General features: G+C 37.5%; 7 protein-coding genes across 7 annotated transcripts in view; 3 read left to right on the top strand and 4 right to left on the bottom strand.

Moving 5' to 3' along the window:
- Positions 1-6,415, top strand: part of rpp40 (ribonuclease P/MRP 40 subunit) — a 6,830-nt gene extending 415 nt beyond the window's left edge. The window contains exons 2-8 of the mRNA XM_060875987.1: positions 2,587-2,728; positions 2,813-2,878; positions 3,805-3,900; positions 4,012-4,137; positions 5,331-5,523; positions 5,601-5,735; positions 5,860-6,415. Coding sequence (XP_060731970.1) covers positions 2,587-2,728; positions 2,813-2,878; positions 3,805-3,900; positions 4,012-4,137; positions 5,331-5,523; positions 5,601-5,735; positions 5,860-6,058 — 957 coding nt within the window. The 3' untranslated portion in view covers positions 6,059-6,415. The remainder of the gene's footprint in view (positions 1-2,586; positions 2,729-2,812; positions 2,879-3,804; positions 3,901-4,011; positions 4,138-5,330; positions 5,524-5,600; positions 5,736-5,859) is intronic.
- Positions 6,416-12,539: 6,124 nt separating this feature from the next.
- cdyl (chromodomain protein, Y-like) lies at positions 12,540-23,479 on the top strand. Its single transcript, XM_060875964.1, has 7 exons — positions 12,540-12,843; positions 16,309-17,035; positions 18,067-18,341; positions 18,532-18,704; positions 20,853-21,063; positions 21,813-21,956; positions 22,324-23,479. The coding sequence occupies exons 1-7, from the start codon at positions 12,817-12,819 to the stop codon at positions 22,477-22,479; spliced, it is 1,713 nt and encodes a 570-aa protein (XP_060731947.1). The 5' UTR covers positions 12,540-12,816; the 3' UTR covers positions 22,480-23,479.
- Positions 23,480-24,239: 760 nt separating this feature from the next.
- Positions 24,240-30,192, bottom strand: trnau1apb (tRNA selenocysteine 1 associated protein 1b). Its single transcript, XM_060875976.1, has 9 exons — positions 30,026-30,192; positions 29,040-29,137; positions 28,844-28,943; positions 27,963-28,015; positions 27,676-27,807; positions 27,141-27,260; positions 25,851-26,088; positions 24,871-24,913; positions 24,240-24,541 (listed from the first exon to the last, which is right to left on the bottom strand). Exons 1-9 carry the CDS (start codon positions 30,059-30,061, stop codon positions 24,414-24,416), a joined length of 948 nt encoding a protein of 315 aa, XP_060731959.1. The 5' UTR covers positions 30,062-30,192; the 3' UTR covers positions 24,240-24,413.
- Positions 30,193-34,336: 4,144 nt separating this feature from the next.
- On the bottom strand, positions 34,337-45,577 carry crsp7 (cofactor required for Sp1 transcriptional activation, subunit 7). Its single transcript, XM_060875951.1, has 3 exons — positions 45,303-45,577; positions 38,405-38,479; positions 34,337-37,549 (listed from the first exon to the last, which is right to left on the bottom strand). The coding sequence occupies exons 1-3, from the start codon at positions 45,372-45,374 to the stop codon at positions 35,948-35,950; spliced, it is 1,749 nt and encodes a 582-aa protein (XP_060731934.1). The 5' UTR covers positions 45,375-45,577; the 3' UTR covers positions 34,337-35,947.
- Positions 45,578-50,305: 4,728 nt separating this feature from the next.
- LOC132849919 (bone morphogenetic protein 2) lies at positions 50,306-54,264 on the bottom strand. The gene is made up of 2 exons (XM_060875939.1): positions 53,949-54,264; positions 50,306-53,521 (listed from the first exon to the last, which is right to left on the bottom strand). The coding sequence occupies exons 1-2, from the start codon at positions 54,241-54,243 to the stop codon at positions 52,764-52,766; spliced, it is 1,053 nt and encodes a 350-aa protein (XP_060731922.1). The 5' UTR covers positions 54,244-54,264; the 3' UTR covers positions 50,306-52,763.
- An 8,739-nt stretch (positions 54,265-63,003) lies between these two features.
- Positions 63,004-64,296, top strand: rps28 (ribosomal protein S28). The gene is made up of 4 exons (XM_060863912.1): positions 63,004-63,108; positions 63,504-63,551; positions 63,781-63,919; positions 64,195-64,296. The coding sequence occupies exons 1-3, from the start codon at positions 63,010-63,012 to the stop codon at positions 63,901-63,903; spliced, it is 270 nt and encodes an 89-aa protein (XP_060719895.1). The 5' UTR covers positions 63,004-63,009; the 3' UTR covers positions 63,904-63,919; positions 64,195-64,296.
- Positions 64,297-67,317: 3,021 nt separating this feature from the next.
- Positions 67,318-69,209, bottom strand: foxl2a (forkhead box L2a). The gene is made up of 2 exons (XM_060875930.1): positions 68,019-69,209; positions 67,318-67,880 (listed from the first exon to the last, which is right to left on the bottom strand). Exon 1 carries the CDS (start codon positions 69,058-69,060, stop codon positions 68,161-68,163), a length of 900 nt encoding a protein of 299 aa, XP_060731913.1. The 5' UTR covers positions 69,061-69,209; the 3' UTR covers positions 67,318-67,880; positions 68,019-68,160.
- Between the last annotated feature and the right edge of the window lie 1,719 nt (positions 69,210-70,928).

The following is a 70,928-nucleotide window of genomic DNA, read 5'->3' as shown; positions in this document are numbered from 1 at the left end:
ACACCACACCCGTATTAATAAGGTGAGTTTAAACAACATACCCGTATTAATAAGGTGAGTTTAAACAACACACCCGTATTAATAAGGTGAGTTTAAACAACACACCCGTATTAATAAGGTGTCATAACGGGTTTTCTTCCACATATTTGCCTGACATTTAGCAGGATTGTTCCAAATTATGCACTTTGCAAGCAAAATTAATTTTTTCTATTTTCGTTGAACTATGTGTTCAGACTAGTATATACTGCCACATTTAGTGGGGCAATAGGTCACACTTTTGCCCTTTTCAGCGCAATGAACATTGAGACACAAAAATGCACACATAAAATGTCCACTAACACACGCACTCATAACACACACTCACACCCCCCACACACATGCACACACAAACACACACACAAATTGGGCATTGCATTTCATTAGGCCTCCAGAAAAGAAAAAAGCTACACATTTGTAAATATTTCTCACTTTTGATATGCCTTTGCCTAGCAGAGGGAAAAATATGATCTACCGAAATGATGCTACACACACACACACACACACACACAGTCAAACACTGTTCAAAGCATTGGGCATTGCAATTCAGTTGGCCTCCAGACAAAACAAAAGCTACACATTTGTAAACATTTCACACACACACACTCATACACACACATGCACACACACACAAACACACACATATTGGGCATTGCATTTCATTAGGCCTCCAGAAAAAAAAAAAAGCTACACATTTGTAAATATTTCTCACTTTTGATATTCCTTTGCCTAGCAGAGGACAAAATATGATCTACAGAAATGATGCTAGACACACACACACAAGCACTGGGCATAGCAATTCATTAGGCCTCCAGAAAAAACAAAAGCTACTCATTTGTAAATATTTCACACTTGTTAGATTTAGATGCATTTGTCCAGCTGGGGGCAAAATCTGATCTACCAACAAGCTTTACACACACACACACACAAAAGCATTGGGCATTGCAATTCATTGGGCCTCCAAAAAACAAAAACAATCATTTGTAAATATTTCACACTTGTTATATGCATTTGTCCAGCTGGGGACAATATCTTCTCTTCTTCTACCAACAGTCTTTACATACACACACACACACGTTGTGTTTTAATATTCAAATCATATTTGTTTCCTCTCTTATTTATGAATTTAGTTGCATCAGTCAGCTTTGGCCTGGAGATATGCTGAGTGATGTTTGACATTTATCAGTCAGTGGTTATCCAAAATAATATTTAATAATTTCTGCTTATTTTACTCAAAACATGGTAAAATTTCATAAGGTTTATCGTTCATAAATTAAGTATAATAAAAAAAACATAAGGAGGTAAACAAAGTTTTATTCACAATGAAATTATGGCATGTTTTTGAGTGTGTGTGTGGCCTGTTGTTGGTTGATCAGATGACATCAGGTGGGCAAAATACATATTACAAGTATAAAATAGATATTACACTCAGAATGGTGATAATTGTAGAATTTTTAACTTATAATCATTCAAGTCAATTTGGCCTGTAAAAAAAACAGGTTTTATTATTTGCTGACATTAAAAATGGTCAAAATGGTTTCAAAACAATCTCCTGCCCTTGAAATATACCAGCCTGTATTTGTGCCTCTATAGTGAAAATAATTCAGAATTTCTGTTTTTTTTTTACTAAAAAATGAGGCATTTTTGTATATAAATAAGGTTTATTATACCGAATATATATATATATATATATATATATATATATATATATATATATATATATATATATATATATATATATATATATATATATATATATATATATATTTGCAAAATATATGTTGGAGACAAGTTAGGTAAAAAGGTACCTAAAAAGGTAAAAAAAAAAAAAAAGGCTATCATATATACTTCATTTTTTATAAGCAGTCAAAACAGACAAGGTCAAGTTGACTCAGCACTCCTAATTTGTATAGGAGGACAATACAAGGGTTAAACACCACACCCATATTAATAAGGTGAGTTTAAACAAAAAAACTGAATTAATAAGGTGAGTTTAAACACCACACCCGTATTAATAAAGTGAGTTTAAACACCACACCTGTATTAATAAGGTGAGTTTAAACACCACACCTGTATTAATAAGGTGAGTTTAAACAACACACTCGTATTAATAAAGTGAGTTTAAACACCACACCTGTATTAATAAGGTGAGTTTAAACACCACACCTGTATTAATAAGGTGAGTTTAAACACCACACCTGTATTAATAAGGTGAGTTTAAACACCACAGCCATACACCTCTTGGACACAGACGTGTGAAAAGCTACAGTGATGTGAACCTGATCTAACGATTGGACTGTGGATTTTGTAACTGTGAAGTTTCAAAAATGTTCAAATTTAAACTTCTCTCTTTACTGGGGAATCGCTGCAGTTCTGATTCACTTCAACAGACTGACTGAACGTTTCTCCCAGGCAGCCAAACTTTTACCCCAGCTGTTTACTCGGTGTGACTCTTTATCTGTTTTGTATTTTTATGTATGAAAATAATGCTAGCTTTGTTCTTGTACTTTTCCTGTGGTATGTTTTGTACTTAAATAGTTTGTTTTGCAGGTTTCTTTACTGATACCTGAATGTGGAGTACTGCCTGCTGACATTGCAAAAGTCATCAGTAAATTCAGTTCATATTACCTTGTGCGGGATCTACCAGTGTATAGATTCCTGGAAGAGGACATGCTCAAAATAATTAAGAAAGGTAAAGACCAAGACTTTTACCACATTGTCAGTTATTTATTTTGTTCTGGATCTGTCCTGAATGTTTTTCCTTCTGTATTCACAGGCACCTTTTATTCGCTCTCCTACAAAACCCGTCTTGATGAAGACAATGTTATTGCTTTATTGAGCAGTAAGTATAAATAAAACATGACTAGTCATTGTCTAAACAATACTTTGAAAGAATCAGGATGGTATTTTACATGATTTACTTGAGTGAAACACACAAAGTATTGCTTCTTTATTTTAAAAAATGATTTAAAGGTAAATTGGGTATAAATATTAAGATTCAAAAGGTTTTAGCAAGATAATGGCTGATTGTTATTTAGGTGTTATTTAATCTAAATCTCTGATTACTATCTATATTTACAAGTCTCTAGGACCTATGGTGGCACACAAACTGTCTATAAAATGACATTAAATGACTCATCCAAACTCAAACAAGCAGTGGTTTTCTCAGTCATTTACATTTATGGCATTTGGTAGATGCCATATCCAAAACGATTTACATTTATCTCCTCTATACAGCTGTGCATTTGATGGTTAAGGGCCTTGCTCAATGGCCCAGGAGTGCCCTTCCAATCAGTAGTCCAACACCTTAACCACTGAGCTACCACTTCATTTAATACATTCCTGCTGAGGTTGTGGCTTTTACAACAATATGAAAGATAACCTGTTGAAGTATACAATAATCTAAAGAATTTTGTATTGCAGTTTTCTGCTGCTTATGCAAAAAGTGTTTTTATGGAATTATTTCATAAACAGCATTTTACATAAGTATAATATTTTCCATATTATCAACATATTACTGCCGGTTAATGTAGCTGGGAAGGAAGTATTAAAATGTAGTATTTAACAGTAATTAGTGTTTACATATTCATAAGTGTAAACGTAATAAATAAGTAATATTAAAAAAATCTTGACAATTAGAAACAAAAACAATGTTTTGCTCTTCATTCCTGGCCATAAATTATTATCTAATACACAAAAAGACCAGTCTTTTAGCTTTGGTGTTGGACATGTGCATTATGTAGTAATTCTTTTTTTTTTCCTCTTCAGAAAAGTTAATATTGTCTCTTGATAAGGACACGTATGAGCAGCTTGGCTTGGAGGGAAAACCATCTCTATACAATCACAGAAAGCCCATGAGATTTGGTGAAAAGTTTTATCAGCATCTAATTAAAATGGTCTAACATAAATCCAGACTATCTACACCTGATTGTTTAATGTACATTTTTGACTATTTTTATATTTCTACACTTGCAGTTGTAACTGTGGACCTCACTGATGTATCTTTGGTTCCTGGGACAAAGCGATACCAGCAAGTTCTGATGAGTCTGAAAGAACGAGTGCCGCTGAGAAGCGACTTTCTTTTAACGGATTGCCATTCAGGTTTGTATCCTAGATCTAATAATAAGTGACGTGACATACGGCTAAGTACGGTGACCCATACTCAGAATTCGTTCTCTGCATTTAACACATCCAAAGTGCACACACAGCAGTGAACACAAACACACCGTGAACACACAACCGGAGCAGCGGGCAGCCATTTATGCTGCGGTGCCCGGGGAGCAGTTGGGGGGGTTCAGTGCCTTGCTCAAGGGCACCTCAGTCGTGGTATTGCCGGCCCGAGACTCAAACCCACAACCTTAGGGTTAGGAGTCAAACTCTCTAACCATTAGGCTACAACTTCCTAACCTAGGCTGCAAAAGTGTTTCATTTAAGAGATTTCTTCTTGCTTGTAAAGAATATATATACATATTTATACCCTTTTAGTTGTATTGACAGTTTTGGTTCCCATTTTCATTTAAATGAAGACAGAAGCACACAGTTGCCAAAATAACAAGTGTTAAATTTTGTTACATTTTGGAAATTGTTGTCTCGCTCATGACAGCAAATATTTTTTTCTTTTTCTGACCGCAAGTTATGGAAGTTAAGACCCAGCAAAGGACACACTTTTCTATAGCATGCATTGAATTTTGTTTAAACTTTTAGTATTTAATTAAGTCGTTACTCTCTCACTAGCTAGTTCTCCCCGTTACACAACAGCTAGCAGGTGTTTCCTCTGACACACATGAAGCCATCCACTGCATCCTTTTACACCTGCTGCTCGTGCATTGTCATGAACAACCTTGGAGAAAACCGTGGCTCCATTTGCAGAAATTTATACAAAATCTATCAAAATCTGCAATATTTGGAGAAGCTTGCAATTTTTAAAAATCAGATTTAGGACAAGACACAGTGTCATCACAGAGTGTATTGAGCCAAAGCGTTCTTTAATTCATGTGCATCAAACATGAATACAGACACAATATAAATGTGTGTCTACACTGGTAGTGGTTTAAAAAATATTTTTTGCAGCCTCACCAATTAAAGTTGTAATAAAACTTAAAAAAAGTAATAAAATAAATAAAACTGTAACCCATTTTTTACTGTCATTATGCTCAGGGTATCATTAATTAGAGGTATGGTGCATCCAAAAAGTCATAATAATATCATTGATGCCCTGCTATTTTATTGCTTGTATGAAGCTTCTTGCCATTGCTTACTGGGTGTGTGCTAATCTTTGTCATTCTCATGCTCAGACCAAGATGGACATCTGAAGGCTCTCCTGTCTCAGTACACATACGAGAACTGTAGGCCTACTCTTAGGACCCACAGTCTGAGAGATGTGTTGTGCCCATCACTTCAATCCTCAGATCTTCAGGGAAAGAGTCTGTCATGTAGCCCAGAGCTGTTCCTAGAGTGGCTGGGGGCAGCCAACCTGAATATCAGTTGGTGAGTATTGTGTAGAATTATTTGTTGAATATGTCATCCCATCCTTTGGGCAGATGGTGTTATTGATGATGTTGCAGTGAAAACTCGGCTACAAGTTTCCTGTCCACTTATACGTGTCCGGAGCCACACAGTTCTGTGAGCCAGGCGCTGATTTGCACAGTAACAGGACTCATCCCTCCTGAAGACATCTCTGTGCTACTACAAGAACTAAGGTAAAATTTAATTGCTTTAGCAGTTCGTTTCTCTGTTGTGCCTTTTTATATTGAATTATGTAACAGAATGTCTATAATGAATGTAACCGTGACACAAACAATCCCAATCTCTCTGATCATCCAGAAGGTATTTTGATGCACCAAAGTTTACAGTTTGGGTCTCCCTCACTGTGCATGGCTTTGTGGATAGTCCTGTGTCCTGGGGAACAACAGAACATGGCTTCCTCAAGGGGGGAGATAACTTCTACAATTTTGTTTGCTTCAAGAACCAGGATTACTGGTTGCACATGGCTACTGGTGCACACGATGGCTGTCCCCCTTGAAGAACTATAACCTGGATTGGAGAAAGACATTATTTTTTCTATGCTACTTCATTTTTCTGTCATACGGAAATGATGTTCTGACCTTTTGATATCCATGTGAATTAGATTTATGTTAAATGTAAAGAGAAAATATTTTATTTTATTAGTATTTGAGCAATTATAAACAGCATAATAATAGTAAAAATCTTTCTATAAAGCAAACACATTATTGATAACATGTTAAGTTTGAAAAGAATTAAATTCAGGTCAGCATTGTAAGCAACAAGGTTTATTTGTCTCATGATTTTAAAAAATATTATATTTTGGAAATCAGTGTGGTTTTATGGAGCCTTCACATTGCCACTAATAAAGTATTTATCATTCTATTCCCATTGAGATGGTTGTAGTGTAAAGCAGGAGATGAGATTAATTTTATAACATTATACTGACAAGAAGCATATATTATTACCCAGTGGTGGGCATGTGAAGTTCTCTCTGTGTGTCATGCTCAGGGTCAAGCCACAAGAGGAACACAGATTTTTTTTTTTCATGTAAAAGATCACAACTCTATGCTCTGTGTAGCGGAAACATTTTTTTTTTTTCTCTTTTCCATTGTCTCGGTTCATTCTACAACAGCTGTGGTATAGTGCAATACCCTCCTGCCCAGTTAGTGGCACTATGCACCGATGTTATTCAACAGCATTTCACTAAACAACGCAATTTGTACTGTATTTTTCACCTAGTGCATTAAGAACCAGACCATTAGTACCATAAACTGATAGATCAAGCTTGTGCTGTATTAGTTTACAGCACATTAGGAAATATAATCCAAATGATATATTAATTAGAGGATAATACAAGTAGTGCAAACATAAAAGGTTTTTAATTAAGTATCAAGGAGTATAGATTAGAGAGATTAGAGCTAGTGTAAATGCAGTCTTTTTACTAAACTCTTCACGCTTTTTTACTAAACTCTATAAGCTACATCACGTTACTTTCAAAGCCATTCAAGTCTTTTCCTGCCTGCCTTTCTAAGCTGCTTTGTCTTCACTTTTTATCAAAAACTCTATACTATGCTGGCTGTTAATCGGGTTCTGTTGCTTCTGAACATTTCACTTTTCACAGTATTGAATACATAAATGCACAAACCAGTTTGCAGCTCATGGGGTTCACTGCTCATGACAATAAACATTTCCACAGTATTTGTCTCCTAGCTTGTCAACGAATCACACAAAGGTCATTTTGACAAGGTCAGTTATTTGATATTGGTCCATAGCATTTACAAAGTTTGTGTGCAGTGTAGAAAGTGTGGGCATGAAAAGGAAGCAGAACAGGAAAAATGGTACAGTAGGGTTAGGGTGCTAATAATTGCATTGCTGTCCATGGTGCTGTTCATGACTTGAATGAGGTGGTGCTTCTGTTTGAGGTACAGTCTTTACTATCAGTCTTTATTTTCTCATTCCATTTCATATACAATTATTTGTTTTTGTAATATAACAAAATAATTTCTATTCAGAAATGATTCTGTAGAGGATTAACATAAAAGTCTGGTTGATCAAATTTATTTCTGTTCCTGCAACAGTTGTTACAAAAATGTAAAGTACAAACTAATATTTTACATTTTAAATATAAGTAATTCTAAACAATAACACCTCATCACACCTAAAATAGTTCAGTTCTTTGCAGTTAGCTACCAGGTTGGCCATCTGATATTGTGGGATATTGGTGATCACTTGGCAAATGAGTTCCCACTTGCTCTTGTGCTTGAAATCTTCTCCTTCTTCTCTTATTCTATTTGACTTCTTTTGTACTTGTTATGCAAAACAGCAGAGTGATTACCAGGAAAGTTATCATATGAAACAAGAACTCAAATAATAATGAACAAATATTCATTCATTCGTTCATTCATTCATTCATCTTCTACTGCTTATCCGAACTACCTCGGGTCACAGGGAGCCTGTGCTTATCTCAGGCGTCATTGGGCATCAAAGCAGGATACACCCTGGATGGAGTGCCAACCCATCGCAGGGCACACACACACTCTCATGAACAAATATGAAAATGTTTAAATGAAAAATACACTTTATACAGCTTCCCATGTTACAAGAACATAAAACTTTGGTTTTCACTATCAAATTCTGGTCTTCCCCACACAGGCTTATTACTTTAAGTGTGCCATGCCTTGATCAAAGTAGATTTCTGGGGACCTCAGAAAAAGAGATTTCAATACTCACCACTCAGAGAGTTTACACAACCATTTCTAAAGTGTACAGGCTCAACCAGTCAACCTGGCAAATGGTAAATAAATGGAGGAAATACAGCACCGCTGTTACTCAAGGAGTGGTAGTCCAGTAAAACACATTCCAATGTAACCGTGTAATGGCAAATAATATAATGTGAATTACACAATAACATTCTGGCCACTCTGCCTTTTAGTAATATCAGTGTCCATGAGCCTACCATTAGGCAAAACAAGACTATTAGAATGAACAAGAACAGTATGTATGGCAGGATATCAAGGACTTGTCTGAAGTTTGCTCAAGACCATGTGGATAAGACAGAAGCCTACTGGAAGAATGTTCTGTTGGCAGATGAATCCAAAATAGAGCTTTTTGGTTTAAACTAATAATGTTATATTTGGTGAAAACCAAACACTGCATTCCAACATTAGAACCTCATATCAACTATGAAGCACAGGATGTAGCACTGTGGCAGTATCATGGTTTGGGACTGCTTTGCTGCCTTGGGTTTGGATTAATTCTGAGAGAATTTCGGGTATCTGTCCATGAAATGAAACTTAACCATAAGTGAAAAGTTACGTGACATACGGCTAAGTACGGTGACCCATACTCAGAATTTGTTCTCTGCATTTAACCCATCCAAAGTGCACACACACACTGTGAAAACACACCTGGAGCAGTGGGCAGCCATTTATGCTGCGGCACCCGGGGAGCAGTTGGGGGGTTCGGTGCCTTGCTCAAGGGCACCTCAGTCGTAGCCGGCCCGAGACTCGAACCCCCAACCTTAGGGTTAGGAGTCAAACTCTCTAACCATTAGGCCACGATCTGCCCCAAGCAGCAGGGTCATGCAGCAGGACAGCAACCATAAGCATGCAAGTAAGTCTACAAAGAGATTGTTAAAACTGAAGAAATGTTACATTTTGGAATGGCCAAGTCATACCATAGAAACGCTGTGAAGGACATGCAGTACATGCAAGGAAGTGAACTAATGTAGCTGACTTGAAGCAAAATTCCTTCAACCCATTATGCAGTGTTGGATCACTCCTTACCTGGAAAAGTTGTATTGAAGTCATTGCTGCTGATGAGGGTCACACCAGTTACTGAAAGAAAAGCCTCAACTACTTCATACACAGAAAGATATTTACTGTTGGATCATTCTGATCAAAATCTAATGGTTTTTTCTTTGCTATATTTGTTTCATTGTGTTACCTTCATCCAGTTTTATGACTAATTTCAAGGTTATACAGAAATACAGAAAATTGCAAAGACTTCACCAACTGTGTAATGGCACTACTGATCATGCTTGGTAAGTTTTGAACTCAGGAGCAAAATAGACATATGCATAATCAATCCAGCTTGTAATCTGATAGCATCATGAGACCAAAAAGAGTTTTTTCCTCATTTTCACTTTTGGGGTAACAAAACTTTAAAATGCGAAACATTAAAATTTAAAGTGAGGTTAAATTATTGAATCAAAAGGTGTGTGTTATTTTTGCTAGAGATATATAGTAACTCTGTATATAAGTACTGTTTTTATTCTGTTTCTATACTTATGTAAAGCTGCTATGAGACAATGTGAATTGTTAAAGTGCTATACAAATGAATTTGAAATTGAAATGGAATTGAATTGTATAACAGCATGGCCGAGACAGTAATTCTGGCTGGAATGATTTATATGAATAAGTTTGTTCTAATGCTATTCTTTCTGTAGTTACAGCTCATACACCAGGATTTCCATTATGAATATTCCACATAATCTAAACAAATAATAAACAGATTAAAGAAACTATTTGTTAAACAAGGAAAACATATTAGTTAATGTGATGTTGTTTTTGATGGGAGATATTTGTTAACATTTACAGAAGTGTGAGCTCTTTGTAAAAGTCACCATGTTTTGCAAGTTTCCCAGTAAGACTTACCAGTAAGTCTTCAGTGCAGAAGAATTTACATTTTCCATTATCTTGGCTACATTTGAGAGAGAAAATTAATTCACTGTGGATTCTCACAACCTCAGTGTGGATTATTTTTGCACAGTCTCTAACTTTAATCATGGTTGGGAAACAGAAAGATATTTCAGTTCAGGATCTCCTGTAGTTTTTAGAACATTACTGTATATACAAAAATTTTTACAGTAAAAATTCACTTTGTGATCTAAATAAAGTAAATCTATATGTACATTCTAAACCCACATAAAAGTAAATCATGGTCAAATAATCTGTTAATCAGTTGTTAAACTGATGTGACACCTTCACATATATTTTTAATAAAGCTGGATAAATACAGGGCCAGTAGATTCTTGTGTTGGTTCTCCCAGCTGGAATATCATCATGGACACAGAGAAGCATGGAGGAAGCTGTAAATTAAGCTGTTAGCACAGCATCATCTTGATGTTGATAAATGATTGATTCATTCTTGAGAAGGTATATTTCAGATATTTCACTACATGAATCTACTGGATGTGAGGAAAAGGAAGCAAGAAACTTGATGGACATTCAAAATTAGTAAATCTCGGTAAGAAGGTTTTTTTTAAAGATACTGTGTGTTGGATGGGATTGAGTTTTGACTTTGGCCATTAAAATATTGACTTGCTATACCATATGTAAGTTAGCCAGAAAAGGAAGCAGAGGACCTCTACACTGGTCTGAAAGCTGTCTTCCAATACTCAAAGTTTTTTGGGGGAACGACAGCATTCTGATTGTTCTGCAGATTTCTGCTCCTTTGAAAAACACACTAATGTATGAAGTCAATATCTGCACCCAAGAATGGTGCATTGGGATAAATGATGAAGACATGTTATGGTGTTAGAAAGAAGGCCTGGGATGGAGTGGATTCAGTATCTGCATTTTCCTTTCACTTACCCAGCTTCATATTTCATTACCAGCGGGTCAGTCTCCAGTGGATGCTATATCAACAAATAGTCCTTGTCCCAAACCTGAATGGTTTAATCATCAGTACTTCAAAGCTCTTTTGATAAACACACTGCTGTTAAAGATGTTTATATCGGTGCTACAAAATTATTTGTCCATTATATTCAGATATTTCATTACATTATATTCTTTACATGCCCCCCATTTTCCTTGGGACCACAAATTGGTATTCTAGCAAAAGTCTAGAATACAGCTTTCCTCTTTCATTTTCAAAAATACTAATAGAAACAGTAAGATTCTCAAAAGACACAGCAGTAATGACTGGAAATGTTGATAATTCTTACTGTAGGAGGTTCCTGTAGCATTGCACAAGACCAGGAATCGGGATAAAGTAATAGAAGTGAAGCAGTGTCAAAAAGCAGTTTTATGTTTATCCTTCTCTGCCACCACAACTTGGCTGTAACCTTGGCTGTAAATTAAAGATTCAAACCAATCTAATGGGTCTTCAGTTTTGTAAGAGGATGGATATTCTTTTAGAAGTTTCTAATCAACACACTTTCTTAAAGAACTGTCCATCTTCTTCATGATCACCAGGAGCAAAGAATAGGGACTGTTGCTCTGACTAATTAATTCCTGCTCTGTGTTTTATATGGGTTTAAAGTTTCTCATACTGATTTTGGGGGCCACTACAACTGTTTTAATGCCCCAAGTCATTTTACTAATGCCCAAATATATCTACAAAATATTAGTATCCTTGCAACTTGTATCAGATAAATGTATCATCAGATAAATGTGCGATTAAGTGTCTGTGGCTGTGAAATACTAGGTTCCTGATCATTAAGTGTGGCGTCGTGCAAACATATGTACAAATGTAGGCACCTTCAACTCTCCCACATCTACCTGCTGAAATGTTATTGCATTATTGTTATTGTCTCCTTTCAAATGACATCAGCTTGATCTAAAACTCCGATACCACACTGAGGAATTAGTTAATTATAGTGAATAAGGCTTTCAGAATTTCCTATAAGACCCAAATTAAAGTTAAAGTAGGAAGACAAATGCAGGAGGGTGAGAAAGTAAATAAGCACAAAACCAAAAAAAGAGTTGCTCATTATATAGGAGTTACATTTTAGAATGCAATATAACACTAATTTCTTGTCAGTATAATTATGTATATGCATTTTCTTAGTTTGTGACTAAACAAAATTGGATGAATGAAAAGCTTTAATTCTTCATTATTGAGTATCTGCTTGAGGACAGACGTTCACCAGGCTAATAGTCAGCTAACCTAACAAAGGCTTTCGTAGCCGAACGCGTTTATAATAAAGATCTGGCACAAATATTCATGACATTTATCTTTTAGATGACAAGAAATTGCTTATTAAGTAAGACTCTAGTTGACCAGCCGTAGGAACGTCATGACCACGTGACCTTTCCACTTTGACTTCGAAGCGTTGTTTCGTTACCGACGCTTCCGAAGTTTAGAAACACTAATTTAAGTTTGTCATCACGATCCTCAATCATAGCTTTCCGTATGGTATTTAGTGAGAAGACGTGTTGATGTGTATTAAATTAGTCCGGCGATAAAAGTTGAAGAACGAGGCCAGAAACCCAGCTGAACTGGAGAAAGGCTTCCAGGCGGATTACTGCAGCATCGAGTACTAACCAGGCCATGATGGCCACAGAGCAGCTGTATGAGGTTAGTCCTGGTTCTGTTACACACTGGACCGGTTTGTTCACTGATCTGTTCTGGGATCATTAATAACGCATCATTGTAGTGAACCGAGCAGCAGAACAGGCGATTTATCCTGCGGGTGCTTGCTAGCCGTGGCTAGTTGTTTTGTAGCTCCTACACGTTGCTTCCTGAGAACCTGTTTTATTTATTATTGTGATGGAGATTAATGTCATTATTGTGCGTCATTAAGTCAGGACTTCACTCTTAACTTCTGGGTTTACGTTATTCGCATGTAAAATTTGTACTTGTGACAAAATGTGTTTGAATAAGAAAGATAAAGCCAGTTAAAGGGGAAGGTTTCCCCGGTGACCGAAAATACTTCCCTCTTTGTTGTCTTTTTGTTCTAATGGTCATTTATATGTGTAGAAATATCCTAGCAAATTAGACCCTAAACGCCTTTTTAAGTCTATTGAAATGTATTTGAGATGGTATTTTAGGGCTGCGATTTTTCCCTTTTCAAACCTGTTCTTTATATAAATATAATATTTAGTCCTCATTGGTTGTGTTTAAAGTATAAAGGAAAGTAAACAAGTGTAAAAAAAAAAAAAAGCAATGATAAGATCCTATGTACTTTTGGTTATGTGACATTAACTGAATCTGAAATTTCCTTCAAACTTTGTGACACTTCTGCTGCTTGACATAAAGGAAAGGACTCGGAGTAAATCACATCTTATTAGGACACGTTTTAAATGATGGATGTAAAAATAAATATAATGTACTGAAAGTGGTTATTGCATGTTTTCTGAATCTCTGTGACATGCTGAACTACAGAGGAGCTAAAATGCCTTCAAAAAAGGGAAATCAATCATCCCACCAGCCAAAAGACCCCAAAAACAAAAGAGATTCTTGAAACTTTAGTCTTGTATCAGACTATTTCACTCCCTTTTTGTTCACTATAGCTGGCCTACACTAAGCACACAGACTATACATTATATTCTAATGTAGTGTATGAATTGTAGAAATTTAGTATTATCTCAAATAAAACACTAAAACTTTTCCTCAACCGTAAGCATAGTGAATGAGAACGAGAGAAGGGGAGAATAAGCTGTTTACGTCAATGACGAATGACGTCAAACACACAGTGAGATTCTGTTTTATCAGAATATGGTGAATTTTTCAAATGGAAAATATCACACAGCGTTGGACAAATAAAACATTTGTAAGATGTTTTGTCCATTGGAATGTCGTCAGCCATCTTGAACATTTTTTGTCACCCAGCATCAGCTTTTGTAGCCCCGCCCCTTCTGCTACATAAACAAAGTTGTGGATGTTGAGTGCTCAAATTGTCTGACTTTCTACACTTAATTATTTTTTGTTTCAATAAGTGCGTCATCCAGGTACATGAAGTGAACAACTTCTTGGAATTTTCAGTGTGAACCACGCTAATCTCAATATATACTACAAAATGGCATAGAGTGGTGCTGTGTGATTTGGGACGCACCTTACATTCTTGTGGTCTCTCTCCTTGTGTTGGCTTGAGCTGCATTCAACTCAGAAGTGGGAATCAGTTATCGTTTTCATCCTCTGTGCATTTGATCTAAAGTGTGTGAGGGATTTCATCTCACTTTAACACAGTTTAAAACACGTTTTAAAAAAAACAAACAAACCTGAAACGGGCTAAAGTGTGTGCCCTAAAAGTGACATTAGGCAACATGTAATTTGTACATTTTTATGTTTTCTTTTGTGGAAAACAATTAAGTGATTCTTACTTAGACATATTGGACTACATGGGTACTGCAATGGAAAAACGACTCCCTTTAGTGACTCTTGATTTAACTGTGAGATTTAGAAGTGAAGTGAAGTGACGTGACATACTGCTAAGTACGGTGACCCATACTCAGAATTTGTTGTCTGCATTTAACCCATCCAAAGTGCGCACACACACAGCAGTGAACACACACACACCGTAATTCTATTAGAGATGTGACAATACCAAAACTGTGAGTGTGGAGACTCCTGTTACCAAGACGATACACTGGCCAAAAACAGCCATCAAACTGATTAAAAAAAACTGAAATTGAATCCATTAGATATCTGATTTCAAGATAGATGCATGTTGCACAAATATTTTTTGTTTTTAAATAAAGGTATTGGTCAGACAGACAGATCAGAGGGCTTTATGCTCTCACTTCATTTCCTAACTGTGAAAAATCAACGCAGATTTATTCTTCCAACCATATTAGAGAACAATTCTACACTCTTTTCACCAAGAAAAAACGTACAGTTGTTTCTTTTGTGTGTACTCTCGTGTGCGGTCACTCTCCTGATTGGTTGTGGCTTCTGCCAGTCACTCTGTAGCTGGTCTTCTTTTGAGTCTTGTGCTACAGTCAACTTCGGTTAGAATTTGTCGTAATTGATAGAATTGTAGTTTTAAACTCTAGTTAGCTCATACTTGCGCATTAGCTCATTAAATAGCGCCAACATGTCTGTTCATCATGAAAAGCAATCACAAAGAAGTCTATCATTAAATCACATTAAACCCAATGATGTAAGTGATGTATGTATCCGGTCATTCACATGATGTAGAAGAAAATTTGATTCATCAGACCAGGCCAGCTTCTGTCTGTCCTGATATCGTTTTATTAGAGCCAGCATTTTCTGCAGTTTGTGGTACAGTAGCTGTTCTTTGGGATCGAACCAAACGGATCAGCTTTTACTTTGTATACGCATCAACGTGACATGGGAGCCTGTGACCCTGTCACTGATTCACTACTTGACCCTTCTTTGTACCACTTTTGGTATTTATTAATCACTGCATACTGGGATCAACCACAAAAGCTTATTAACAGACCAGTGTTCCAGCCATCACAACCTGTTCTCAGATCTTTAAGCTTACCCACTTTCGAGAGCTGACTGTTCACTTGCTGCCTAATATATCCAGGTGCCACAGTAACAAGAGAATCTTGTTCACGTCACCTGTCAGTGGAATAAATCTTATGGCTTATGAGTGTATATTACAAACAGCGTTACTGAAAAAACATAAATGGGTGCATAAACATTCAGCCAAAGCCCTCACAGATTCACGTGTGTCTAACAGGAGTACCGTTATCATAAAGTCACTACATGTGTGTTTTCACTGGTAGGAGATTAAGTGAAGAATCCTGTGTTTTCAATTTTACAAATTCAAGTCGTTTTCCGCCAAAGAAAAGCACAAAAATCGCTGGGCGAGTTGCATTACAAATTAAAAAAAAAAAAGCTGCAATATTAATAATGTCCACAACAATCACAAAAACCTCCATGCAATCCTGGAGGAACTGCATTTGTGTTTATATTACATTAGTTTCTAAGGAAACACGCAAAAATATTTACCAATGATTTCCTTTCTGTGAATTCACTTTTCATATTTCTCGTTTTTGCCCTCTAAGACATGTACGTTTTTATGCCCAAATTAAAATATATTTTGTCTCATCCTTTTTCCATGATCTCTAGGTTGAGAGAATTGTTGGTAAACGTAAAAACAAGAAAGGGAAAATGGAGTATTTGGTTCGCTGGAGAGGCTATACTTTTGAGGGAGACACTTGGGAGCCTGAAGCTAATCTAACCAGCTGCATAGAGTATATAAATGAGTTTAATCGCCAGCACAGCGAGAGGATGGGAGATACGCCCTGTGTGCGCTCTACGCGCAGGTCTCCCAGTGCGGCTCTGGGTCACGCCTCCATCACCAATGCACGCAAGCAGATGAACAGACCTCAGGCACACAACAGCAGCGCCACTGCTACATCTGCCCCGAGCATGCCTTCCACCAGTGTTACAAAACAACCACAACCACCACAGAACGCACCGGGTAACAGGGACACAGATGCTAATGCAGACAAACAACGGCAGCTTTTTTTATCCACACCTACTGCCAGCACTTTACGCTGTAGTATGGACTTGGCTAAGTCTGGAATCAAAATCCTGGTGCCAAAAAGCCCGATGAACAGTCGAGCTGACTCGGAGCAGTCTCCCAGCGAGGCAGCACACAGTCTGGAACAAGGTGGAGAGGAGCCTGACTCTGTCCCCCCTGAAGTGGCTGTACAGGAGAAGTCTGCCGGACACTTCCTTGTACCCGGACAGGAGCGGGCACGCATGGGCACACGACCCAGGACACAGGCAGCTCTGCCTCCCCTTCAAGTTCCTATTACACCTGCAGCTGTCCGGACACTGAACGGGAAAGGTACGTTATATGTTATAACATTGGAGTTTTATTATAACATTGGAGTTTTCTAGTGAGAGTTGTCATAAACCATAAGAGCCATCAACAGGCAGATGAGCCATATGTTGACACGTTAACTATCGGAGTTCAACAGAGTTGACACACTACAATAACTGACACTGACTGAAGCCCCTCTTCCTATCTCACTTTAGTAATATTTTGACTGGTGCGTTCTTAGCTACTTGAAAGATGTTGCGCCTTCTTAATTTCCAGTGTTTTGAAAATTAACACTGAATACAATCTATCAGCACATGTTTAACCTGGCTAACATTAGGCAAGTAGATATTTAACATCAGTTCTTTTTATTAGCATCGAATATCAGAACACATTTGGTCAAAAAAAAAAAAAAATTGGCTGGAAGAAAAGAAACTATTTTGATTTATTTTTTTTTTTTATCAGCAGATCTAAAGTGAACACTAGAACCATTTCACAGTTCAGCAGCAGCAGTGGACATTAGACCAGTGATATAGAATGACTACTTTGTTTTATGTAGTCAAAAAAAGTAACTGCAAAATTTATGAATGGTTTAGTTTACACACACAGTTTTTACCTCTACCCCAAGTACAATAAAAGAATTGACAATCGACTGTCATAGTAACGTCAGCACAGTCACAGGCATAAATAGTCGAGTGAAAGTAAATCAGTCACATCCTGAAGATCACCTAGTGGGATGTGAGCAGGTTTGTGACATCACTGCAAAATACCTAATGAGCAATGAAGTTCCCACATCGTCTCAGGTAAGGTTTTTGTTCTTTCCTATTTGAGAACTGTCGTGTTCTCCATAATATGTAAGTATTATGGAGAATCAAATATTCAGGAGTAAAAACATGATTACACTCAGTGTTTTTAAAGTTGTATGTTTAAAGTGTTTAAAGTGCACGTATGACATTGATTTATACACATTTTTTGTATCTATTGTATGCTAAAGTAAATGTGTGTTGAGCCACTTGGTGTGTTAATACAGAATGGGATTGATCTCATTTTTGTCAAAGGTACGTCAACACTTCTGGAGGCCTCGTCAGCCAGTGGCTCAACCAGTGTACAGAACGGCACAGCAGGAGTGGCAGCTAGCTCAGGAGTGACGAGCACATTAGGCAAACGGCCGAGACCTGAGGAACGTTCTGCCATCGACAAGCGGCTGCGCTTCAGCGTTCGTCAGACAGAGAGCGCTTATCGCTATAGAGACATTGTTGTGAAGAAACAGGATGGCTTCACACACATTCTGTTTTCTACCAAGACGTCCGAGAACAATTCACTAAATCCTGATGTGAGTGTCAACATGTTGCATTCAGTTTTGTTTTCCTTTAGACAATCTAGAGAAATACAATAATATATTTCATATATTTAATTGTGTATTACTAGTTTAAGTTACAGTATTACAATTTAAGTTGAATGTGTTTATAAGATGTTGTTTTTTTTTTTATTTAAAAGTGTTTTCTGTGTGATGAATATTGCAGGTGATGAAGGAGGTTCAGAGCGCCATGGCAACAGCGTCCGCGGACGACAGCAAGTTGGTCTTGCTGAGTGCAGTCGGAAGTGTGTTCTGTTTTGGCTTGGACTTCATCTACTTAATCAGAAGACTCACAGACGACCGTAAAAGAGAAAGCATTAAAATGGCTGAAACCATTAGGTAAAAAAATGACAATTTTTTTTGTTTTCATTATAGAATTAAATAGTGAATATGATAAACAGCTCCTCAGTGAGAACGCATTCATTCTGAGCTGTTTAATGGACAGGGCTGCAAAACTGAATTTAACTGGATGGGTGTTTGTTTAAATTGGAGGAAGAATAGAGGACATGAAGGCTGAGAGTGTTACCAGGAGCTCTGTTACACTACACATGCTAAATCCTGTCAGCTGAAGTGTAAAGAAATGACTGCAATATAGTAATAACAGTAATAAAATAATGTATTCAACAGTGAGAAGTTAAGTTTGTTGATCAGTTAAAAACATTGCAGCTGCCACACAATGGGGACGATGTTTCTGCATCAATGGTTTCAGGCATTTCACTGAAGAATAGAGGAGCCAGCTACATGTGTAAAGAGACAATCTGTAAATCAACCATCACGCACTGTCACGACACGAGGTGAAAGATAGGGTCTGATTTATATAGTCTCTGAATTCAATTAAGTTTTTTCTTTTTTTTTTAATTAAAATTTTAAAGAAGATAAATGATCTTTTAGTCAAATTTTTTTTTCACCCCTTCCAAGTGGTGACCTAAATGAGTCACTTGTTAGTTGATGTTGATGGAAGTCCACTTCTCGGTTCATCTACAGCACTTCCTTTCACGTCTTTCTGAATTTGAATACATTTGGCGTGTGTGTGCCCGTTTGTAATCTGCTCTTGTCTCAACACACAATATGGCTTGATGCAATTTATAAATGGTGTAACATTCTGTTGGACCAAATGATTGTGGTCACCTTAAAACACAATTGCATAAGAATATCTTTTATATGCGGTAATGTAACAATTTTCCTTCACTGGAACTGACTAAAACATGTTCCAGCATGACGATGCCTGTGTGCACAAAGTGAGGTACATGAACACATGGTTTGCCAAGTTTAGTGTGAGAGAACTGTAAGGGGCCTGTAAGGAGCTCTGACCTCTAACTCACTGAACATCTTTGGGATGCCTGCTGCCAGTCTGACTTCTTGTGGCTGTATGAATCAATACACACATCATCTGTGCAGGCTTTCCAATGGATCTTGGACAGTGGCTGTTTTAACACAAGAAGAAAAAGGCATTACTTAATAATAATGCAAATGGTTTAGGATGTTCAGTGCTCAAGTGTCCACTTAATTTAATCAAATTTTTTAAAAATCGATTTGCTTTATTGGTGGCTTAGTGGTTAGCACGTTCTCCTCACACCTCCAGGGTTGGGGTTCGATTCCCGCCTCCGCCTTGTGTGTGTGGCGTTTGCATGTTCTCCCTGTGTCTCGGGGGTTTCCTCCGGGTACTCCGGTTTCCTCCCACGGTCCAAAGACATGCATGGTAGTTTGATTGGCATCTCTGGAAAAATTGTCTGTATTGTGTGATTGCGTGAGTGAATGAGTGTGTTTGTGTGCCCTGCGATGGGTTGGCACTCCGTCCAGGGTGTATCCTGCCTTGATGCCCGATGACGCCTGAGATAGGCACAGACTCCCCGTGACCCGAGGTAGTTCGGATAAGCGGTAGAAGATGAGTGAGTGAGTGAGAGATTTGCTTTATTTTTTTGTTTTGCACTGTTACTAGGTTATACACTACTTAGAGCAGAAGTATTCAACTAAAATTTAAAGAGGTCCAGTTAAAGAGGTCCAGTGTTTCTCACCCTTTGTTTTCTACATGTATCGCTATCTTTCTTTAATGTGTAACTTTAATTCTCTCTCATCTGTCTTGCACTGTTGAGTCGCAGTGTTTACTTCAGTAATGCACACACTTGATTGGTCTGTGCGTTTCCACTACCACTACCGTAAAGATTGCAAAAGCTGCTCCGGTTAAAATAGAAGCTCCCTGTCAAGTTTTATATCATAACCTTTTGTAGGTCCTGATTGGACTGCTTCTGGACCCGGACTCGGACCGCGGTCCGCCTGTTTTTATATATATATATACACACACACACACACACACACACACACACGTATGTATATATATGTATATATATATATGTTTGTGCGTGTGTGTATATGTATGTATGTATGTATGTATGTATATATAATATATTTTTTATATATAATTATTTGTATATATTATACATAAAATAAAATACAATAACTGCTATATTTTCATTGATCTGTTCCCAGGGCATTTGTGAACACATTTATACAGTTCAAGAAACCAATTATTGCTGCTGTAAATGGACCTGCTGTTGGGCTCGGAGCCTCCATCTTGCCGCTTTGTGATGTTATCTGGGCCAATGAGAAGGCCTGGTTTCAAACCCCGTACACCATCTTTGGCCAGACGCCAGATGCGTGTTCTTCTGTAACGTTCCCTCACATCATGGGGGTTGCATCGGTGAGTTTGTGCACATTTTCTGATATGTAAGATTCATTTATTCATATTCCTTGAACCTAACTAGTTGTGTATATGAATGACATATTGCTGTATAAGGAACCACAGTTGTTTTTTTTTGTTTTTTTTTTGCATGTGCACAAAATGCATGGTGCGAAAAGCACGGTGGGGGTAGCATCATGCTACAGGAGTGCATCTCTGGCAGAGATGGCCAGATTGGTCAGAATTGAGGAAAAGATGAATGCAGGGTCTAAATAATATGGAATTAATAAAGAATCCGGGTCTGGATATTTGTCTAAATTAAAGATTTCAGGTTTAGTTTTTCAATAATAATAAACTTTTTGTGGTGTTAAGTCTGTTTAATCCATTTTAAATTAAATTTATAACATCATAATGTGTGCAAGAAAATGTTAGATACTTTAAGTAGACAAGTTCATCTTTCCAGGTTTATTTATTTATTTAATTTTGTTGGCTATTAAACACAATGCTTTTTATGATGCATTTTGACATTTTCTTTCATGTTTAGTGATCATATGGCCACAATATAGTAGTTCAGTATGTACAAATATTTGTAATGGATCTAACTAGTACATGGTAATTAATCAAACTTCATTTTGATTTCATTTTCCAGTCACATAACAGTTGCAACATCTTAAAAAGTCATCTTATGTCATCACTTTTTTTTCCTTTGTCTTTTAGAAAACTGTTGTTTATTTTCAGTTAGGATTAAACATGCAGCTTCTCTCTTTCAGGCTAATGAGATGTTACTGAGTGGGAGAAAGCTGACAGCCCAGGAGGCTTGTGCTAAAGGCTTGGTGTCTCAGGTGCTCTGGCCAGGGACCTTCGCTCAGGAGGTCATGGCTCGCATTAAAGAGCTAGTCTCTTGTAATTCAGTTGTAAGTCATCACCTTTATTTTGTTTTCATACTTTTTTTTTCTTCAGTGACCTTCTGCATGCTCTCCAGTTCATATGTTTCATTATCTCCTTTTTATTAATGCATTTCATTAGTCATACATAACTGACAGACACATTTTTTGTTTACTTTTATATAAAATAATGTGTGTAATAACTCCTTTTTATTTTCCCCTTCTTCTTAAACCAGAAGAGAAATTAATACTTTAATTCTTGTCAATTTTTAACATTTGCTGAATATTTTTGTAAACCTTCACAGTACATCGACATCCATAAGTCATATTTTTTTTCTTTTGTATTTTATTTTACTTCATTTTCATGATGCTGCTCTTCACCACGGCAACCCTGGAGGTTCTGTGGGAGTCCAAAGCGCTGGTGCGGAATGTAAACCGAGCCGCTCTGGAGCAGGCCAACGAGAGGGAGTGTGAGGCACTAAAGAGGATGTGGGGCTCCCCGCAGGGCATGGACTCCATTCTGAAATACCTGCAGAAGATGAATGACTTCTGAGTTGATAAAAGATTGAATACATTTGTGTTCTCTTTTACTCACCATTACACAGTGGACACGGTGACAAGTGTCTGATGGGAAAGACAGTTACGAATTTAACATAATGGCGGTTGTAAATCTCAGTATTGACCACGTTTATATGTTTGCCTGTTGGAATATTTTTCCTTTCTTAGGAAATGAGATCAGATTCAGCTGTAAATATTGCAGAATACTTTCTATTTTTTTTTTTTTTTTAAATACCCCTCAACTTCCCTTTCTGATGGCTCACAGTTCAGGATCCATGAAGATGATGGATTATCCCTCGCCCTATTTTTGTTTATTTATCACATCACTTCCTTTAAGAAACAATAGTTTCCTGCTGGATTTGAGAAAACATTTCTATATCTTGCAGAATTCTGTGCTTATATTCTTATATGTTCACTGAGTATCTGAGCATCAGTTCCTTTTCCAACAATGTGAGAAGCTCCATCTAGTATGCAACAGTGTTAAAACGTCCAACTATAAATTTAGTTAAAAAAAAAAGTTATTTATGCTTTATGGACTTTATTAAGTATTTATTGAACAATTGGATAATGCTTTCCAGTGTTTTCCCTTTCACTTCATAGTAAACTGAATCTTTGTGTGGTGTATTATGTTTAGAAACACTTTCATTTCTCTTACAGCTGCTAATTAATTGTTTAGCATATTGTAGATTTTTCTACTATAAAACACTTCACTGATTTTACTTTGTTCAATCTCTTTTACTGAACAAGTTTAAAATGTGTGTTCTTTGTGTTTAAGTCCAGTGTAAACCACATCTATATATTTGATATCAACATTAGTTGCGTTGCTCTTAATTTCATGTCCGTAACTAATTCAAACAGGTTTCTGCCCCAAACTCGTATTTACTCACAGGCTTAATTTCAAGGCTTAATGAATAAATAAGGGCTTGACTCAAATTAAAGTGCCACACTGTCGTTCTACATGTTTATAAGAACAAATAAATGTATAAACCAAAGAACCCTAACTCTAATGAGCGAGTGTACAACTGCATTTATAATGAACACTGTATCTGTTCCCTGTGGGGGGTGGGGGTGGGGGGGATGCTGGAAGGGAACTTGTTCAGAAAGTTTTGTAGTACTTTGTCTAAAGTACAATATAAAATGCTCCTAAGCTACTGAAGAAACTGGCTGGCTGCTGGCTGGTGTTTTAGAAGCAGCAATAAAACTAAAGATTAACTACTCACAACTTAAATTCCTGACCATTATCTTCAACGTGGGCCTTTTGGGTTATTATTTTTTATATTTTAGTCACTAGAAAGTGCAGTTTACCCAAAAAAGTCTTGTTGAAGTGCCTTAAAAAATGCAGCATTGTTGATGTCATTTGCACTGAAACAGGAAGTGACAAAGTCGTCCCACCCCTTTTTTAGATTAGCCACTTGCAGCTTTTACAGTATTATTGGGTAAAATGCTTCAGATTCTATGGAGCATTTAATTGGTGAATTGCAGTGACATTAAAACTGTTGATACATTTTAGTGTCAGAGAAAGACTCAAGTTTGAATGCATTTATTTATTTCCTTGTTTTGGAACACGTTAGCTTATAGTTAACCTTAAGACTAACAATCACATTAAACCACAAAAGTTTAATTCTGATGTCATGGTGACTGTTACACAAGCTACAGAATGTTCTATACACAATGGACTGCATGTCATTTTACAAAATTTATTACATTTTAAAAACCAGTTATTAAATCTTTCAGCCTGATTAACACTGGACTCTGTTCTGTAGTAAAAAGAACAATCTTTATTTAAATGATGCAGAAATCAGACAGAAATTAAAAACAACCTCCACATGAAATAGACCAAGTGTGTAAATTTCTTTTGAAAAGTTAGAGTTGGGTAGAAAGGCATAGACATTTACAGAAAGGAGATCTGGATGATCAGGAGAAACTCCATTAGGATATTTCAGAAGTGATGCAATCTAAAGGCTGCCAGTAGCAATTCATGAGTGACTCATAGAACTCCTCACTGCGCTCCATGAACTGCTTGTTCAGAGACTCCACGTCCACCGGGGGGTTTGGCTCTGGAGGAAAACACCAAAAGGTCAAATAAACATTTAACAAGTGGAGTCCTTCATGTGACTGATTTATATGCCAGAAATGGTGTTAAAATATACCGAGAAGGTTACAATAATAAGTCAATAAAAACCTATTCTATTCTATCTACAGTAAAAGAGGCACTTAAATAAGAGTGTTATTTGAAATATTTATTGTCCTTCAATGTGGCTCAGTAACAAACACCTAAAGGTCTGTGGAGCTGTACACTGAATGCAGAAGCTCACTAGTAGAATAACTGAGCTACACTTTCTCACATGAGAAGGACCAGCAGCCAAAAGAAAGAGTGATCATTTACCTTCGTTCTCTTCCTCAGCCTCTTCAGTGGCATCTTGAGATTGCTAAAATAATAATAAATAAATACAAAAATAAATAAATAAAGCTTAAACTAGTAGGGCTTAAAAAGAAATACAATAATACGTACGACATAGTATGATGAGGACTGGAATTTTTGTGAAGTTTAGCTTTGAAGGTTTAATTATTTTATCAGTTCTGTGCAGCAGAGCAGATGGGATTTGACCACAACACTGTGTTTCTCACCAGCATTACAGCAATCATAAAATGTGCAGATGTAATGGGCTGGAGCTCTTCATGGGATAGAGGAGAACCAGATCTGACTAGATACATGCCAGAACAGCAGTGGTGATTATTACTTGTAAATCCTTCTTAATCTTAATGAGGTTTGTGCCAAACATACTTGGTGCAGATAATTAATCAAATTAGCAGCACACCACTTGCCTGTCTAACTGCCAGACTCCCACACACAAGATCCCCTAATATTCTCAGTATGGTCTTTATACTTTATCACTGAAATCCTTTGCGTTAGTGCTATGGGCCGCAGTACCGTCCCCGACTACAGAGCCTGAAAGCTGTCCGGCAGGCCGTCAGAGACAAATTTGGCAAGGTGCTGAAGCCGGAGTTGAACACTGCGGTTCAGAAATCCTTGACGAGAGACGACAATTTCAGTCTAATAGGAATCTATTGCCTGTTTTGGAGGACAAATTACCCGTCACTCCGACTGCTAGTCACAGGTTGTATGATAGCACCTAGGGGCACATGAGATTTTACATGTACAAGGCAAGAAGAAGAAAGAGAGATGAACTTTTAAAAGGTATTTAAATCAAATACTATGTTAATTTAGTCATTCAGTTATAAATGCAAGTGAACAGCGATGGTATCCAGGTCCAGGGTGGTTAGTGGGGGTAAAACAGAACTGCAGTTACAGATCACTATAGTTAAGTATAATGGCTTCACAAACATGCTAAAATTGCTGCATACCTCTGTGGTTGTCTGCATGTCAGGGGGTACAGGGGGTATTCCCACTGGTGGAGGGGGTCCCATCATCCCATGAGGAACAGGAGGTGGCACTGCATAAGGATTATATCCGTAGTTGTAGCTGTTGTACTGATCGTAACCCCAGTGTTGGTAGTAGTTGTTGTAGGGCTGTTGATAGTACTGCTGCTGGTAATTGCTGTTATAGGTCTGAGTCTGGTTGTGGTAGCTGTTTGATCTGTTGCTGAAAAGTAAACGTTTTTACTAAGGGGGTTAGTAGTATTCAGGTTCCTAGCTACTGGCAGACACACACAAATGTTCTACTACTCATGCTAGACCAGACAGGTCAGTTTAACCTTTACATGTAGCACTGATTCTTCAGCAGCAAAACTGAGCCACTACAGATTCACATCTACCTGTATGTTTCAACATGTGCCCCATTTTCCACCAGAAAGAACGGGTGCTGGTTCAGAACTAGTGCTGGTGCTGGTTCAGTGTTGGTTCCACTGGCTAACCTTCTAAGAACCGGTTTGCCTTTCCATCGGTTAGAGAGCCATCACAGGGCCGAGTCTGACGTCACTGTATACGCGTCACGTTATACGGCAAACACAAACACAACGTCAACGATGGCGGATGTTGCTTTACTGTTAATGCTCATGGCTTTGTGAACCTACATTGGCATCTAAACGCGGTGAATCCAACGTGTACGTGCAGCTCCGTGTAATTTGTATAAACGGAGGTTGTACATAACATTACTTTATCATTAACACAGGAAAAAAGTTAGCCTTAGCATGTAGCTACCTACTATCATGTGTGCTGATAATTGATCATATTGCAGTAAAGTAAAAGTGTATTAAACATTAGTATACTTAAGGTACATTATCAAAGGCACTAACAGTAGCCCCGCCCACAGCCCCTAATTAAGGTACATTAGCAAAGGCCCATAGTCAACAGCCCCGCCCCATGCACTAACAGTAGCCCCGCCCACAGCCCCTGACGCAAGCGGTTCTTAAGTCTAGACCAGCAACGTTTTGGTGCTACTTAAGAACCACTTTTCCTGGTTCAGAGCCGGTGCTTTGGTGGTCGAAAAAGAAAGAACTGGTTCTAAATTAGGCTCCGAACCAGCACTCAAACTGCCTCGGTGGAAAAGGGGCATTACTGAGGGTCCTAAAAGTAAACGCCTTGGTGGAAAAGGGGCACTGATGCATCAAGCTAAATTGTTATAAATGATCACTGCAGTCATGGAACAGCGGTTCATACCAACATCTGCAGGTCCCACCTTTTAAAAACATTTACCTTTTGTTAACTGCAATACTGATTCTGATGGATTTGCCCCCCAGACCGGTAGCATTCTGAAACTCCTCCAGCGCTTTCTTCTGCTCGCTCTCATCACCAAACTTTACAAAGCCGTAGCCCCTGTATCATTGAGAACAAGACTAAAGTGTTAGTATTCCATGTGGGAAACTGTCTAGACTTTGAACCATGCAGCAATTTTTTACATATTTCAAAGTTTTCAAAGAATGGTAAAACAATTTGAAATTAATTTGACGGTAGAACTTTTCTTTTACTTTTAACATGAAGTAGCATCACTTCATTTGTGAGCTGCTCTTGCTTACCCTATATGGGAAAAACGATAGTTTTAGCAGATGTAACAAAGGCAAAGCACATCCATTATATAGTGTGGCCCCTTTTTTGGAAAAGCACGATAGATTACGCAAAAACAACTGGCTCATAAATCACAACAGTCCTGGCAACAAGATTCTCTTCACTGCATATTAATTGGAAAAAGAGGTGTGAGGCCGTCAGAAATGGACAGGAAACGTATTCATACTTTGAATTTCCGTAGGGATCAGTGACAACTTTGCCTCCTTTGCATGAAGGGTATTTTTTCAGAAAGAACTGATATAGCTGATAATCGTCAACTTCTGGTGTCAGGTCTCCAACAAAGACAGAAAACTCAGGCCTGAGGACAAAGAAATAAAACCAGCAGAACCAATTTAGGAAGATCAGAGTTTTCATCTATTATTAATAACCAATTATTTGGTTGAATTTGAGGCAGCTTTGTGGTGCAGAAGGGAACTGAACTGAAACATCAGGCACAAATAAATACTGACTCACCCAGGCTCAGGCCTTTTCCCGTATGTTGCATAGTTCAGCTTGAACTTTCTGGGCTATAAGTAAAAAATAATAATAAATATGAGATAATAGAATATATAAATACAGAAAATAAACTTTTCCTGTGGATAGTAGAGAAAGTTAACAGACGTATGATTACATACCTCCATGACTCAGGCTTTATCCTCTCGTTCCTAATACTGACCAGTTTATTCAGAAGCTTCAAACAAAGTCATAATATAAACAGCCTCAACCACCTTGATTTGGGAAGAAATTAAGCTCTGTGATGTGAGCACTAATCAGACATGGAACTGCATTTGGATACACCACCAGTTAAAGGTTTGGTTAAAATGATGTGATTCAATAGGAACACAGAGTGCTGTTACACTGGGCTGAAAACGGATGGTTAATATCTGTGTCTGAACCTGTGATGTTCCCACCACCCCCCATAAAAATTGAAGGAGAACAGTTAGGACCATTTCTTAATTAATCCCACCAGAGGTTTAAGAGGATAAGACGGGGCATCTTAGAGTAAGAGCTACAAGCTAAATCTCCTTCCTCTGAAATCTGGAACGACTGGTATCATTTAAACTTGCTTTAATTTAACAAAAATGATAAAGTCAATGCTGAAAAAAGTGCGCTTTAAATTATTTTTCATCAACATGACCTGACAAGTGTTTTTTTTTAAACTTGGGACTAAAAAAAGCAGCCAGGATATGACAAGCATGTGAGGGAAAGTTTTTAAATCTATTGGACAAGAATTACAGCCATTTCCTTGTGAAGCTGCTGAGAAAATCAAGAGTGCAGATGGTGCATTCAAGGCATGACAGACATTGATTGTGTTTGTATATGGCATGTTGTAGTTCAGCGTAAGAGTCACTTACAGGATTTGATCCTGGAACAAGTTTGCCATTGAGCCTCTGGACACACCGATCAACACTGGCTTCATCTGCCAATTCCACAAAACAATATCCTGCAGAGCCTCTGTGGGAAACCAGAAATAAAAAAACAGCATTTAATTAAAAAAAAAAAAGTAAAAAGGCTGACGCAGATTTAATGGGATTAGTAAAACTCTCTTACCCTGTTACCCGATGGGTTATAATTTTAACCCCGTAGGCCGTCTCCCCCATCGTGCTGAAAGCTTGCTTGATGAAATTTTCATCCATGTATGGGTCTAACTGTACAACACATTATACTCATTAACCAGAGCTCAGAAACACTTGTATTTTCACTCGCAAAAGGAACTCATTTTATTTCAAATGGTGTTATCTGTAATAATATAAAAATAAAGGTTTAGATGTGTTTCGGGACGTTTTTGTGAGATTTGCTACAACTTTCAGTACATATAGTTTTGTATAAAAGACATAGTTTATATCAATAATGCATCAAGTCTGAATCCTTTATACACTATTTTACAATGTATGAAACTGCACTTTAATGATGAGGCACTTTTTGGATGTTCATAGAAAAAAAAAAAGAGTATTTTATAGACAGAGACTTGAGATTTAAGTTTTAAGATAAACTTAAACATGTTTAAATCTCTGATCTCAGACGATTTTGCTTGTAAACACCACAAAAGGAGAAGCATTAAAACTCTCATTCTAAAAATTCACAGGTTCTAAATTACTTTAAATACTGTTACATTAATAAGTCCCCAAAATAATGATTAATAATAATAATAAAGATCAACAGCTCATGATGTATTTTTGTGGTTTAAAAGATTTCGACTTTTATTTCTAACAAAACCAAAAATTTTACATTAAATCACTGAAAACGTGTTTAAAGCTTAAATACAAAGAAAGGTGACCCGGAAGTAAACCATCACTGAGTCACAGCTGTGTTTAGTGTGAAATAAGTGCACAATATAAATAATAGTTTGTGTTTAACGTTCACATTTTAACAGAATTATCAGCCAGTGAGACAACAATACTTATAAAATATAGTTTAATTTAGTTTTACAAGCTCTTAAACTACTTTTATCACATAAACTTACAGGCAGCTGATTAGCATAAAGTGGCTAATTTATTAGCATGTCACAAACGTGTAGAGGAAACATGAACACTCACGTCGCCCATCCACAGACTCGTCATTCTGTTAAACATTTCTGCAGGTTTGAATTTTTCCGCTACAGAAAGTTGAGATTAAAGAAAATTATCTGAGGAAAAACAATCGAACCAAAACCTGACGTCCCTATTGCGCTATGTCTTCTTCCTTTGCTCCTTATTTCCGGTTCCTGTTGTACCGCTGATGCTGAGCTTTGGCGCCCTCTGCTGAGGAACTCAGCTCATTTCAGTTTATCCGTGTTTTGTTATATATATTTCTTATTTATTAACACAAAATCTCCTGCAGATTAAACCTCAAATGGTTGGAAAGCGATTCAGATAGAAAAGCAATTGCAGTTTTTTTTTTTACTCCAGTGAAAAACAATTATAGGCTGAAAGACAGTATATGGGCGAAAGCCTGTGGACGTCCCTCTGAATAAGAAGTTTAGGTGTTTCAGCCACACTCCATGCTAAATGGTGCATAAAATTAACATAATCCTGGCAGTAGAATGTGTAGTACTTAAGAGTCCTGTAACTTTAAACTAGACATTGTCACTGGATTCCCCTTTACCATACGTCATTTTGTGAAGTTTCTGCTCTGCTAGATCTGCCCTGGTCTATCGTAAGTGCTATTATTGTGAAATGGGAGCTCTGCTATGAGGAAGAAGACCTGCAGACTCACACAGGACATCCTCACTGTCCTCTTTTGAATGACTCACTACAGTGACTCACTGCTCACTAGAGATGACACCAGGAAAAGAACTGAGCTTAAAGAAATGCAGTGTTGAGCAGCTGTACACAAGCTTAAGATTTACATTTACAGCATTTTGCAGATGCCCTCATCCAGAGCAACTTACATTATCTAATTTTTTGTATATAACTGAGCATTAAGGGCCTTGCTCAGGGGCCCAACAGTGGCAGCTTGGTGGACCTGAGATCAAACTCTCAACCTTAGTAGCCAAACACCTTAACCGTTAGGCTACCCCACACACAAGATCACTATGTGCAATGCCAAACATCTGAGGAGATGTAGAGAATGCCATCACTGGACTCTGGAGCAGTGGAAATGTGTTCTCTGGAGTGATGAATCACACTTCTCTATCTGTCTGATGGAGAATTTGGTGGAATGCCAGGTGAATACTTCCAACCTGGAACCTTCACCAAACTTTGGTGAAGAAGGCATGATGGTGTGGGGCTATTATTTAGACTTTGGGGTAAGCTCCACAGTTCTAGTAAAGGATAATGTTAATGCATTTTAGATAATTGCTTCAGTATGCAGCATGCTGCATGGCTGTATCCCTGTGCAAAATGTGATATCTTGAAAGTCATTGCTTGACGATTATATGGTGGTGGAACTAAAGTGGCCTCCACAAAGCCCTGACTATCAGTCCATTTCCATCAGTACTTGTGGACTGGTAAACTAGGATAGTGGACCATATTTTAAAAAAGGAGACCTAAAAGTTTGTTCCAAATATAGGGGAATCAGATGCTTCAGCATTCCAGCAAAAACTTCTTCCAGGATTCTGATGAGGAGACGCTGCCTGACAGTTGAACCTTAGACAGTGGACAAACCCTTTCCTTTTTATATAGCTATTCATGGGATCATAGTAGTATCTAGACTATAGGTGCTCTGCAGATTTAGGGAACGTGTACGATCACGTGCCGTGCCATGTCATTTGTCATGAGATTACAGGGTATATGGATTTATCTAATCTGTATTTGAATACAGTTAGTGTTAGATCTGCTTTACTGGTTTCAAGTCTAAAACAGTTTAAACTCCATCATGGGTTAGGGTTGTTTTCATGGATGCAAGATGATGATGTGGTCAAGGTTGGAGAGGGCTCCAGTACGGGCAGGAAGGTTAAAATGTAAAATCCTAATTATTTAACCTAAGGTGACAATCAGCACTTCCACATCTGAGGCCATGGTTCTCTCCCTGTAATTGAGGGAAGCAGCCTATCCTGTACATGTGGGTAGTACCTTGGGATCATTATATATAAATTATCATCTTTCTGCTGTTCCTGTTAGAGGTTGCCATGTTCACACCTAACTCTATCCTCATCATCCTCTACTCTTGCACCAGTTACCTTCATGTCCTCAGTTAACACATCCATACATCTCCTCTTTGTGCTTCCTTTTGACCTCTTACCTGGCAGCTCCATCTCAAACATCCTTCTACCAATATAATCATCTCCCTCCTCTGTACATGTCCAAACCGCCTCAATCTAGTCTCCATGTCCTTGTCCCCAAAACAGCCAACCTGAGCTGCCCCTCTGATGTGCTTGTTCCTAATCCTGTCCATCCTCGTCACTCCTAAAGTGAACCCCAACATCCTCATCTCTGCTACCTCCATCTCTTCCTCATGTCTTTTCCTCACTGCTAGTCTCTAACCCATACAGCAGAGCTGCTCTCACTACTGTCTTCTACACATTTCCATTGATTCTTACTGACACTCTCACAACACTCCTGACGCTTTTCTCCACCCTCTCCAACCTGCCTGTACTCACCACTTCACCTCTTTTCCACACTCAACGTCACAGTAAAGATGATTGACCCCAAAAACTCCTGCACCTTCTTGACCTCAGCCCCCTGTAACCTCACTGTCGTACTTTGTTCATACACATGTATTGTCTTACTACGTCTGACTTTCATTCCTTTTCTTTCCAAAGCAGACCTCCACCTTTCAAGGTGTTCCTCCAACCTGCGCACTACTCTCACTACAGATCACAAGCATCATTGTCCACAGCGATTCCTGCTATCCCATTTCTCTTCCTATCCACAACATAATAAAAGTTTGTATCCCCCACCAATACTACATATCTTGCTCCCCTTCCACACTGGTCTCCTGCATACACAGTATATCTACCTTCCTTCTCTCAATCTTTTCCTGCCAAAGTACCAAAATTAAGAGTCCCTATTCTCAGACCTATACTCCTGCGTTTCCTCTCCTCTCTCTGCCTGCGAACCCTTCGCCCTCCTCTCCTCCCTCAACCAACAGTAGCACCCTATAGGTTAACAGTGCTGGTGGCAGTCGTTGTTAAGCCGGGTCTCGACCGATCCCGTGTGGAATCATTATTAATGAATGAGGGGGGGAAACGATGTGCGAGATTGACGAATGAATCAGTTCCAAGAAGCTTTGTGCTTACAGGTCAATCCATGTCCCTATCCTCACCTATGGACACACTGTAAAGTCAGAATGAATCAGTTAGTAATTAGGGCAGCAGAAATGAGGCTCTAAACTTGTGGCCAAGGAAAATATTTGTGGCATTGAAGTCCTCCATGACCAAGGGAAACATTTTTTGCAGTAAAGTCCCCCTGGTTAACTAGATTTTTCATATTTAAGTTGTAGCATGTTATTCATCTGCCTGCAATATTCCATTTTATGTGATATTATTCCCTTACAAAAGGGTCTATAAAATCATAGTTTCATATGTATATGGCACATTTATTGTGATAAAGCTTTCATAATCCAAAAACACCCACCAAACTTTGCAGATGATCATAAATCTCTTATATAGTGTGGTATAAAAGGGTAAAGAGCATCATCATAGACAGGGGTAAATTTATGTCAACATTCAGAGAGTTGAACCAGTGGGGCACAACAGGGGCAGATCACAGAGAAAGATTTTCTGTTTGAATGGTATACAGTAGCTCAAGGGAGTCTAATCTTATTATAGTTTGGCACAGAGTTTGTGCAAGTGTTCTATTATAAATTTGGATGGATTTGACTGCATCTATAAACAACTGTGCTCAATGCATAGGCAGCTGAGCATAAAATATTTCTCTTTAGATGATGTGAATAGCTTGTCAGAAGTCAGTAAAAACATCTGACCCACACAAGACCCCACGCATCCCTCACCCTCCTGCCACCTTCATTCAGGCTCTTACAACAGTTTCTGACCAGTTTCAGAAAATCCAACCAATTTGAAGACTTGAACAGACAGCAGAAATTTGTGTAGAATCATATAAAAGTCCCTAATAACCAAAATGAAGTGCATGCGGTAAAAAGAGATGCATCAACACAGTACTAGCTGGAAACCATGGAACAGCATCGAAAAGATCAAATACTGATCAAAAACTAACGTCTATTTAAAAAAAAACAAAAAAACAAAACAAAACTGTAGTAAGGATACATTTCATCCACAGCAGGGTGATGTGTCTAAAACCTGCTCTAAAAAACAAAGACTTCATTCTGCAACAGAACTGAAAGCAACAGATTTAGTGGTTACTAACAGAAACTACCAAAATGGAAAAGGTTCAATTAAATCATTTATTTTGAACAAACGAGTCATGTTGAACACTGAACAAAAATTATTGATCAACCAACTGATCAGAATAGTTTGCCATCTGGTTTTATTGCAGATTCATGATACCCTAAACAAGGGTTGAGCTCATTGCTTCAAAAACAATGTGTATCCCTGCAATATCGGACATGGTATTAAGAAATATGTTGTACTTTTCAAGTTAAGCTAGCTGAAGCCATTCCAATTTCTTTTTTTTCCCTTATCCTTTTTTTTATCATTTTACACATTAAAGGCACATTGGTACGAAAGTAGCAGAGCACACAGTGTTTGCAAGTCAGCAGCAAAATGACTTTAACTGCCTTAACAAAACATTATGAAAATGAAACAAACCAGATTTAATATAAAGAAAATTGGGGATACCGTGTAATTATACTGCACTCAGCATTTACATCTTAAATTTACTGACAGATTGATGCATGTGAAAGATCTTCAAAACAAAGAATCACCTCTCACTAAACAAACACATTTTACATGGACAGAAAGAACTATGTACAGACATGCAGATAATGCACATTCACTGTCTGCGTGTGTGTGTGTGTGAGAGAGAGAGAGAGAGAGAGAGTGAGTGAGTGAGCGTGTGAGCGAGAGAGAGCGCAAGTGAGAGAGAGAGAGAGAGAGCGCGAGAGAGAGAGCGAGAGAGAGAGAGAGAGAGAGCGAGAGAGAGAGAGAGCGCGCAAGAGAGAGAGCGCGAGAGAGAGAGAGAGAGAGAGCGCGCAAGAGAGAGAGAGAGAAAACGGGGCTGAAAACAGTATTTAAAAAAAAAGCTATAAATTCCCAAAGGCTCTTGAAATTGTTGTGTCCAATAAGGCAAACATCTTCTGACGGAATGGTAACAAGTTCATTTCCAGCATTTGAACAAATTTTTTTTTTTTTTTTTAAATAAGAGACACAGAAGCTCTGCTGCAACTCTTCAACTGTGGCATGAAGTGCAATAAACCTATATTTCTTTGATCTGTATAATGATCTAAGCAAATATATTTATTATACTTCCATTAAACCCTAATCAAGATGTCGATCTAAAAATAGATTTGCTTCTCTTCACATGCGCAGAATCAACTCAGAACAAATGTAACATGGAATGTTGGTGGCTGCATTCTATAGCACGAGACAGACAACATTTACAAACCGCATGTCCATCGCAAATAAAAAGGGGATAAGGAAGAAAAAAAAAAAGTGATGAAAAGCCTTAGATATTCACACATCTTGGCAGATAAACCTCCTGGTAGGAAAAATGATTAAGTCAAATAAATAGATGCATACATGATAAAAAAAAAAGTATAATTTATTCTTTAAGTCACAAAGCTTTTTTTTTTTTTTTTTTGTAACTGCCAAACAAGTTTCTGACTTGCTTTCCAACCTGCACTGTTTAGTGCTCAGACTCCTATACACGCTGTGCAATAACTGGCCCAGGTACTCTGACTGAGCCAACACTTACAAATCTAGTTTGCAAATATTTGTTGGTAGCAGCACATTACAAACAGGACATCTATTTTAATTAGCTTTTTATTTAAGAAAACCAAAGAGCCCCCATTTCACTCCATGTATCAGAAAACTTCAGTACTGAATATAAAGAAGGTCTGACACATTTGTTTTAAACTCACAGTGGGGGCAATGAAAACCAAAAGCCATCAAAGCTGTTTTTTCAGTCTAGGCAGACATATGGCAGAATATTTAATTTGGTCTCATCACCATGACAATCCAAAGATATACAATCTGTCCAATCATACCATGTTCCCTTGGTGTCATAACAGCCATTAACTCCTGGCCAGTGCTCTTTGTCTATTCTATGAAGGTCCTCGTGCGTCACCTCTCGACTTGCACCCGGTAGTTCATCGGTCGAGCCGCTCGGGACTAAAACGTGAGTCTTCCTTAATTCTCGAACAGCGTTTTCCTCTTGTTTCAAATACTCGGTCATGAAAAAGTGTGCGCCGTGAGTTTGAGCTCCAGAGGAAGTCAAAACGTTGCTCTGAAGACTAAGGTAGGACTGAATGATCTCGTTCCTGGACAGCTCTTTCCAGTTTGTTTGCTGAAAAGGGTTTTGAGCAGTTGTAGGTGGCTTCTGTTGGGGGGTCTCAATCCTCACAGGCTCTAAAACTGGTGGTCCCTGGCATTCCTCCTCCTGGTGAGATTCCTTTGGAGTGAGAGGTTTGATTTGTCCTGTCACTGGGTCAAAAGTCAATCTGCGCTCTTTTAAGCGCACAGGCTTTGTCCTGTCCTCTGAGGACTGGCCTTGAAGATTTACCATGTAGTCTCTAGACCTGTACTTCTTTCTTTTTTTGTTCAAGGTTGCACTTTCTGTCCCAGTTTTAGGAAGCTCGGGTGAGAAATTGTGCCTGGACAGTTCTGAAGGCTCCTTAGCTGTACTGTTAAGAAGGGATTCAGAGGTTCTCTCAATAGGTCTGTTGAAGGGAACCGAGTCCTCTAGGTCTACAGTTAGACGGCCGTCAGCATGAGACATTTTATTTGGGGAGGTTAAAGGCAAAAGAGAGGGCACTTGGGCAGAATTATGAGATGGGCTCAACAGAGTCCCTTTTGATGCATAAGTTGAAGACCTTTTAGCCACCGACTCACGAGCTACAGTATGTGGACTTAATGAGAATTGTGGACTACTGATTAAGTGTTTGTCACCTCCATCTCCTTCTGCTCTTGATTGCTGCTGTAACACTGATGTTTTGAGTAAGGATGAAGTGCTGGGCAGTCTGGTAAGCCCTGGAGAACTTGGATGAGGCTTAACAGCATTTACAGGGATTTTGTTTTGTTTGTCATTGTCAAGATGCTCTGGGCAATTTCTATCAGAAGGTGCATTGTCCTGTCTTTCTAGAAAAGTCTCCGGGCTGCCACTAAATCCATTTGATGGAGGAGTGGAGGAAAGCGTGTGTCCAAAAGATAATGTTTTGTGCATTTTAGAGGGCGGATGAGGACCATCCCTTTGGTCCCCCCTGTGTTTTCGGTTTCGAGACTTTTCCGCTGTAGCTGAGTAAGTGTTGTGAACATCATTTCTGTTCTTAAGTTCTGGAGACTTTATGCTAGGTGGGGGAACAGCTGGAGGTGTGTCTGTTCGGCACGGATGAGAACTGCCATTGGCTGAGCCTGGGGTTCCTGGCACTCCTCGAGAAGAAGCATCATTTTGGCTGGGCTCAATCAGTTTCTGCCAGCTTCGAAGGAGTTTCTTGGCACGTTTAGCAAGGTCTTCATCTTTTGTCTTCTTCCTGACATCATTAATAATCTTTCCCAAGCGAGTTTCCTGCATTAAAAAAATATATTAAATTAATACAACTGACCAGTAGTATTTCATGGCATTTGGCAAGAGTATAAATAAGACTGTCGTTACAATGTTAGCCACGATTACAAATATAACAAAAGTGATGTTTCTGGTTCTGATCAGATGAAATGATGTACAGATTAATATTGGTCAGGGAAGAATTATTCATCCAATGATTGAAAACAAACAAACAAACAGGCTTTCTGCCATTTTACCAATAATACCCAAACTGTAACAAATGAATGTAAAAAGCCTGAAACCATAAACTGTAGAGGAATGAGCGTTAAAAACGTTACACAATGTATAGCCCAGGACTCAGATAGCAAGACACACATCTGTATATACACACACACACACAACATGCAAAAATTTACAGTATCCACAAATGTTCTTGAAGTTATTCATGTATGCACAGCTGCTTTCAGGATACTTTTATAGTTAAACAAATGTGACAATCATATTCAACATGACCACATTGAGTAAAAGTGATTAGAAATAAATGGCACTGTTCAAATATGGATTCAGTATTCAACAGGCAAGCACACAAGGCATTTAGACCAATCCTATTAGATCATTTTATCTGTTCTCTTGTTCAAGAACAACAAAAACACAAAAAAAAACTAGTGAATGACAATGATTCGTCATGACCGTTAGCGTAAATACCATTTCATCTTCACAGTCAGTCGTCCCCGGTGCCTGAATAGCTGACAATAATGCCATGCGTTCCTTTTATTATTACGACTTTGAAAAACATCTCATCATATGGTTTGCAGTTCAGTCACATAACTAAATGTTTCACCAGCAGTTCTCTCAAAGGCCAGTGAGGAATATACCAACCTCAAGTGCTTCTTTAGTGATTGGATATTTCTCCAAATTGGTGATAACATCAAGGACTGCAACAATGTTACATATCTGTAGGGGAGAACAGAGCATCATGTCAATTGTTTATTAAAATGCTGGGATAGACAGACAGATGATGGCAATTTCCTAAAAGATTCAGTGAGATCCTACCATTACTACATGCTCTGTGGCATGTATACAGTACGTGATAAACTATGATGCAAAACACTTAGTCTGTCATCTCAAAATCCTGAGGTTATACCAGTGACAATTTTACCCCATTTATGCAATTTATGTAAAAACATTACATGATTAAAAGTGAGGCACTACCTGCAATATCTGGACAGAGAGTCACATTTTAACAAAATATGCACTTTCCCCCATTGCTGTTGTATTATGCAATATATAAATGTTACTGTTGCACAAACAGTAACATTATTATTAGCTTATTTAGAGCTAATTAACAAAGTACTGTAATGATTTCTATTTAACAATCATGAAAGAAAAAAAGCGTATTTACTGATATAACTGCCATGGTACATCCTAGTGCCTTGTGAACATCCAATAATACATTTGACCTGTTTATCAGAAATGATGTTGGATCTAAACCCAAATAAACACCTCTGGTGAATCTGGATCACCAGGCCAGCACTCACCATGATCAGTTGGTGTTGCTCCAGTACTGTTCCACAGACATGTAAAATCTAAGCCAATGAACTTTAAAGCTGATCTAGCAGCTCTTAACTAACATGTTAAAGCAAAGCACAGTCACTATAGATCTCCAAAATATGGATCATCATCAGAGATGGCAGAGACTGAAGGTGGTGTTGAAATGCTTTTAGGTGGGAAAAACAGTGTAGATTTAATAAAATATTTTTTTTATTTAATATATTAAATAATATTTATCAGGCTAGTCACACTGACACACTGCTCTAGCTTTTCTGGGATGCCTCTCTTGGCTATTGTAAAACCCCATATATAAGTGCAGATGGGTTTCTGCTGCATGGCTTGATTTGGCATCAAACTAAATTAGTAAATACAATAATACATCTTTTTTATTGAGATTTCTTTTCTACAAAAATTGGCATTTAATTGGATTTCTTTATAGATTGATTTCTCTACTTTTGGCACCTGAATTTCTTTCTAGAACATAAGATTTTCCCCAAGATTACAAATTGAGGTCAACTTTGATTTTATTCCCACTTAAATCTGTAAATGTGCTTTTGTCACACAAGTAATGTCATGAACTGATTAATTGGTCACAGAAATAACCACATTGAATTAGTCATAAACCTAATCAGTTTAGATGTAAAACTAGTCCTGAGAGTTTAAACTCTCTGTTAATAACAAAATTAATCAACACACATTATAAACAATGTACATTCTTTTTGTGCCAATGTAAAATTTATTAGCAGCGTTGCGGATTTTGAAATTTCTTTCAGACCTCTTGTGTAACTTTAATTAAAAAATGGTTGCCTAGTAACAAATCTAGTGACCGAGCACACATTTACGCCAAACTTGCAAACAATACGGTAAGTGATTATATATACACACACAGTGGTGTGAAAAAGTGTTGGCCCCTTCCTGATTTTTTTTTATTTTTTGCATGTTTGCCACACTTTGTTTCAGATCAAACAAATTTAAATATTAGTCAAAGATAACAAGTAAACACAACATGCAGTTTTTACATGAAGGTTTTTATTATTAAGGGAAAACAAAATCAAACCCAACATGACCCTGTGTGAAAAAGTGTTTGCCCCCCGTTAAAACATAACATAACTGTGGTTTATCACACCTGAGTTTAATTTCTCTAGCCACACCCAGGCCTGATTACTGCCACACCTGTTCACTATCAAGAAATCACTTAAATAAGACCTGACTGACAAAGTGAAGTAGACCAAAAGATCCTCAAAAGCTACACATCATGCTGAGGTCCAAAGAAATTCAGGAACAAATGTGAAAAAAAGTAATTGAGATCTATCAGTCTGGAAAAGGTTATAAAGCCATTTCTAAAGCTTTGGGACTCCAGTGAACCACAGTGAGAGCCGTTATATACAAATAGCCAAAACATGGAACAGTGGTGAACCCTCCCAGGAGTCGCCGGCCAACCAAAATTACCCCAAGAGCAGCAACGACTCATCCAAGATGTCACAAAAGACCCCACAACAACATCCAAAGAACTGCAGGCCTCACTTGCCTCAGTTAAGGTCAGTGTTCATGACTCCACCATAAGAAAGAGACTGGGCAAAAATAGCCTGCATGGCAGAGTTCCAAGACGGGATCCCATGGTCCTTAAACCAGGTAACTGGTAGCTTTGGCACTGTGTGCAGGTGCTAAGTCCTGTTGGGAAATGAAATCGGCATCTCCATAAATTTCAGCAGCAGGAAGCATGAAGTGCACAGACAGCGTCAGAAGCATCTCGCCTGGGCTAAAGACAAAAATGACTGGACTGGTGCTGAGTGGTCCAAAGTTATGTTCTCTGATGAAAGTATATTTTGCATTTCCTTTGGAAATCAGGGCCCCAGAGTCTGGAGGAAGAGAGGAGAGGCACACAATCCACGTTGCTTGAGGTTCAATGTAAAGTTTCCACAGCCAGTCATCAGCCATGTCATCTGCTGGTGTTGGTTCACTGTGTTTTCTGAGGTCCAAGGTCAACGCAGCCGTATAACCAGGAGGTTTTAGAGCACTTCATGCTTCCTGCTGCTGACCAACTTTATGGAGATGCAGATTTCATGTTCCAACAGGACTTGGCACCTGCACACAGTGCCAAAGCTACCAGTACCTGGTTTAAGGACCATGGTATCAAACTCACTTGACCTTAACCTCATAGAAAATCTATGGGGTATTGTGAAGACGAAGATGCGATATGCCAGACCCAACAATGCAGAACAGCTGAAGGCCACTATCAGAGCAACCTGGGCTCTCATCAACACCTGAGCAGTGCCACAGACTGATCGACTCCATGCCACATCGCATTGCTGCAGTAATTCAGGCAAAAGGAGCCCCAACTAAGTATTGAGTGCTGTACATGCTCATACTTTTCATTTGGCCCAGATTTCTAAAAATCCTTTCTTTGTATTGGTCTTAAGTCATATTCTAATTTTCTGGGATACTGAATTTGGGATTTTCCTTAGTTGTCAGTTATAATCATCAAAATCAAAAGGAAAACATTTGAAATATCAGTCTGTGTGTAATGAATGAATATAATATACAAGTTTCACTTTCTGAATGGAATTAGTGAAATAAAATCAACTTTTTGATGATATTCAGCACCTGTATATTATCACAAATTCCTGTTAAAAACAATTAATAGAATAAGCAACATTTGGAACCTATTGGCTGATTTATTATTGTGCGGCAAGCAACAGTAAAAAAGGGCAAGGCAAATGTTGTGTGTAACCACTATTGAATAAACAGGAACACCCCCCCCCCCCTTTTTTTTTAATTTAAACCTACGACAGCACAGTCCCAGTCTCTTGTTTTCTATTGGTTCCCAAGAATGAGGCTTGTGAATTTTCAGGTCAAAGTCCACACAGACTGTAAGCAAGAAGCAAAAGTAACAGCTACCAAAGCCAAATACAAGTCTTTCACTACACTTCCATCATTTGTCGGTTGAGCTTAATTAAAAATTAAAATCACCACAAACTGCCCCTTTCCGGAAGAATTAAGTTGCAGTCAGCTGCAGTGTCATGCCTTTAAAAGATGTTCTGAAACTAAAATGTGAGAACGTGGCTTCACACACACACACACCTTTCTCAGGGAAAGACAGTATAAAGCAGTTACTAAAGATGGATGATAACATTTCCTGCACCCGAATGGACACAAAGGTAGACTTCTATACAGTCACTTGCACATGATCACACATACACACACAGATGTATACACCAGGCCTGACCTGTACATCATGACAGAGCTGTACTCTGTATTCGATTATTGCTATTCATGTACAATGCCACAGACTTCATGAAAAAGTAGGGTATAACCAAACAGTGAGTTCAGGATTTGAATACTGGGGCCTGAAGCAGTTATTTGATTATCCTGATCAGGAACAGTAAAAATACTGGCAGGAAATATACATTCATTCTCTGATCTTTACTAGCAGATCCTTTTAAAATCTATCCTGTTCACAGAGGTTGTATTTCACATACTGTAACTTTGGGAATTAAGGACATACTGTTCAAACATGCAGTTTAACTAAATTTACTTTACAGGCTGTTAATAAATTAATTACATTCAGCTCCGAGTTAGTTAATCTATTACTTTAACATTCATGGCATTTGACATACACCTAATCCAAAGCAACTTACAATTATCTTATTCATGCAACTAAGCGGTTGAAAATTAAGGGCCTTCATCAAAGGCCCATCATTGTTGAAGCATGGATCAGTTTGATCAGGACTCCAAACATTTTAACCACTGAGCTACTACTGTCCTATTTAGAAGAGCAAGCTAGGTAGTTTAACAGTACACTGTATGGCCAAGTGTTTCAGACATCTAAGCATCACAGCTGTCTGTACCGTTCCCACAAAGTGTAAAGCACACAACTGTACTGAATGCCTTTGGAATATATGCTGTAGAATTACAATTTCCCTTCACCAAAAACACGGCAATCCACAAAGTGAGCTCCATGAACCATGTCACTGCATGTACAGAGCCCTGACCTCAACCCCACTAGTATACCCTTAAGATGACGTGAAAGTCTGGCAGCTAGTCAGACTTTCACGTCATCTTAAAAGTATACTAGTGGGGTTGAGATCACATGAAGGCATCCAAAAAAGTCTACATAATTCAGCAACCCTACACTACACAGGAACCGAGATAAAAAGTCTCACTTGTGCTTGAGCTAGGGCTGTGCTATATGGTGATATATACAGTAGAATGACAGAAAAACATCTATTGATAGACATTTTCCTAGATCATCTTTTCTGTCAATGTCACAAGGGCAACTTTTGCACTATAACAAAAACAAGCATAGAGGAGCATTACAACAAGAATCTCCCCACAACACTGACACAGAAAAGGCATCAGTGCAACTAAAAGATGAGGTTAAGTACAACAAATCTTTACTAAGGTGTAGCTCAGACAAGTCATCTTGTATTTTTTCCCCTGTATGTATCATAATATCTTTTTAATGTATTAAATGCGATACAAGATTATGTTCACATTGCCAATCTTAAACCCTCGTTGATTAGTCCACAGCTGTACAAACTCATTCAGCAAAAAATGTGACAGGAGACAGTGGGGCAGAGAGACAATGCATAACTGGTATGTTTATTTCGTTTACCATGTTGGTGTAAAGACGAATATTATGCAGATACAGGTTGGATGATCATGACAACTTTGAAGGTTTAGATTTTATAGTGAACAGCATAATGTGAGATTACAGCATAGAAAATGTGAGCTTGCATGAATTGTATGGATTTTACAGCTGGATTATTATTCTTTACACACCACTAACATAGCTGGTGAAAACTGAATTTCATAATGAAGCAGAATGAGGTTCTGATGAGACCCTCAGTGTGAATAGGACAAGTCACTAGTGGTTGACATTCCTGATCAGCATTGTGAAACTACATACAGCAATGTAATGCAAGGTATATAAATAGCTTTCACACAATAAGTGTTATAATAATTAGTATTATTTCTATTATTAGTAGTAGTATATTAAGGAAGAACAGCAGGTAGCATTGCCATGTCATAGCTTCAGGGCTCCAGTCTGATCCCAAGATACAATTGTTGGAGTTTCACATGTTCTCCAGTTTGCTTCGACATCCCAAATAGATCAATTATAACAAATAATCCCTAGGTGTGTGTGTCTGTGTGTGCCGCTCTAACCCATCCAGGGTGTATTCCCACTGCTCGTCTGTATTTGGAGGTTATGATCCAGAATAAAGTTGATTGTACAGAAGATGACTTAGATACAAAATTTACATGTATAAGGGTTAAGATTAACTGGGAACATTTTAAGCAATAACAAATCCAGATGTAGGCTGTTGTGAAAAATCTGTAAGTAGATTTATTTTAACTCAATGTATACAACTATATACAGAAATCATTTTATATATATATATATATATATATATATATATATATATATATATATATATATATATATATAAATAAATACACACACAAACACACACTTGTCTAACCCAAGGGTTAGGGTGAGTAACTACAGGTGTTTTTCTTTAAACACTTCAGTATTGTGCTACATTACAGAACAGCTGGGTGTCAAAACATAACAGTACATAATATTGCTATAAATTATTGCCATAAACAACACAGCCTGACAGGACTCGGTGTTAGAAACGTTCGACAACGAAAGTCAGGAAAAAAGTATTTGTTTAAATAATGTTTAAAAACGAGCTGCTCAGAATCACTTAGCTTGAACTTGTTATCTCCATGTGAAGGAAAGCAACACGACCAGCTGGCATTAATGTCCTTCTTTACACACATAGGACTTAATGTTTATTAACTTTATAACATTAAATTGAATGTTTGACTTTATAACTAGACTATGTTACTGTACATTAGCAGCTAACTGCTGACCTGCAACCTTGCTGTAGCTCCGTGTGACTTAGCTGAGCTTTAGCTAATGCTAATTACTGTCAAACTTTATGTTCATCAACAATATTAATGTTAATGTAAAAACACAACAAAGTACTTAACTCGTTATTCAGCACAAAAGTGACCGTGTTAATAAAAGTGCTTCTTGTGGCTAACTTTAAAGCTAAACTTGTGCTAACAGTTAGCGGCTAACAGCAGCTTTACAGCACAATAAACGCGTCGGTAACTGAAGCGGACAGTTAAAGGGAAACTAAACGTTTGTTACTGAATTAAAATAAAGACCATTAACGGTTATAACCAGCTGCTCGTTAGCGAGCGAGCTACTCACATTGCTGTGGCTGTCGATGGCCTGCAGCAGCTTGTCTCTCATCAGCTGCGGGGTTGCGGAGGCCGGTGTCATTGCCGCCGGGGGAAGTGTTTATACTGCAGGAACTACAGCTCTGTCTGGGTCTCCGACACGTGTCCTATCCGCATGTTCCTTATGGCTGATCGCTCAACAACTCACAGCATTACAGCGAATAAACACGAGTCACCACACGGCGTTTGTTCTGCCTTCATAGCGGTGAAGCGCCTCCTGATCTGCTCTAGTGCTGGGGATCTAAACGTCTCCTCAATGCATTATGGGAACTCGGGGCGATAAAACGTCATCACGTAAACGCGTGCGCATAACTATCCGCTCGACGTAACGCTACGTTCAGTGTTCCAAATGGCGTAGGTTGTAGTGTACATGTAGTGTAGTGTACATGTAGTGTAACTGTAGTGTAACTGTAGTGTACATGTAGTGTTACTGTAGTGTAACTGTAGTGTTAGTGTAGTGTACATGTAGTGTTACTGTAGTGTAACTGTAGTGTTACTGTAGTGTAACTAGTGTACATGTAGTGTAGTGTAACTGTAGTGTTACTGTAGTGTAACTGTAGTGTACATGTAGTGTAGTGTAACTGTAGTGTAACTGTAGTGTTACTGTAGTGTAACTGTAGTGTAGTGTACATGTAGCGTAACTGTAGTGTTACTGTAGTATACATGTAGTGTAACTAGTGTACATGTAGTGTAGTGTAACTATAGTGTTACTGTAGTGTAACTGTAGTGTACATGTAGTGTAGTGTTACTGTAGTGTTACTGTAGTGTACATGTAGTCTTACTGTAGTGTAACTGTAGTGTTAGTGTAGTGTACATGTAGTGTTACTGTAGTGTACATGTAGTGTTACTGTAGTGTAACTAGTGTACATGTAGTGTAGTGTAACTGTAGTGTTACTGTAGTGTAACTGTAGTGTACATGTAGTGTAGTGTAACTGTAGTGTTACTGTAGTGTACATGTAGTGTAGTGTAACTGTAGTGTTACTGTAGTGTAACTGTAGTGCAACTGTAGTGTAGTGTACATGTAGCATAACTGTAGTGTTACTGTAGTGTTACTGTAGTGTAACTAGTGTACATGTAGTGTAGTGTAACTGTAGTGTTACTGTAGTGTTACTGTAGTGTAATGTGTACATGTAGTGTAGTGTAACTGTAGTGTAACTGTAGTGTAGTGTACATGTAGCGTAACTGTAGTGTAACTGTAGTATACATGTAGTGTAGTGTAACTGTAGTGTACATGTAGTGTAGTGTACATGTAGTGTACATGTAGTGTAACTGTAGTGTAACTGTAGTATACATGCCTTACACATATCAGAATCAGAATCAGAATGAGCTGCAGTGAAGGCATGAGCTCCACCATCTCCCAGGACATTTAAACTGCCACAGGAGCTGCTGAAACAGTTCTACTCAGCCGTCATCAAGTCTGTTCTGTACACATCAGTAACTGTTTGGCTCAGAAAACAAAATCAGACATCAGAAGACTACAGAGAAAGGTTCGGAGTACTAAAAGGATTATTGGTGTTCCTCTGCCCATCCTTCAAGAACTGTAGAGATCCAGAGTGAGGAAAACGGCTCAGAAAATCACTCTGGATCCCTTAAATCCAAGTCATCAACTTTTTAAACTTTTACCATCTGGCCGGCAATACAGAGCCCTAAATACCAGCACAACCAGGCACAGTTTCTTCCCACAGACAATCTACCTGATGTGAACAGTTAAATGTTTCCCATTGCACAATAATAGGGTTAGGGTTAGTTATTATTGCATAATAATGTGCAATAATCTTACATTTAATTGTTACCATCTCCATCCTATTACATCCCTGCATCTCATTCCATTCCATTCTATTTTATTCTATTCTATTCCATTATATCATCTACTGTATAGCACAGCTGTACATACAATTTATTTATTTTTCAATTTATTTTTTAATTTTCTCTATTTGTATTTACATATGTGTTTTTAATTCTCATCTTATTTTTATTATTTTTATGTTCTTGTCTTTGTGTACTGGAAGTATATGACACTAAAACAAATTCCTTGTATGCACAAGCATCCTTGGCAATAATGCTCCATCTGATTCTTATTATAATGAATAAAAAAAGCATGTGAGCCAATCAACATTTGCATGTTTTGAACTCTCCTGTAGTAACTGACATCCCCTGGAAGCGAGTTTGCGAGTTTCTCAGAGCACTTGAAAGATGTGCTAATGGAGCACCATGTTGTCTGTCAACAACACAAGGCAAGATGACCGTTGCTCTCTCCACTGACTGTGGAGTTTTCAAGGGGAACTAAGCAGTAATCGATATCAACATTGATATAATTAAACCTGGGTCTGTAAGTCAGCATGAACTTGAAACTTGTACTGCAGAACTGCTCCTTGTCATCATGTAGTACTGTGTTTTATCATACTGGTGGGATAACCGATGAGATCCTACACAGTCTGTACAACATCATCAGCACTTGCAAACAAATGATACATCCTTGTTTCAATGTAGACAAATCAAAACCCCTAGCAGTTCCACGTGTCATTTACCTGCTTCACCACTAGATGGTGGTGTTTTGTAATCCATAAACATGACCATTTTGACCATTATTCCCAACCTTCCACCAGTCTAAAGATTTGGTAGAAATTTGTAATAATAATAATAATAATAATAATAATAATAATAATAATAATAATGTTTTATTATTATTTTATTTATAGGCACCTTTCAAGTCACTCAAAGTCAGCATACAAATACAAAGTATACCACACACCTTACAAAGTAAATAAAATAGCATTATACACCAATAAAACAATATTAAGAAGAAAAACAGATATCTAACAGTAAACATTAGAGAGATTTAAGTACAGCCTAAGATCATGTGGAATAAACGCATCTGAAAAAATTGGTTTTGAGTCGTGTTTTGAACGTGGTGATGTTTGTAACCCTTACCCTTACTCTAACCCTTACCCTTACCCTAACCCTTACCCTTACCCTTACTCTAACCCTTACCCTTACCCTAACCCTTACCCTTACTCTAACCCTTACCCTTACCCTAACCCTTACCCTTACTCTAACCCTTACCCTTACCCTAACCCTTACCCTTACTCTAACCCTTACCCTTACCCTAACCCTTACCCTTACCCTAACCCTTACCCTTACTCTAACCCTTACTCTAACTCTAACCCTTACTCTAACTCTTACCCTTACCCTAACTCTTACCCTAACCCTTACCCTAACCCTTACCCTTACCCTAACCTTAACCCAAGTCTGTTTTATGGATGTTTTATGGGAGTGAATCCCAGAGACGAGGAGCAGTGTGACTGAAAGGTTTAGGAGCCTGGATGAGGAAGAGCGGAGAGTACATAAGGGAGTGTAGAACTGTACGGGATCTGAGAGGTCTGATGGAGCAAGATTATGAATTGCTTTAAAAGTGAGGAGAAGAATCTTAAAATCAATACGATGTTTGATAGAGAGCCAATGGAGTTGTTGAAGGGAGAGTGTAATGTGATGCATGATGGGAGTTTGTGTTATGATCACCAGTGGCTATTGTACAGCAGAGGGCTCTAGAGCAGGTCCATTTTCCTACAGCAAATACACATAGACAATCAAATTTCATGCTCTGTCTAGAAGGAGCCTAACAATGGACAATCTATTAGTCTGTTTCTATGACTATATAGTTATTATATATTATATATATATATATATATATATACGTGTATATGTATATGTATATATATATGCATATATATTTAATTTTAGCTCTTTGCATTTTAATAGTTTGTAATTACTGTAACACACCCTGATAGGCAGATAAAAAGTTTTACTTTGTAAAATCCTACTGTGCACACTATGCCTTCTGATTTCAGAATGAATCAGAAAAATAGCAGCTTTAATCTGGGATGAGAAATGATTTAATTTTCAATTTAATTCAATTTATATGTATAGCAATTTTAACAGGGAACATTGTATCAAAGCAGCTATACAGAGGTATAGAAACATAGAGTAAAAAAGTTACTATTTATTCCTAACATTTATCCTTAATGTGGCAATTTTCATATCTAAGGACATGCATGACTCATAGGTTCAGGTTCTTTCTGTCATTAGCTACCTCATGTAATTCAGAGATGGAACAAGAGCATATATTTCAAATATCTGAGACTATAGAGCCTGATGACAACAGACATTCACTTATTGCCATTAGGGGTACAGAGAACAAGAGGTTTATAGATGTGGACTTTATCTCACCACCTCAGCCCTACATCTCCATCAATATGTCTGTGATCTTTACTTGAATTTAGGGGTAATAATAAATCATTAAAAATAAATCACACCTGGCCACTATTTCAGCATGCTACATTTGCTTAAACAATGCAGCAGTTGATCATCAGCAGATATACAAAGGAAGTTGGTCATTCTTTGCTATTTACCATGCAGCTTAATGGTATCTTGGATCTGTCCTTGGTGCTGGAAACATTTTATCTATGGCACTTTCCAGTTGGTTTTTAGGAAGCTGTCTCAAACAGTCCTTCTCATGGCATTGCCTTTGGCAGTAAGCATAATCCAGCCTTTATGCTTATGGGTTTCCCTGATGACTTGTGTGGAAACGGAACATTTAATCCAACACCAATTTCCTCAAAGACTCACTGCACTTTGACCCAGGTGTGGTCTATAGATAAACTTGGACAGAAAAAATGCAGTGAGAAGGAAATGTATCTTTCTTACATACAAGGATACTGAATGCATACTTCTATCTGTGAAGCCAGACTTAGATGCTTTAGCAAAGTTGAGGTATATTTATCCTCCTATAGGTAGATCTCTGCTCAATATTTGGAGTTACAGTAATGATAATCTATTGTTATGCACAGTTCAACTATATTAAAATTGTTGTTAAAGTCATATAGTGTAGAACTTATTCATGATCCCTTTACATTTTCTTCATTTTGTTACATTATAGCTTTACTTCAATAATAATAATAATAATAATAATAATAATAATAATAATAAACTTTATTTTGTATAGCGCCTTTAAAAGTAGCATCTCAAAGCGCTTGACATAAAAAGATGAAATTAACAGATACACAAAATATTACAGGCACTAAAACTAACCATACAGTAAATAAAAAGCCAATAAATAACAAACAAAGTAATCACATAAAAGCTGCCCTAAAAAGTAAGTTTTAAGGTGGGATTTCAAAACACTCAGGGATTCTGCATTCCTAATCTCTGGACAGGAAATTCCACAATTTGGGAGTCAAAGAAGAAAAAAGCCCGATCACCCATAGTTTTTAGCTGTTTTGTTTGGACAGTTAGAAAACCAGCTTCAGAAGAGCGTAGAGCATGTGTAGGAATGTAGGGGGTTAACAGCTCACACAGATATTGAGGGGCCAAATTATTCAAAACTGATTCATTTGTTAACCTAAAAAATACCCTAGAATGAAAAGACAAAAGTTCTGACAAATATTGTTTTGTTGAAAATTTTTTTTTAAATATATATATATATATATATATATATATATATATATATATATATATATATATATTTAAAAAATTAAAAATATCACATTGATAGAAGACCCTCTGCTATTACAGTCAAAAAAGGGCAGCTGACACCATTCAAGATACCATTCAAGGATAGTGTCATGGCACAGATCTGGGGGAGAGTATAGAAAAAAAAGGTCCATCATCTTTAAGTAAGAAGTAAGAGTCCAGTAAGAATCAGAGTCCATATGCAAGTCACTCTTCAGAAAGCACATGACTCCTCAACCCTACACTGAAACATGGTGGTGACAGCATAATGCTGTGAGGATCTCGAAACCTTGTTCAAGTTCAGAAACTTGCTAAAAACATGTAAAAACCACAGACTAGAATGAAGACTCAGCATGGTAATGACCGAAAACACAGACAGTAAAGACAATGCAGGCTCTGCTTTGGGATAAGTTGAGGAATGGCTTTCCAATAATTTTGGCTGGTTATAGCAATGTTTGTTGAGAAATCATTTTCAAAGAATAAAAAAACAACAACATTTTTGTTGTTTTATCAAATTTCTGTAGATGTCATTGGAACATATGCTGGGAGACATTAATTAGAATGTCTCACATTTTAATCTGTTTTTATAGGAAGAGTGTGGTAGTTATATATACATTGGTACAGTTTAAACCAACTCTTTAATATGGACAACATTGCAAGCTGTTATAGGTTTATTACATTTACCTTTCAGACTTCTGGCTAGTAGAACACAGTAAGATAACAAAAAAATATATGTCATCTTGGAGAAGTGTAAAGCTTTTGTTTTTGGTGGTAAATAGTTACACTGCCATATCATATCTACCAACTGGAAAAATGAGACTTAGCTTCCTTTGAGACACTTGTGTTCAAATACCTCATGTTTAACACATGTGACGTCAGAGGATCTCAACGTGCCTGAAGGAATGTGTTACATGGTCTGTGTGCTCAGCCTAACAAATGCCTGTGATTGGAAAATAACTGCAGAATGAGCCTTATCAACCATTGAGAGGATGGACTGTCAAATTTTATGAGCTGTAATAAATGTATTTCACTGAACAGTGAAAATGAATAGTCTTTTTGTTATTGTTTTATCAGTTGGTATGTACCATAGCTGCCTAAATTATGACTCTGTTCCAAATGATGTAATTTCCATTGTATCATTATTGCTATTTTAAAGTGATTGTCTCTATAAAATACCTACTCAGGGTGAATACTTGGGTTCTGATCTTTTTAATTTCTTTGCTCAGTAAAATGTATTGCTCAAGTGACATGGCTACAGTGACATGATTCATTTCCGATCTTTACCTTTTCACTTTTTAGTCAAGGCCATGTGGGGTAGAAATATATATGTTCAAGGTTATTGTACTGTAAAAGAGTTTGTCATATGTTTGATTACTGGCACTCCCTGACCTTGAAAAATGATCAAAGATTGTTTACTTTAAAATCAGCTCACTACACTTACACAAGTCTGCCATTATACACAATGGTATTAGAATGATTCAACAAAAATAGTAGATACAGGAAACATGATATTTCACATAGTAAATACATAGCAAGCAGTAATAAATTAAATACATTGAGCAAAATTATTCAAGATACTGTTTTTTTAAATACTAAATGAATGACTTACACAAATGGTCTTACTTACTTACTTACTGGTCTACTCTATAAGAAAAGACAAGAATACAAAACGTCATTAATAAATTATAATAAATAATTCTAATTTTACGTGTGAAACTAAGGCTTTTATTTATGTTTAATACTGAGGATCCAGGTGTATTTTCTCTAGTGAGGAAGAAGAGTCCCATCAGAGAAATATTAGAAATGTAACCATGTCCGTGTACAGCATTGTTGCACACTATTTTTGAAATTTAAAAGAACAGTGAACCCCTCCCCACCCGCACACACACACACACATCTGTAACCATGTGCTAGCATAAATATTTTAAGCACAGTGGCATTTGGTAACGATCAAATCATTGAAGGATGTTAGTTTTAGCTTTCCCCGGCTATCGTAGTGCATGAGAATCATGGGCTCATAGTCAGCTGGCACGCAACATGGGCGAGGCGTCGCTCCCTTGGTCAAGCGATATAGACGTGACTTTATCTGAGTGTGCATACTGGCTGGTTTGTAATTGTGTGGGCAAGAACCATCACAGAAATACATTGTGTAGCCAGCTGGAGCCACAATCCAGTCTGACCAGCCAATCTCCTCAAAGGAAACACTCAGTGACTTCCGACTACAGTAGCTGTCCTCCTCAAAGTTTTCTCCATACGTGGAACGAGCTTTTCTCAATTTACCATCCATTAACTTAAGTTCCAAACAGATCTGTGGAGTGGATTCAGTTTCACCTTCTTTTTTTCTAACAAAGCCAATGTCCACAAATAGTAAAGCATTGCTAGTCTTCCCGAGCCATCTGTTAACTGCAAAAGTCACATCCATTGTAACATTGTGAACTCGTGATTGCAATTTCTTGGAACTAAATACCTTCTCCATATAAGAATGGGTGGTGATATGTATTCTAACCAGAGTTTTCTGACTGCGTAGTGGTTGGTCAAAATTGTTATCCAGAGGTCTTTGAAGTTGCAGCTGTGCTTGTGCCAAGAGAAACTCGTCTGTTATATGAGACTCCCTGTGAAAAACAGCCCTGAACCATTGAGTCACTGATTCAGGACTATTCTGCTGAGAATTCAATGGCTGAACTGTAAAGAAAAGTATAATGTCAAATATTTTATTTTACTGCATGTGCTTTTTAAAATATGGTTAATTACAAATTAAAGTCATTTTGTCAAATGTTTATTAAGTAATATCTTTAAAGCATCAGAACTAGTAGAAAAGCCTTAAAGGAATTATTTGAACCTCTCAATGCTCACAGCTAATTTGTCAGTTATCGAACACATTTCATGCTATTCATGCACTTTCAAACATGACATATGACAACCAGATATACAAGATATTTATTAATAACCAGTTATTCTTTTCTTCATACTTCAAACAAAGTGACAGTGAAACAGATTTAATATGCAAGCTGTCAAAAAGATCTACTGATTTTTATCTTAACACTAAGACTAGTCCTTGGCTACAACAATGTTAAGTATAGAATCTGTGAAATGGCCTAAATTTAGTTACCTGTGGTGTGAAGGAAGAAACTGGAGCCACTCTGAAAAGACTGCATGTTCCTCCTCAAGCTCTGATATTGACGGTATATTCTGATTAGTTCCTGAAAAGACGACTTTCCTCTGGACGGCGGCGGCGGTGGTCTGTCCATCCCCAAGTACTCCAGCATACTAGTTTTAATAGCCTCAAGCTGTAGAGTTTGATTTGTTCCTGTGTAATCCTGAACAGTTCTGGAGACTAGTAGACTGGAGCTAAATACGACAAGCCAGGCAAAGAGAACATAACATTGAGTGGCTAAGTTCTGCATGACAAACTTTTTTTCTGATGCTCTCATTGTAATGGTTGATGAAACTCCAGACATACTTTCCTTTATAGCATAGCTAACCACACCCATTTCGGGGGATTGTATACTTTTCCAAATTACCACCTATTACACCACCATAAACCACTTCAGTGTAACATATGTTTATTTCAAAAACAATATGTGTTTAGTTTTGGTTGACAATATATGTATAGTTTCTAAACCACATTTGTTCCCATATATGGGAAATTCTGAGTGTGATGGTATGAGGTATCAGGTAAAAATATTTTTGGTGTAAAATGAGTATGCACAAAAGTCAGTATATGTGTATTGTATTTTTAGGTAATAATAGGACAATGCACTTTTCTAGCAAACTGTACAAATATATATAATCTCTTCAATTTGAAATGGGGTGGATGAGTCACACACCTTTACCTCGTCAACAGCATTCCAATAATGACAACACCCAGCCGTGTCATTCTGACATGTTTGTGTGTTGCTGACCTTGATGGGGTTTTTTTTATTGTAATTCGCTGATCTTTATCACACACACATATGCAGGTATGTAGAATACACTAAGGTGTAACGCTGATATGAATCTTTGCACTCCTGCTTGTAGTGTTCATTTTTTTGTCAACTGCACCATTTAGCGTCCACAGGACATCAGCTAGAACTGCACAACACATGTTAACACAGTAAAATGGATTTCCAAAAAGGTGATCGTTTAAATAGAGCTGGAAAAACACTGCACTTGTAGAAAAAGCTTTCAAAAGAATTCTTTTGAGAAATTATGTGAAAGGTGCTCAGGTAGGTTTCAAACATGCATTGTAACATTGGTCATGCCGGATTTCAAAGAGAACATTGTTGAGTAATCAGGCTTTTTTGAGGTGAACAAAAGGAAGGTTCTATTTTGAAATATGAATGTGACGTTTACAGCAACGCAATGTACACCAAAGATAGTACGCTCCACCACACCCAGAGCAAACTCTCTTTTGGGGGTGGGTGGGATATGGGGAATCAGATAATACATTTCACTGGAATAAGTTTAAACATAATTAAGTCATGGCCATTATATTCCCTTTAAAATGTATGTACAATATTATTTACCAAAATATCATACCATGTAGTGAATCAATTATTGCAATGATTACTATGTTGTAAATGAAATCATAAAAGTTTCTTCTAACAGTGTTATTATAGCAAATTATGATAAGTGAGTACAAAATGAAGGTAGCTTCCACCTGAATATTGTACTGAATATGAATGGACTAAAAACTTGGTATAATTATTGAAGGACTCTTTTACATAGGGAGCAAATATCTTTCATTCCAAAGAGTGATAATCTGGTAATAATCTGGTAATAGAATAAGAATTAGATTACATATTTTTAACTAGATTTGTAAAGTTTGTTGTGAAAAACATTGATGTTGGCTTGTCAGAGCAAGTATTCCCAAAGGTCGGTATTCTAGGGTGACAATACCTTTGGAGGCGAGTGGATAGAAGCATGTGACGTCACCCGAATACCTGTGACCTGTGACCTCATTGTGTGTTTTGATATATCACATGTCCATTTGGTGCCAATTTTTGATTTTGGGGGCAGAGCTGCGGGAAAACCGAAAGGCCAGTCGGTACACCAATTTAACTTTTGTCCAGAGTAACATCCTAAAGAAGCTGGCCAAGTTTTGTGTAGATAGCTTGGGGAAAAAAAGGCAATTTTGAGACTTGGTACTTGGTACAACAAACTTTAGACCAGGCTCTACGACATATCCAATTTTGGTGCATGTGGCTTGAAAGCCCTAAGGGGTAGCAATTAATAAATTTTTGTCTAAGAAGAATAAGCAAAACAGAATGTTGGCTTCTACAAGCAACATAATTACAAAAAATGTTGAGAAATAGTGTCTAGAGTAGAATAGAGTCTTATAGTTCTTATATGTTGTACGTTTTAATATTCTATTTTATGTCCTTCTGCTGCTTGCTTTTCAGGTTTTATGCTGGATGCCTTTCCTGACACAAACCTCCCATTTTTGTCCAGGCTTGGGGCTTCACTACCAGTTAAAACCTCAGTAACTGGTCAGGGTTGCAATGGAGTTGGAGCCTATCCATTGAATACTGGAACTAAGTGAGGATACACCTTAATTTATAGAGAATTATCATCTATTGGATGATGTAAAGCTTATTTGAGTTATTTTAGTGCTCCTGTTACATGTGTTTTCTCTGGGTTTTCCTAATTCCCAAAAAACATACCTGTTGGTGAATAGGTTAGTTGCATACTCTGATCACATTTTTTGCATTTCTAGGAGCATTGTTTATAATTGTCAGTTTGACCACAATGCATTCCAAATGATTGTCCAACCCAAAGTATTTAAGACTAATTATTTCTAAAGAGACATGTAGAATTATAATGAGCTGTACTGCAGTGTCCATCTCACTTCCCAACACACATCTTCCCAACTGATACTGATCTGACGGTTAGCAAATATGCACTAAAGCCATTTCACCCATAACACCTGAAGGTATGTAGTACACACTGCACACTAGACCAGCCAGTTGAACCAAAACCACCAAGGAGAGAAAAGTGACAAAAGCTCAGTGCTAATGAATGTAAGGTTACAGAATTCAAACCCCATGGCCCAATGTGTGAGAGATAAAGGCTTGGGATAACAAACACCTACAACAAACATCCAACAAACTTTCTACCCATTTCTTCATCTTATTATTATTATTATTATTATTATTATTATTATTATTATTATTATTACTAGTAGAAGTATTAGGTTACTAAACATGCTTTTACATGTTGATAATTTAAGCGTCTAAAAACTATTACAGGTGGTATCCAGTTTCAATTTAAGACATTCCAATAGCAACAACACAACACTTGAGATGTTGTAGTGGTTAGCCACTTTGGGGCTGTTTCCCAGACAGGGATTAAATAAAGTCAGAACTAGCCTAATTCTTCTTAAATTAATTCAGAATTAAAAAAAGGCTTTTTGAGACACTACTTAAGTTGAGATTAATTAGTTGTAGACTAGAGAGTCACAGACTAAGCTAAATTAGGACTAACAGGCTACTCTTTGTGAAGCCTGATTATATTAATGACTAGAGCATAGTGATTACCTGAGGACACTTCAAAAACCAGGGATGGAATCTTAAAACACATTAGCGTTGTGTGGAACTGGAGTAAATCATCCAACCAAACAATGGACAAAGGTAAACGGAGACGTTCAAAAAATTTCTGTGAATTTGAAAAACATTTGTTGAAGCAAATTGTGTCAAACCACTCAATTATTGAGAAGAAACAGCATTATTCATCAACAGAAAGCAAGAAAAAGAATGTAAAAAAAAAAATAAAGAAAAAAAAAGAGAAAAAGCCTGGAGTAAAATTTGCACTGAATTTAACTCAAATGAAAAAGTAAGCCAAAGGACAGTCCAGCAACTTTAGGTAAGAGTGTATTTATTAGGTTTTCCCACTTTTACAAAACAGTCCTTAAAGTTTGTTTTGTGTTGCACACACAGTGGGACTGAAACATATCTGTAATTCAGAAATTAAAGAAACTGTATAATAATTACTAACATAATTTCTAAATTGTCATCTTTCCAAGATCTGGAAAAACAAAAATTCAATTAAAGAAGACAAATGCTGCTGCTTGTAGGGAGCATTTCAAGACTTGTGGTGGACCCCCGGAAAGACCAGGGGTCTCATTTATAAAGCGTGCGTACGCACAAAACGGGGCTGGAAACGTGCGTACGCCAGTTTTCACGCAAAGGTTGTGATCTATAAAAAACAAACTTGACGGGAAAATGTGCGCACCCTTAAGCAAACTTTGAGCTGTGCGTACGCACATTCTGGAGACAAAGGGAATTGGCGACACAGATGGTGAGGTCGTGAACTGAAGTTAGATTGTAGAAAATACATGTGAGAAGAACGATTATAAGAATTAATGACATTTAATTTTCACTCCATTTCATACGTTATTACCACATTATCATGAAGATTAAATCCAACAGTGTTATTTGTGCTGATTGTTTTAGGCTATATACATCTAGTAAAATCTAAACGTAATTCAAAATGTATTAAAAATAAAATAATAATAATAATCAGCGCTACTCCGTCCAGGGTGTATCCTGCCTTGATGCCCAATGACGCCTGAGGATAGGCACAGGCTCCCGTGACCCGAGTAGTTCGGATAAGCGCTAGAAGATGAATGAATGAATGAATAATCAGCGCTGCCTTACAGTCACATTGTCCACAACGGGAGCGCAGGAGGAGATGGCGCGACTACATGTGATACAGAATAGCATGAAATACCCTTTTATTAGAGAACTGCAGAGCACTGTGTAAAATGAAATATTTTCCTTAATGTACATATATCATAAAATGTCAAAGTCTGCAAATACAGTCATGAAGCACAGTCGCTACCTATCATCGGTCCTAACTATTACGGTGTTCATTACAAAACCGTCATGAAGAAGCATGTGTTCACTATAACATTTTCGTCTTAAATTTTCGCCCACAAATTAATTCTGTGATTTTTAGGTGTTAACGATCAGTCTAATTGCTAGAAACATATAAATCCTCCGGTGACCCGGGTATGTAATGCTTCATGATGGCACTGCTGGCACTGTTGGAGGATTACGCCAATGGCAGAATAAGGAGAGAACGAGTTTTCAGGGACCATGATGATTTCCTGGCCCATTATGATGACTGGCTAATAAGCTGATTTAGATTCCCTAGAGCTGTGCTCTTAGATCTATGTGCTGAATTGGGTCCAGTATTAGAGAGGGCAACACGACCATGCCCTCCCAGTCCAAATACAAGTCCTCACCACTCTGGGGTTCTTGGCAACCGGCTGTTTCCAGCAGGAATTGGCAGACAGGTAAATTATTTATATAAAAAAAACTATAAGTAATCCTCAACTTTGTCTCTAAGACCTTTTTGTATATGAAATAATTCTACTGGAATCTATCATCTCACCCTATAGGTCTAGTATATCACAGCCGTCCCTGAGTGCCATAATATCTGTCGTTTTGAATGGTATACTTAATATGGGTAGTCGATACATCAGGTTCCCCTACACTGTGCGAAAAACAGGCCGAAATTAAAATGCAATTTGCAGCAATGTCTGGTTTCCCAAATGTAATCGGCGCAATTGACTGCGCTCATGTTGCTATAAAGGCACCATCTGAAAATGAATTTGCTTATGTTAATAGAAAGCATGTGCATTCTATTAATGTGCAAATCATATGTGACTCCAACATGACCCTCACAAACATTGTGGCACGCTGGCCTGGTTCAACACATGATTCCTTTATCTTGACACATAGCAGTGTAGGGAACAGACTAAATACAGGCGCAGTACGTGATGGCTGGCTTCTTGGTGAGTTTAACAATATTAAAAAGTAGAAACTGTAACAATTTTGTTTTTAATATAATTATAACAATGTTGCTTTTAATAGAATTGTAACCTGCAGGCGACAGTGGCTACCCCCCTGAGACGCTGGCTCTTCACCCCATTTTTAAACCCGCAGAGCGCAGCGGAAACTCATTATAACGAGGTCCACTCTCGTGCCCGCACAGTGATTTGCATTGACTATTTATGGTTAAAAATGGGAGTGTACAGGGCGGGATTTCACGTTCGCACATCTGCGGGTGATCTGTGATTTATAAAGGGAACATTGCTTAGAGGAGTGCGTACGCACGGTTTTATAAATCGGATGTTTTTTTTTTTGGCGTACGCCATTTTTGGCTTTTGGGCGTACGTAAACTTTTAGTAGGGATCCTACGCACAGTTTTATAAATGAGACCCCAGAGACAGATGACATGGGAGACTTGTTGATTGCCCTCATTGATAGCCAGCAACCCCTGGAAGGTATCCCAGATGATGACCATATGGACAGTTCAGATGGGGCACCTGTCCAATCTTCATTTGGTAGGCAACATGTGCCATCCTCAGACTTCAGAGAATATGTAATGCTGTCTGTCATCTCTTATACCCCCAAAACAAAAATAAGCAAAGAACTCAACTCAAGTATTGTTCTCTGATGCATCATCAATACAATGTTTTTCAGATGACCACGTAAGCTTGGAGGGCCCGAGAGAGGGTACATGTCAGCCCACTACATCTGAGGCAGCCAGGAGGGAAGATGGTGTCGCTAACCTGGGCCGAAAGCCCAAGAGACAGACCATACAAGAGAAACTGACCATGGACTATCATGAGCACAAATTAAAGTATTTAAAAGAAGAACATGAAATAAAGATGAAAATCTTTAATATTGAGTTGGCTTTGAAGGAGGAGGAGAGAAACATGAAGCAGCAACAAATTCTGGGTTCTGAAATTTCGTTTGTTTAAATTAAAATAATCTTGAAAACAATACAGGGCAATTGTCATAATTCATTGTCTTTGAGAAAAATGCTGCAAAGCAAAAACATCTCTGCAGGCTAGTCCATATCTGTCTTTGTTGGCTTCAACAATGGGAATATCTAGGTCACTGTCATCTTCCATTTCAGGATCTGGCCAGCCATGTTTAATGTAATTGTGAAGCACTGCTGCAGCAATTATCACAATACAGCATCTTCTTGGTTCAAAGCGCAGTGTGCGTCTGAGACACTGGAAACGACTCTTCCACACACCAAACATGCGCTCCACTATACCTCTAGTGCGGATGTGTGCTTGGTTGTAGCTCTGTTGCTCTGGTGTGACTGCATGAAGATGGGGTGAACAAGAAGTTGTTCTGTGCATACCCACTGTCACCAAGTATGATTCCACTATGTTGTCCTCCTTCCAAATGAGCATACAAAGAGGAGTTTTGGAAAATCCTTGAGTCATGAGTTGCACCTTTCCAGCGTGCAACAATGTTGGAGAACTGCATAATTGGAGTGCACACACCTTGCACATTTATTGAGAACCAGTTTTTACGATTCCTGTACTCTTCAGCATCTGGTGTAGAGGGACGCTTTATGGATATATGACACCCATCAATGCAGCCAATGACTCCAGGGAAATTGCCATATTCATAGAACTGCACCTTGTAGATGGCTTGGGTAGCAGCATCAGGGAACTTGATGTAGTCATCTTTTAGTTTACATATAGCATTGCAGACTTTGTGGACTATTTTGCACACTGTTGGTTCACTCACGCCACACAAATCTCCTGTTTCACGATGGAATGTTTCACATGCCAAAAACCTCAAGGTAATCAGAATTTGTAAGGAAGGAGGGATAGGCCTTCCCCTTAAAGAGTGAGATGAAAGCCTTGGTTCAAGCAAAATAATTATGTCAGCTACATTTTGTTTGTACATACAAAAACGGTCACAAAAGTTAATTTCATCAAACTCATTCAGTGGGTTGCTCCTGTCTATAATTGCCCGCCGATCTGGTCTTGGTGGTACCCTTTCATCATCATTAAAATAGTCCAAGTATTCCATTTTCTTCGTTTTCTGATGTCAACCTGGAGGCCAAAATCAGTTAATCTGAAATTAAACCGACACAAAATAAAACTGCCCTCAAAAGGGTCATGTGTGATGAATTCCCTGAGGCAAAGGATGACTATGTTTATTTTTCAATGTCAAGAGGACATGGAAACATTTTTGTCCTACTGCATTGATGAAAAAGGCTTAAAGGTCAATGCCATGTTTCGTGAGTGAGTGAGTGAGGCATGGAGTGAGTGAGTGAGTGAGGGATGGAGTGAGTGAGTTTGTGAGTGAGTGAGTGAGTGAGTTTGTGAGTGAGAGAGTGAGTGAGTGATGGAGTGAGTGAGTGAGTTTGTGAGTGAGTGAGTGAGTTTGTGAGTGAGTGAGTGATGGAGTGAGGGAGGGAGTGAGGGAGTGAGGGAGGGAACAAATTAATTTATGAATAAATCAGTTGAATAAATCAGTTTTGTCCTGTGTTTTTGTAAATGTAATCACACACATCTGTAGTTCCAAAATTATGTGTAACATATGTAAACTATAGTTTAATTTTACTACATTTTCTCATACGTTTTATTTTGTGTCACATATTAACCTTAAAAATTTTAGATATTATTTTAGTGATTGCTTAGGACAACAATACCATAAAAACAAGTTAGAGTAAGCAAACTTGCACACAAAACAGACATGAAACGAGCAATATTATTAATTGTTGAAAGGCAGACAAATAATAGTTGCAAATAATAAGACATGCAAATGAATTTTTATTATTATTTTTTTTTATTGTAACCAAACATAAGAAAACAAACAAACAAGGTACATAGTCAAATCACAAGTATCATTACAATAATCAGCCATAGGTTAAGCATAGCCAATAACAGAGATCACAATAAAACAAACTGGCAAAAAAATTAAATAAAATAAATAAATAAAATAATACTAATTAGTAAATAAATATATATATATGTATCAAAATAAATCAAAAAGGGCTTTATTTTAAATTAGTTTATTTCTCTCTAACAGAGAAATCAATTTGAGGGCTTTTGTGTGTTTAACTAATTTTAAGGAGACTTGCAAATAAAGTGCTATGACAACTGCCGTCGGCGATGACAGGAAGTGACGTCATTTTGCACATGCGCGGAACCGATCGTGTTGCTGTACGGATCGAGTAGCGACAGGAACTAAAAGGATTTCATCGCACATCAAATGACCCGGAAACGGAAACGCATCTGGACCGACAGTATATTATTTTCGCACAGATAAGTCTTAAATTCACAAATCTATTAATTATTAGAGAAAAAAAAATGTATTTAATAAAACAGACACATAAAACCACCTTTATTAAAATGAGAAAATGGCACTTTTATGTTGGGTATATATAGGCTCCGTGCACACGTCACTTCCTTTCTCAGCGACGGTAAGATCATGGACGCCAGCCGCGTGCAGCCCATCAAGCTCGCCAGAGTGAGACACGTTAAATATCTGCTTTAGTTTCACACACAAATGTCCTTTAGTCCGCGTCTTAAAGCAGTTACAACTTCATTTGTTGTTTTGATAGCAGTAGAAATGAGCTAGCGCTGATCTCCGGTGTATAAAGTGTTTATACGGTGTGATGCTGTGCAGCTAACGTTGCTAACTAGCTACTAACTAACGCTGTTTAGCAGCTAACTAACGGTGTTCACGTTGTTTATAACTGCCCTTTGCGCTAGTAGCTGCACAACATGAGTGTTGTGTATAAATGTATGTTGCGTTATGAACACGTTTAGACACAGACAGATTTTTGTTGTGTTTCCTGCCGTTAAACGTTCTGTGCTGAAAAGCTCATGTAGCTTCTGTTAAAGCCGTTTTCTCTGTTACAGGTCACTAAAGTTCTGGGTAGAACTGGGTCTCAGGGTCAGTGTACCCAGGTGAGTACTGACCCAATATATCTATTATATACAGTAATGAAGTCACTGAAGCAGGGATGAGTTGTTTATACGGTTTATTCTGTTTATACTGCTATATTTTCTAATACAGAATATAAACAGACTTGATACTGTCATAAATTTGTGGAGGCATTTGGCTTCATTATGATTTTAAAATTTGTGGTCTCTTTATTCAGTCTTGTGTTGATGGTGTCATCTCTTGTTCTCTCAGGTGCGTGTCGAGTTCATGGATGACAGCAATCGCTCTATCATCAGAAATGTGAAGGGCCCAGTGAGGGAGGGAGACGTTCTGACACTTCTGGAGTCTGAAAGAGAAGCAAGAAGGCTTCGATAGGTTACAGCCTATTCAAGTTAGTGTCAAATTCATTTTGGAAAAAAATCTGCTTAATAATGTCCAGTTAATTCTCAAAACCTGGTATGATACTTAATGTACATGCCTATTAAAGGGACACGAAAATGTACATGGGTTAATAAGATGAGAACCTTAAGTTGTGTTGAATTGCAAATAGTTTTGTTTTTCTGGGTATCTTGATTTTGAGCAGTTTGACACTGGTAGTAAAAGGTAAATGCATGTTGTGGTGTTGGTGTCATGGTACTAATGCCTTTTCTTTTCTCTCTCCTGCAGTGTGCTGGATAAAAGCGATAAAGTCCCCTGAAGAAACAAGTCACCGCTGCCATCTCTTAGTCCAGATGTGTGCAAAATTCAAATAAAATTCAGTTGATTGTATTGACTTTTTGTGGTTCTTATTTGGACAAAATCTGAATGGCAGCATGTTTACCTGGTCTTGGTTTCAAAAAATGTCCCATGTGGGCTGTTTTCTCTCCTCGTGCTCAGTGTCCTGCAAAATGCAGATGAATTAGTAAAATATTTATAAATTCTTCAGATTGGCATCACAAATGAATTTGCAGGGTTTCTACAGGCAGTCTATGGAGAGCTCACTGTTCTATTACAGACTAGTGTGGGTACAGGGAGTGGGATGTCTGTGTTGGCCTGCATGGGTTTGCCCAATCCTGCACTGCCCAATGTAATCTTGCAGTGAGCAAAGGTTCAGCAATGATATTTGTGTGCACAATGCTGCTAGGTTTATTGGCCCTTTTGACAATGGCTGCAAAAAGAATGTTCCTCAACTGGTTCAGGTAACATTTAAGTCATTTTATCATCTGCATTTATAAATTGGATCAATTGTTTGTAATCTACTGGAATCCTGAACTGAAGACCTTGAATGAGTAGGACCTTGTGTTTACTTTCAACCAGGAAGATGTAACCCATAACCTTCCATTGCTCAGCTGTATAAAAATTAGAAACATAGAATTAGATATGGGCATCTGCCGAATGTAAGTGGAAGAACTAATATGTTAATGTGTAATATTGTATGCTAAATTTTCAATCCTTTCAATGCCTTGACAAACCCTTTCCTAGTCCTGGATTGCCATTTGCAGGTGCATTTTACAGGTTTCCAGTATAGCTAACAATAGAACCACTGGGTCAACTGAGGAAATTCATGGTTTAACATCGCTTGAACAAGTTTGGTTCAATTCCATTTTTATTTAACAATAGACATTGTTGCAAAGCAGCTTTACAGTGATGCATAAATTCAAAATAAAAATGATCTGCAGAATAAAAGATGACAAGATAGAAGAGAAGATGATGCAGAATGATAAAATTTTTAGCTTCAACGGCAAGCCTTTGGCTCGCCCTGACCTGCTCACCATCCGTCATATGAGAGAAATTATGCTGAAAACATCTTAAATGTCAGTTAGATTGACAACTATAATGATCAAAAAGTTTCCAATGATCAACATGAATATAACCCACAGAATGAGAGGGAGAAGAGATCAGCTATCCATCACAGGTCAATATGTCAAAGCAAAATTGATTATACTTTGTTAGTGGTTCATGTTAAGCCATGTTATATGAAGACAGTGATCTTGCTAACATCCTGCATTTAACCACAAAAAAAATCACTGCCCTCAATCCCACTTCTCCCTCAGTGCAGTGCATCATGGTCCATATAACATCAGAATATGGAACACATGTAGGCTACACATCTGATTCCGGATCAGAAAAACTGGTTTAATGTGTAGAATCAGCTCAGATTAGTGAATTTCATACGAACAATATGAGGATGTTACACAAGAACTCACATAAGCAAGCTTTAAAATATGCCCAAATGCCCCTGTGTGTGACAGCTATATTTAGAAGCTAAAAGATTATTATCTTGAGAATATTTAAGTAACTGGAAGAATGAGTTAATGTTGCTGTTTTGGTGAATTCCTGACACACACCCACACACACACACACCTGACTGGGGCGTCCATGTGATATTATTATTATTATTATTATTATTATTATTATTATTATTATTACAACAATATTCATAGTTTTCAGATAAGCCTTAAAAAGGTAGAGTGAGTGATCTTAAACTCTTCTTTCTTTTTATGTCCTTTTTTTGTTTGGAATCTACAGAGCTTTTTTATCCTCCTCCTTACTTATACTGTACTTAATAACCCTTATAGTTAAGTAATAGGTTACTAACCCTTATAGCTAAGTGTTTAAGCGAAAAGAACTTTTAAAGGCCAAAATAAAAACTTCTGATACAAAAAGATGTCGTCAGTAAAGCAAAGAAAGAGAGAAACACGGGATGAAACACTGCTGATCTTTCCAAGGATTTCTTTCCCTGCTCATTTTTATCTGTCTTTTATTGCAAATCAGATATATCGATTTACAACATTTAAAAAACCTAAATCTTAAATTCAAATCTTTATTTTTCTGTCTGTTTATATACCTGCTGTCTGTAGTGTAATATGTACATTTCTAACCTTTACATCCGTAAAGTGACGTACACAAGTGAATGTATAAAACTGTATAAAACGTTCACTTTTCTAATAGAACAAATATTTAAAATATTTCCCTTTTGAGGTGAATTTTAGCAGAATTCCACAAAACAAACAAAAACACTAGATGTAAAATAAATACGTTTATATTTTATATAGAAGGTCGTTATTTGTCCTTGTTCACGAAAAAAGGATCAGTAGTTGAGAAGTAATTGTTTGTAATAATTGATCATGTTTAGCAGTGTAGCTTGTGTGAGATCACATTGTAGAATAAAACATGTCTATTTTTGTAAACTACTAAAACACTTCCGGTTCTCTCACTTTATTCACCGCCGCGCTGATCTTCACTGCAGTGATTCTACTCATTAACCTTCAGGTTCAAGTTCAGGTTCCCGGATTATTCCACTATACAGTCTTATATATTATAATTGTAATTGTATAAAGCAGTGATTTTGTCTCTTCGTTACTTTTTCGTTTGTATTTTTTACATTAAACATATTTAATACACGACCAGTGATATATAATAATAATATATAGGTGTCCTAATATAAATCACGACATCATAAAGATTCTAAAGCAAAACAACATTCCCGATTTATATTTTGTACATTTGTTCAAATGCATGCGATGATTTTTTATATAAAATAAAAAAAAGTTTCATTAGTTTTCAGTAGCTGACGAAAGGCTTTTTATTTATTTTTTTTGCCAAACATAAGACAAATTTTGAATTTATTGTCAAATTTATCTAACACTTAAAAAATAAGGTTGATGAATATACAGCACTGATAATTTATAAATCTGGGTAAAACAAATTAAAGTAAGCGAGTAATTAATAATAATAATAATAATAATAATAATAATAATAATAATAATAATAATAATAATAATAATAATTCTCTCACCACAATCATTTTAAGAGAAAATAGTTTATTATGAAAACTAGGGGGAAAACAATTTAAAAGTGCTGCCTAAACATGGTCCCAGGCTGTTGCAAACAATAATATTATTCATTAGCAATAATAATAATAATAATAATAATAATAATAATAATAATAATAATAATAACAGAAGAAATTGTCTTTTTAACAAGTCTGCGTTTCCTCTCGTGTCGCAGTTTAACTTTAAAAAACACTTGAAGCTTTCACTGCAGTGCGATGACACCGTCCAGTCCACAGTGAAAGTGGATTTGAAGTAAACATTATGCTGATTTAACAATGGTTATCTTCACTTGCTCAGTCTTATTGTGCTATTTTTTGTTGTATATGAATTATTAAAAACCAGATGTCATTTCAGAAGAGTGTGTGATGGTATAGAAGAACAACTAAAAGAACAGCTGCTTTCACCAAATCCTTCTCTTTACGGAATTTGAAGTTTATGATTATTGACGTGAAAATACATTGTTAATTGTTTTAAATATCAAATCCAACTGCGATCTGGATCTTCAGTAAATGTTCAAATACTGGAAATAGATCACATCTAAAAAAAAAAAAAAAAAAAGACTTTCTATTACAAAGAAGAGAAATGTACACTATCTTCACAAAATTATGTTTATATATCGGACTTTTCTGATCCACATTTCCATTTTGCAGCACAGATAAGAAGCACAATTCAAACCTCTTTACATCGGAGAGATTCCCTCGTTTGAGTCCACTTCAGTTTTATTTGCACTTGCGCCCAAAACCAGACATTTCAATCTTTAAAGCTTGACCAGATATGAAACATGTTTATCAGTCTCGGATTGTGGGAACAGATGAAGTTATATATCGATTCGCGTGTGCAGAGCGGAATGTTTTCCCTCGTGCTCCCAGTAAGGGCAGTGCATCATGGGGAGATCTGTGGGCTGCCGCGAACACGCAAACTGAATCCCGGTGCCGTTTCCAGTCGAAACAGGAGGAGACGTGGCCGGACTGAGCTGCTGATGGTGCTGGTGTGTGTGGTGGTGACTTATGCCATTGTACGAATTGACTATGGCCGGCAATGTCATTGTTTGCATGCGAGAGTAAGGATTGTACGAGGAGTGCGCGGACAAGCCTTTGACGTTCACCGGACTCACGTTACCGCTCGTCATTTGGCACGAAGTGTACGGCATGGACGCGGGAGGTTGTGCCAGAGACCATGAGTTGTTCATGAACCCAGACTGTAAATATTTAGGCGTGGAGAGGTAACCGTAAGTGTCCCCACCGAAAAGAGTTTTACCGGGTTGGAAGTGTGCTGGTGGAGGTCTGAACGGTCTCTTCATGCGCCGCCGTCGTCGGTAGTTTCCCTTTTCAAACATGTCTTCACACGCAGGGTCCAGGGTCCAATAGTTACCTTTCCTTTCTCCACCGCCCTCCCGTGGCACCTTGATAAAACACTCATTCAGTGACAGGTTGTGTCGGATGCTGTTTTGCCAGCCTTTCTTATTCTTCTCGTAGAAAGGGAATTTACTGATGATGTACTGGTAAATACCTGAAAGTGTCAGTCGCTTCTCAGAACTGTCGCGTATCGCCATGGCAATCAGCGCCACATAAGAGTACGGTGGCTTTTGGTTCGCGTCCGTATTTTCTGCACTTTTCACTGCAACACTTTCGCTCTCAGTTTGCTCGTTTTCTGTCTTTCTGGCTGTGTCCATCAGACCCGTACTGCTCTCCTCCAGGCCCAAGTAGGAGGCCATCATCTCACACAAACCCAAAGAAATCCAGCAAAGTTTATAACGAATCCTGTGATCAAATATGAATGAATCCACACACTCGGTGCCTCTGAGATGAGCGGAAATCCCAAGAAGCGTCTTTGCCTCTTTGTGTAAAAGTTAAAATGTTTTACAGCTTCACGCTTCTTCTAAAACAGATCATCCATGAGAAGGAGGGAAAAGCGCGGTTTGGTTTTCGTGTAAACCCGCCCCCCCCCTCCACACACACACACACACACACACACACACACACACACACACACACACACACACACACACACGAAACAGTCGTGTCACGTTCTAACAGTTAATTAACAATTACTACTTGGCAATAATAGGCAACTTCTGTTCATTTTTAGATTTGTTAAAATATTTATTCGTTTGAGTCTCATTATTATTATTATTATTATTATTATTATTATTATTATTATTATTATTGTTGTTGTTGTTGTTGTTGTTGTTGTTGTTATTAGTAGTAGTAGTTATTAGTAGTTTTGGACTAAGGGGACGGTGTTCTTGGGTTAGATGTCTTAAAATGTGCTCTATAAAATTCATACGAACAGAGATTTTCTTCTCGCTGATTCTTTTGTAGGTTCAAATCTCAGCTATTCACAAGATGAGTATTTCAGGTATATTTATATCATGTCAATAAGCCTTTAAAGTTAAGTTGAGTAAATAACAGTTTATTACAATAAAATCTATAGATGAGGAGAAGCGCATCCGTGAGTTCTGTAGCACTTTATAGAAGTCGCTAAAGAATTATTGTATTTAAGAGTAAACAAGCCTCTGTAAGGTGGTGCCTTTGGACTGGACTTGTTTATTACAATAGAAATTAATTTGTGTTCCAGCGCGAGATTTTTTTAATGCCTTTTTTTGTTGTTGTTGTTGTTTTTTTTTTTCATTTTTAACTTTACTGTGACGTTTTAAAAGCTATTATTGTTAGAGACTGAGACTCCACGGGAACCGCACAGGATTTCGTCCAGGGGCTGACATGAAGAAGGGATGAAAAAGAAGGGATGAAAAGACGAGAGAGAGAGAGAGAGAGAGAGAGAGAGAGAAAAATCTTCAGCTATGTTACTCAGTAATCTCTTTTAATGCAGATAGGACGAGTTTGTAACTTAGCATGGTGTTGGTCAGGTTTAGCTTCTATCCATCTGATATATACTGGATATATTATTATTATTATTATTATTATTATTATTATTATTATTATTAGATTTTCTTATTTATTTGTTTTCTATTTGTATTTTGATCTTGGATAATACAACTCATCAAAGCTATAAACGCAAACAAAATAATCCTTTCTTAGAAATGTAAAAATAATAATAATTTGTATAAACATTACAAATGATGTAAAATAAGAAAATCTTTCAAACTGACCTGCATGCTGAAAGGCCTCGAAAATAAATAATTAATGTATTTGTTATTATTGTTGTTGTTTTTGTAACAACAACAACATCAATAATAATAATAATAATAATAATAATAATAATAATAATAATAATAATAATAATAATAATAATAAACAGTTATGTGATATCCATATACATTTACTATGAAGGAAGTGGTAGACGGAAGGTTTTTTGTCAGCTATATGAACAGAATTTCTCCTTAAAACCTAAAGCTTACCTAAGAAATTAAAATTCAGACAATAAAAATATGTTATACAGCCTACTGCTATGAGATAAAAATATAAGTATTTATGAATATATCAGTGAGAATGAGGAATTACACTTGAGCGAATCCTCTCTGGTTATCACATGCTAGAGAGCTGGCAAGCATAGGGAGGATTATGAAAAACAACGAATGAATGAATAATTCATGCTTTTAATACTTTTCAGAAATCCCTGTCAGGT

This window comes from Tachysurus vachellii, chromosome 1 (assembly GCF_030014155.1).
Source record: "Tachysurus vachellii isolate PV-2020 chromosome 1, HZAU_Pvac_v1, whole genome shotgun sequence".
Classification (NCBI taxonomy): Eukaryota; Metazoa; Chordata; class Actinopteri; order Siluriformes; family Bagridae; genus Tachysurus; species Tachysurus vachellii.
The sequence above is the reverse complement of the archived record's forward strand: the minus strand, read 5'-3'. Positions and strand labels throughout refer to the sequence as shown.

What these genes read in the sequence shown, in the direction of transcription:
- rps28 (XM_060863912.1), top strand. Translation starts at nt 63,010, where the DNA reads ATGTTGGGTATATATAGGCTCCGTGCACACGTCACTTCCTTTCTCAGC. An exon ending in AGCCCATCAAGCTCGCCAGA is followed by an intron (nt 63,109 to 63,503) that starts GTGAGACACGTT and finishes TCTCTGTTACAG; the next exon opens with GTCACTAAAGTTCTGGGTAG. An exon ending in CTCAGGGTCAGTGTACCCAG is followed by an intron (nt 63,552 to 63,780) that starts GTGAGTACTGAC and finishes TTGTTCTCTCAG; the next exon opens with GTGCGTGTCGAGTTCATGGA.
- foxl2a (XM_060875930.1), bottom strand. Translation starts at nt 69,060, where the DNA reads ATGATGGCCTCCTACTTGGGCCTGGAGGAGAGCAGTACGGGTCTGATG.
- trnau1apb (XM_060875976.1), bottom strand. Translation starts at nt 30,061, where the DNA reads ATGTTTAACAGAATGACGAGTCTGTGGATGGGCGAC. An exon ending in CGAGTCTGTGGATGGGCGAC is followed by an intron (nt 29,138 to 30,025) that starts GTGAGTGTTCAT and finishes TGTGTTGTACAG; the next exon opens with TTAGACCCATACATGGATGA. An exon ending in TTGTTCCAGGATCAAATCCT is followed by an intron (nt 28,016 to 28,843) that starts GTAAGTGACTCT and finishes TTTTACTTATAG; the next exon opens with CCCAGAAAGTTCAAGCTGAA.
- cdyl (XM_060875964.1), top strand. Translation starts at nt 12,817, where the DNA reads ATGATGGCCACAGAGCAGCTGTATGAG. An exon ending in AAAATGGCTGAAACCATTAG is followed by an intron (nt 18,705 to 20,852) that starts GTAAAAAAATGA and finishes ATCTGTTCCCAG; the next exon opens with GGCATTTGTGAACACATTTA. An exon ending in TAGTCTCTTGTAATTCAGTT is followed by an intron (nt 21,957 to 22,323) that starts GTAAGTCATCAC and finishes GCAACCCTGGAG; the next exon opens with GTTCTGTGGGAGTCCAAAGC.
- crsp7 (XM_060875951.1), bottom strand. Translation starts at nt 45,374, where the DNA reads ATGACACCGGCCTCCGCAACCCCGCAGCTGATGAGAGACAAGCTGCTG. An exon ending in CCATCGACAGCCACAGCAAT is followed by an intron (nt 38,480 to 45,302) that starts GTGAGTAGCTCG and finishes TCTCCCCTACAG; the next exon opens with ATATGTAACATTGTTGCAGT. An exon ending in TCACTAAAGAAGCACTTGAG is followed by an intron (nt 37,550 to 38,404) that starts GTTGGTATATTC and finishes TTTTTAATGCAG; the next exon opens with GAAACTCGCTTGGGAAAGAT.
- LOC132849919 (XM_060875939.1), bottom strand. Translation starts at nt 54,243, where the DNA reads ATGCAGAACTTAGCCACTCAATGTTATGTTCTCTTTGCCTGGCTTGTC. An exon ending in TTTCTTCCTTCACACCACAG is followed by an intron (nt 53,522 to 53,948) that starts GTAACTAAATTT and finishes TTTTCTTTACAG; the next exon opens with TTCAGCCATTGAATTCTCAG.